The sequence below is a fragment of the Salvelinus fontinalis genome, chromosome 4, assembly GCF_029448725.1.
Source record: "Salvelinus fontinalis isolate EN_2023a chromosome 4, ASM2944872v1, whole genome shotgun sequence".
NCBI classification, from domain to species: Eukaryota; Metazoa; Chordata; class Actinopteri; order Salmoniformes; family Salmonidae; genus Salvelinus; species Salvelinus fontinalis.
In genome coordinates, this window is record NC_074668.1 from 18362783 (window position 1) to 18425930 (window position 63148).

The window sequence follows — 63148 nt, forward strand, 5'->3', positions numbered from 1 at the left end:
TCACAGAGGTGGCATAGTGACACTAGGCCTAGGCAGTTTCAGATAGGGACAGCCGGAGATAGAACCAGAGCAGCCATGTTATGAACTGTCATGATCAGCAAGGTCACTTTGACCAATGCAGTCATTGTTGCAAGGCACATCTCTGACACATGCTGAGAGGCTGTAATAAAATCAAGTTGCTATCCAAATGACTGTGTTCCGTGGGGTTGCATGTTACTGTAGTAATGTCATATCCTGTAATAATCCTCTACCTGAACTTACCCATTTTTAACCTGTTGGGGATGGGGGCGCTGTTTAGACTATTTATGCTAATGTGGCTAATTTTTTAAACGGCTTCCCACAAAATCCTTGATCGTACAATATGCATATTATTATTATTATTGGATAGAAAACAGTCTATAGTTTCTATAGGAGTTGAAATTTTGTCTCTAAGTGGAACAGAGCCCATTCTACAGCAATTTCCCTGACATGGAGTCAGATTTGAGAAACGTTGGCCACTTTTCTGAAGTCATTTAAAAGGGCACTGTCGTTGCTATGACTATACGGACACTTCTTACGTCTTCCCCTGGATGCCTTTACGTGATGACGATTCCAACGGGCTCGATTGCTCGTTCACAGGCCCTACAAATGAAAAAAACCTTTAGCTAGCAAGTCTTTTCTTGCTGCGTAACGCGCGTGGAAGACACCGACCCTCTCCTGTTCCAAGCGTTAGTTTAGCCTGTTATATTTCTCCGGTCATCTTTTCACTCGTTATAGGAGTTACAAACATCACAAAGTAGTTAATTTAAAGCGTTTTATAGCAATTTATATCCGTTTAGTGCGATTTTGGGACATTTATTTTTGCAACGATGTGAAAAGTTGGGCACGCTTTTCAGTTCATCCCGAACGTAGTTGACATTTCCACATGGCAAGAGGACAGCTTTCCACCAAAAGACGATTTCTCCCAAGAAAGGATCCTTTGCCCAAGATACTGATGGAAGAACAGCTCAAGGTAGGACATTTTTATTATGATAAATCGTGTTTCTGTCGAAACATTTTAGTGGCTTAGGACGCCATGTTTTTTGACGTAGCTTCGCTTGGCGCAAACTGTATTGAAAAGTAAGGATAAATTAAAAAATGTAATAACGCAATTGTATTAAGAATTAAATTGTCTATCAATCCCTGTCCACCCTATATTTTTTAGTCACGTTTATGAGTATTTATGTATAAGAGTAGATCACTGTCTAAGTGGCGCAAGGACGTTTTCTTTACCAGCTTGTCTACATTTCACATTGTCTAACCATGATTTTGGTGGCTAAATATAAACATTTTCGATCAAACTGTATATGCATGTTGTAATGTGATGTTACAGGAGTGTCATCGGAAGAATTCTGAGAAGGTTAGTGAAAAAATTAATATCTTTTGGCGATGTTGACTTTTATCGCTCACTTTGGCTAGAATCAATGCTGGGCTGCTAATTGCTATGTGCTAAGCTAATATAACGATTTATTGTGTTTTCGCTGTAAGACACTTAGAAAATCTGAAATATTGTCTGTATTCACAGGATCTGTGTCTTTCGATTCGTGTATGCTGTGTATTTTTACGAAATGTTTGATGATTAGTAGTTAGGTAAACACGTTGCTCATTGTAATTATTCTAGTCCATTTGTGATGGTGGGTGCAATTGTAAACTATGCCATATACCTGAAATATGCACTTTTTTCTAACAAAACCTATCCCATACCATAAATATGTTATCAGACTGTCATCTAATGAGTTTTTTTGTTGGTTAGGGGCTATAAATATCTTAGTTTAGCCGAATTGGTGATGGCTACTGGTGTTGGTGGACAAATAAAAGATGGTGGATTATGCTAATGTGTTTTTAGGTAATAGATGTACATCTTTACATATTGTGTCTTCCCTGTAAAACATTTTAAAAATCGGAAATGTTGACTGGATTCATAAGATCTGTGTCTTTCATTAGCTGTATTGGACTTTAATGTGTGAAAGTTAAATATTTTAAAAAAATATTTTTTTTGAATTTCGCGGCACTGGTTTTTCAGTGGGGGGGGGGGGGGGGGGGTGTGCCGCTAGCGCCACCCTGATCCTAGACAGGTTTTAATACCGTCACTTTGGCATCAGTCTAAAAAATAATCATAGTAAACACCTGTACATTTGAAAGATAGAAGCATAAAGTTAATATATCATACCAGTTATATCCAGTGGATTGAATGGGATTGAGGCTAGCCATTGTTGGGGACATTACACCATGCCAAATCTTGGGACACAATTATGTTTTCCTCACACACGTCTCTCATATATCCACACCCTATGTCATTTTGGATAAAGATCTCATTACATCAGGGTCCTCCTGATAACCATAGCTCTTTGTGTGTTTGTGTGTGTGTGTGTGTGTGTGTGTGTGTGTGTGTGTGTGTGTGTGTGTGTGTGTGTGTGTGTGTGTGTGTGTGTGTGTGACTCCATCTCTCTCCTATACCTCTCCCCTTGCTCCATGCAACACACCCACCACATTCTAGCTACAGCATTGATATTTCTCAGAAATCACAGGTGGTATTGGCATTTTCAACACACATTGATCAGGTTTGGTTCTCTGTCGAAGAATCAAAAAATAGGTGTTTGGAACAATGACTACATGAATGACCATTTAATCAATAGATCCGTTTAAATTCTAACACAACATCGAGCGATGATATCACTACATGTGCAGTGTTCAGTGACTCAACCACAACACTATATGAGCTGGCAGCTAGTCACATCTCCACCCATCAGAAAGGCCATCTCTATTGGACTTTTCCCTACAGACCAGCTTCTATCACTTTATACAGTAGTACTTCACCATAGGAACTAGTTCCCATTACCAAAAACATCACCATAGACAGCTAAGATAACTAGGCATTTGGATTTATGTACACCACAGACCTGAGATGACATAACTCTTGTGGCCAGATAGGCTCGAGCAGATCAGTGGGTGGTGATTAAGCACACACCCCTGAGGGGACTCCGTGTTGAGGATGTGTTATTACCTACCCTTACCACCTGGGGGCAGCCTGACAGGAAGTCCAGGATCCAGTTGCAGAGGGAGGTGTTTAGTCCCAGGGTCCTTAGCTTAGTGATGAGCTTTGAGGGCACTATGGTGTTGCACGCTGAGCTGTAGTCAATGAATAGAATTCTCATATAGGTGTTCCTTTTGTCCAGGTGGAAAAGGGCAGTGTGGAGTGCAATAGAGATTGCATTATCTGTGGATCTGTTTGCGCGGCATGCAAACTGGAGTGGGTCTAGGGTTTCTGGGATAATGGTGTTGATGTGAGCCATGACCAGCCTCTCAAAGCACTTCATGGCTACAGACGTGAGTGCTACGGGTTGGTAGTTATTTATTTAGTGTTCTGAGGCACAGGGACTATGGTGGTCTGCTTGAAACATGTTGGTATTACAGACTCAGACAGGGAGAGGTTGAAAATGTCAGTGAAGACACTTCCCAGTTGGTCAGCGCATGCTCGGGGTACACGTCCTGGTAATCCATCTGGCCCTGCGGCCTTGTGAATGTTGACCTGTTTTAAGGTCTTACTCACATCGGCTGCAGAGAGTGTGATCACACAGTCATCTGGAACAGCTGATGCCCTCATGCATGTTTAAGTATTACTTGCCTCGAAGTGAGCATAGAAGTTATTTAGCTCGTCTGGTAGGCTCATGTCACTGAGCAGCTCTCTGCTGTGCTTCCCTTTGTAGGCTGTAATAGTTTGCAAGCCCTGCCACATCCGACGAGCGTCGGAGCCGGTGTAGTAATTCACCACATTCCTAAAGAAACATTTTAACTTTTTACTCCGTACATTTTCCCTGACACCCAAAGTGCTTGTTACATTTTGAATGCTTAGCAGGACAGGAAAATGGTCTAATTCACACACTTATAAAGAAAACATCCCTGGTCATCTCTACTGCCTCTGATCTGGCGGACTCACTAAACACAAATGCTTAGTTTGTAAATGATGTGTCACACCCTGATCTGTTTCACCTGTCTTTGTGATTGTCTCCACCACCCCTCCAGGTGTCGCCCATCTTTCCCATTATCCCCTGTGTATTTATACCTGTGTTCTCTGTTTGTCTGTTGCCAGTTCATTTTGTTTCGTCCAGCGTCTTTCCCTCTGCTCCCGTCTCTCGATTGTTCCTTTTTCCTAGTTTTCTCGGTATTGAAATTCTGCCGGCCCTGAGCCTGCCTGCCGTCCTGTACCTTTGCCCCACCTTTCTGGATTACTGACTTCTGCCTGCCCTTGACTTGCCTTTTGCCTACCCCTGTTTGATTAATAAACTGTTGTTACTTTGAAGTTGTCTACATCTGAGTCTTACCTGAAACGTGTTATGATGTCTAAGTGTTGGAGTGTGCCCTTAGCTATCTGTAAAGAAAAGAAAATGTTGCCATCTGGTTTGCTTAATATAAGGAATTTGAATACTTACAGTTTGGAAGTTTACGTACACTTAGGTTGGAGATATTAAAACTCGTTTTTCAACCACTCCACACATTTCTTGTTAACAAACTATATTTTTGGCAAGTCGGTTAGGACATCTACTTTGTGCATGACACAAGTCATTTTTCCAACAATTGTTTACAGACAGATTATTTATCACAATTCCAGTGGGTCAGAAGTTTACGTACACTAAGTTGACTGTGCCTTTAAACAGCTTGAAAAATACCATAAAATGATGTCATGGCTTTAGAATCTTCTGACATCATCTGAGTCAATTGGAGGTGTACCTGTGGATGTATTTCAAGGCCTACCTTCAAACTCAATGCTCTTTGCTTGACATCATGAGAAAATCTAAAGAAATCAGCCAAGACCTCAGAAAAATTGTAGACCTCAACAAGTCTGGTTCATTCTTGGGAGCAATTTCCAAACTCCTGAAGGTACCACGTTCATCTGTACAAACAAGAGTACGCAAGTATAAACACTACGAGACCACGCAGCTGTCATACCGCTCAGGAAGGAGACGCGTTCTGTCTCCTAGAGATGAACGTACTTTGGTGCGAAAAGTGCAAATCAGTCCCAGAACAACAGCAAAGGACATTGTGAAGATGCTGGAGGAAACAGGTACAAAAGTATCTATATCCACAGTAAAACGAGTCTAATATCAACATAACCTGAAAGGTCGCTCAGCAATGAAGAAGCCACTGCTCCAATACCATCATAAAAAAGCCAGACTACAGTTTGCAACTGCACATGGGGACAAAGATCGTACATTTAGGAGAAATATCCTCTGGTATGATGAAACAAAAATAGAACTGTTTGGCCATAATGACCATTGTTGTGTTTGGAGGAAAAAGGGGGAGGCTTGCAAGCCGAAGAACACCATCCCAACCGTGAAGCACGGGGGTGGCAGCATCATGTTGTGGGGGTACTTTGCTGCAGGAGGGACTGGTGCACTTCACAAAATAGATGGCATCATGAGGTAGGAAAATTATGTGGACATATTGAAGCAACATCTCAAGACATCAGTCAGGAAGTTAAAGTTTGGTTGCAAATGGATCTTCCAAATGGACAATCACCCCAAGCATACTTCCAAAGTTGTTGCAAAATGGCTTAAGGACAACAAAGTCAAGGTATTGGAGTGGAAATCACAAAGCCCTGACCTCAATCCTATAGAAAATTTGTGGGCAGGACTGAAAAAACGTGTGCGAGCAAGGAGGCCTACGAACCTGACTCAGTTACATCAGCTCTGTCAGGAGGAATGGGCCAAAATTCACCCAACTTATTGTGGGAAGCTTGTGGAAAGCTACCCGATACGTTTGACCCAAGATAAACAACTTAAAGGCAATGCTACCAAATACTAATTGAGTGTATGTAAACTTCTGACCCACTGGGAATGTGATGAAAGAAGTAAAAGCTGAAATAAATCATTCTCTACTATTATTCTGACATTTCACATTCTTAAAATAAAGTGGTGATCCTAACTGACCTAAAACAGGGAATTTTTACTAGGATTAAATGTCAGGAATTGTGAAAACGGAGTTTAAATGTATTTGGCTAAGTAAGGTGTATGTAAACTTCTGACTTCAACTGTAAGTATATTTACTTTTAGACTTTTACTTAATTAGTATCTTACTGGGTGACTTTCACTTTTACTTGAGTCATTTTCGATTAAGGTATCTGTACTTTTATTGAACTATGACAATTGCATACTTTTTCCATCACTGATCATGCGCAACAATGTGAGGTGTTTTCACTTATGGAAAGCAGTGAAAAAGGGAAAAACGGTTTCCTCTCACTAATGTCTACAGATTTATTAAAACAAACAAATATGTAGGTAACTCTTAAAAAGACATTGACACGGGCAATCCTCATTACCTGGACACCTACCTTTCCAAAAATGTATTGTGTTATTTGGATGCTATAATTGCAGTATGTACTTCACTGTAAAATAACTACATTTGAACTGCAGTTGAACTACAAAATGACGGGACTACTGCAGGTACAAAATGACGGGACTACTGCAGGTACAAAATGACGGGACTACTGCAGGTACAAAATGACGGGACTACTGCAGGTACAAAATGACGGGACTACTGCAGGTACAAAATGACGGGACTACTGCAGGTACAAAATGACGGGACTACTGCAGGTACAAAATGACGGGACTACTGCAGGTACAAAATGACGGGACTACTGCAGGTACAAAATGACGGGACTACTGCAGGTACAAAATGACGGGACTACTGCAGGTACAAAATGACGGGACTACTGCAGGTACAAAATGACGGGACTACTGCAGGTACAAAATGACGGGACTACTGCAGGTACAAAATGACGGGACTACTGCAGGTACAAAATGACGGGACTACTGCAGGTACAAAATGACGGGACTACTGCAGGTACAAAATGAGGATGCAGTAATTATAAATGTTCATTGATATTTTGCTTCTGGACATGGGGAGGTGTGCCCCTTATTCTGTCCAATAAGGAATTTTCTGAAAATATATCTGTCCATTAAAGGGGCAATCTGGGATTTAAGCAACAACAAAACGGACACCACACCACTTTTTGGTAAACAGCTGAGGGGGTGGAGAAATGTGTGCATTCTGAAATTGATAGACAGAGCAATGGATTAAAGGACTGACCATCCACAGCTGTGGGATGTTGTGTTTAGCGGGCCATCATCGGCCTGACTGCCTCTGCAATCTCAGTCTTATCCTCTTTGATAGTAACTGCCAGGGAAAGTTCTTTAACTTCATCTCTGATGCAGTCTTGTTACTCAGAGAGACAGAGCTTCTCACAACAACCCTGCTGAGATAACTGATCACTGATCATTTGTCTTCAGTAATGATTCTCATAACACTCAAACGGCATATTCTGAATCTGTTTGATAGGTTATTAATAGCTTTCATTTTCATGGAGTCGATTAAGCCATGACACAGGTAACCAAGTTATTTTTATGATGAAATAGGTAGACCAGGGATGGGCAATTAGAATTTTCCCCCAACCCTAGCAAACACAGCTGATTAAATGTGTTGCTTTCTAAACGGAAGATCATGATTAGTTGATTATTGGAGGTGTGTAGGCTAGGGCTGGGTTAAAATTGAGACACCAATCAGACCCCCAAGGACTGGAGTTGCCCATCCCTGAGGTAGACAGGGTTGTGTAGGTTACTTTCTAAATGTAGTCAATCAATCAATCAATCAATTTTATTTTATATAGCCCTTCGTACATCAGATAATATCTCGAAGTGCTGTACAGAAACCCAGCCTAAAACCCCAAACAGCTAGAATGCAGGTGTAGAAGCACGGTGGCTAGGAAAAACTCCCTAGAAAGGCCAAAACCTAGGAAGAAACCTAGAGAGGAACCAGGCTATGAGGGGTGGCCAGTCCTCTTCTGGCTGTGCCGGGTGGAGATTATAACAGAACTATGCCAAGATGTTCAAAAATGTTCATAAGTGACAAGCATGGTCAAATAATAATCATGAATAATTTTCAGTTGGCTTTTCATAGCTGATCATTAAGAGTTGAAAAACAACAGGTCTGGGACAGGTGGCGGTTCCATAACCGCAGGCAGAACAGCTGAAACTGGAATAGCAGCAAGGCCAGGCGGACTGGGGACAGCAAGGAGTCACCACGGGCGGCAGTCCCGATGCATGGTCCTAGGGCCCAGGTCCTCCGAGAGAAAGAAAGAGAGAAGGAGAAAATTAGAGAGAGCCAAGATTTTCAAAATGTTCATAAATGACAAGCATGGTCAAATAATAATCAGGAATAAATCTCAGTTGGCTTTTCATAGCCGATCATTAAGAGTTGAAAACAGCAGGTCTGGGACAGGTAGGGGTTCCATAACCGCAGGCAGAAGAGTTGAAACTGGAATAGCAGCAAGGCCAGGCGGACTGGGGGCAGCAAGGAGTCACCACGGCCGGTAGTCCCGACGTATGGTCCTAGGGCTCAGGTCCTCCGAGAGAAAGAGAGAAGGAGAAAATTAGAGAGAGCCAAGATTTTCAAAATGTTCATAAATGACAAGCATGGTCAAATAATAATCAGGAATAAATCTCAGTTGGCTTTTCATAGCCGATCATTAAGAGTTGAAAACAGCAGGTCTGGGACAGGTAGGGGTTTCATAACCGCAGGCAGAAACAGTTGAAACTGGAATAACAGCAAGGCCGGGCGGACTGGGGACAGCAAGGTGTCAGCATGCCCGGTAGTCCTGACGTATGGTCCTAGGGCTCAGGTTCTCAGAGAGAAAGAGAGAACGAGAGAATTAGAGAGAGCATACTTAAATTCACACAGGACACTGGATAAGACAGGAGAAGTATTCCAGGTATAACCAACTGACCCTAGCCCCCCGACACATAAACTACTGCAGCATAAATACTGGAGGCTGAGACAGGAGCGGTCAGGAGACACTGTGGCCCCATCCGAAGAAACCCCCGGACAGGGCCAAACAGGAAGGATATAACCCCACCCACTCTGCCAAAGCAGCCCCCACACCACTAGAGGGATATCCTCAACCACCAACTTACAATCCTGAGACAAGGCCGAGTATAGCCCACAAAGGTCTCCATCACAGCACAACCAAGGGGGGGCGCCAACCCAGACAGGAAGTTCACGTCAGTAACTCAACCCACTCAAGTGACGCACCCCTCCTAGGGACGGCATGAAAGAGCACCAGCAAGCCAGTGACTCAGCCCCAGTAACAGGGTTAGAGGCAGAGAATCCCAGTGGAGAGAGGGGAACCGGCCCTGGAGAGACAGCAAGGGCGGTTCGTTGCTCCAGAGCCTTTCCGTTCACCTTCACACTCCTGGGCCAGACTACACTCAATCATATGACCTACTGAAGAGATAAGTCTTCAGTAAAGACTTAAAGGTTGAGACTGAGTCTGCGTCTCTCACATGGGTAGGCAGACTGTTCCATAAAAATGGAGATCTATAGGAGAAAGCCCTGCCTCCAGCTGTTTGCTTAGAAATTTTAGGGACAATTAGGAGGCCTGCGTCTTGTGACCGTAGCGTACGTGTAGGTATGTACGGCAGGACCAACTCGGAAAGATAGGTAGGAGCAAGCCCATGTAACGCTTTAAAGGTTAACAGTAAAACCTTGAAATCAGCCCTTGCCTTAACGGGAAGCCAGTGTAGGGAAGCTAGCACTGGAGTAATATGATCAAATTTCTTGGTTCTAGTCAGGATTCTAGCAGCCGTATTTAGCACTAACTGAAGTTTATTTAGTGCTTTATCCGGGTAGCCAGAAAGTAGAGCATTGCAGTAGTCTAACCTAGAAGTAACAAATGCATGGATTAATTTTTCTGCATCATTTTTGGACAGAAAATTTCTGATTTTTGCAATGTTACGTAGATGGAAAAAAGCTGTCCTTGAAACAGTCTTGATATGTTCGTCAAAAGAGAGATCAGGGTCAAGAGTAACGCCGAGGTTCTTCACAGTTTTATTTGAGACGACTTTACAACCATCAAGATGAATTGTCAGATTTAACAGAAGATCTCTTTGTTTCTTGGGACCTAGAACAAGCATCTCTGTTTTGTCCGAGTTTAAAAGTAGAAAGTTTTCAGCCATCCACTTCCTTATGTCTGAAACACAGGCTTCTAGCGAGGGCAATTTTGGGGCTTCACCATGTTTCATTGAAATGTACAGCTGTGTGTCATCCGCATAGCAGTGAAAGTTAACATTATGTTTTCGAATAACATCCCCAAGAGGTAAAATATATAGTGAAAACAATAGTGGTCCTAAAACGGAACCTTGAGGAACACCGAAATGTACAGTTGATTTGTCAGAGGACAGACCATTCACAGAGACAAACTGATATCTTTCCGACAGGTAAGATCTAAACCAGGCCAGAACTTGTCCGTGTAGACCAATTTGGGTTTCCATTCTCTCCAAAAGAATGTGGTGATCGATGGTGTCAAAGGCAGCACTAAGGTCTAGTAGCACGAGGACAGATGCAGAGCCTCGGTCTGACGCCATTAAAAGGTCATTTACCACCTTCACAAGTGCAGTCTCAGTGCTATGATGGGGTCTAAAACCAGACTGAAGCATTTCGTATACATTGTTTGTCTTCAGAAAGGCAGTGAGTTGCTGCGCAACAGCTTTTTCTAAAATTTTTGAGAGGAATGGAAGATTCGATATAGGCCGATAGTTTTTTATATTTTCCGGGTCAAGGTTTGGCTTTTTCAAGAGAGGCTTTATCACTGCCACTTTTAGTGAGTTTGGTACACATCCGGTGGATAGAGAGCTGTTTATTATGTTCAACATAGGAGGGCCAAGCACAGGAAGCAGCTCCTTCAGCAGTTTAGTAGGAATAGGATCCAGTATGCAGCTTGAAGGTTTAGAGGCCATGATTATTTTCATCATTGTGTCAAGAGATATAGTACTAAAACACTTAAGTGTCTCTCCCGATCCCAGGCCCTCGCAGAGCTGTGCAGATCCAGGACAGCTAAGCCCTGGAGGAATACGCAGATTCAAAGAGGAGTCCGTAATTTGCTTTCTAATGGTCATGATCTTTTCCTCAAAGAAGTTCATGAATTTATTACTGCTGAAGTGAAAGCCATCCTCTCTTGGGGAATGCTGCTTTTTAGTTAGCTTTGCAACAGTATCAAAAAGAAATTTTGGATTGTTCTTATTTTCCTCGATTAAGTTGGAAAAGTAGGATGATCGAGCAGCAGTGAGGGTTCTTCGGTACTGCACGGTACTGTCTTTCCAAGCTAGTCGGAAGACTTCCAGTTTTGTGTGGCGCCATTTCCGTTCCAATTTCCTGGAAGCTTGCTTCAAAGCTCGGGTATTTTCTGTATACCAGGGAGCTAGTTTCTTATGACAAATGTTTTTCGTTTTTAGGGGTGCAACTGCATCTAGGGTATTGCGCAAGGTTAAATTGAGTTCCTCAGTTAAGTGGTTAACTGATTTTTGTCCTCTGACGTCCTTGGGTAGGCAGAAGGAGTCTGGAAGGGCATCAAGGAATTTTTGTGTTGTCTGAGAATTTATAGCACGACTTTTGATGCTCCTTGGTTGGGGTCTGAGCAGATTATTTGTTGCGATTGCAAACGTAATAAAATGGTGGTCCGATAGTCCAGGATTATGTGGAAAAACATTAAGATCTACAACATTTATTCCATGGGACAAAACTAGGTCCAGAGTATGACTGTGGCAGTGAGTAGGTCCAAAGACATGTTGGACAAAACCCACTGAGTCGATGATGGCTCCGAAAGACTTTTGGAGTGGGTCTGTGGACTTCTCCATGTGAATATTAAAATCACCAAAAATTAGAATATGATCTGCTATGACTACAAGGTCTGATAGGAATTCAGGAAACTCAGAGAGGAACGCTGTATATGGCCCAGGAGGCCTGTAAACAGTAGCTATAAAAAGTGATTGAGTAGGCTGCATAGATTTCATGACTAGAAGCTCAAAAGACGAAAACGCCATTTTTTTTTTTGTAAATTGAAATTTGCTATTGTAGATGTTAGCAACACCTCCGCCTTTGCGGGATGCACGGGGGATATGGTCACTAGTGTAACCAGGAGGTGAGGCCTCATTTAACACAGTAAATTCATCAGGCTTAAGCCATGTTTCAGTCAGGCCAATCACATCAAGATTATGATCAGTGATTAGTTCATTGACTATGACTGCCTTTGAAGTGAGGGATCTAACATTAAGTAACCCTATTTTGAGATGTGAGGTATCACGATCTCTTTCAATAATGGCAGGAATGGAGGAGGTCTTTATCCTAATAAGATTGCTAAGGCGAACACCGCCATGTTTAGTTTTGCCCAACCTAGGTCGAGGCACAGACACAGTCTCAATGGGTATGGCTGAGCTGACTACACTGACTGCGCTATTGGCAGACTCCACTAAGCTGGCAGGTTGGCTAACAGCCTGCTGCCTGGCCTGCACCCTATTTCATTGTGGGGCTAAAGGAGTTAGAGCCCTATCTATGTAGTCCGTTACAGTTACTAGCTACATGTCCAAAATTTAAATCAGTGACGTAACTTTTTGATTACCCAAATGTAGTAACGCAATTGGATAATTTTCAGTTAATTTTGGATTCGTTACCCTTAAGAAGCATTAGAAGAAGACAAAAAGGATCCTTCAAATGCATTTGGTGTCATCTGACTTGTGATCAGACTCGCTCAGGTGGAACAAACTTAAACAAACACACCTTTTTTCAAAGCTGAATTGAATGTCATTGAGAAAACAGAAAGAATTTCTGAATGTAAAAGTAACTCAAGTAATTCAGTAATTATTTAGTTTTTCAAAAGTATCTGTAAGAGTAGCTTTGGAGAGGTTGTCGTGTAATCTTTCTGAGTAACTTGTCCAAAGATCCCCATAGGAATGTTCAAACAAGTTGGACAGGTATCTTACAGTTAGTGTCAGGTCCCAGACCGTCTTGTGGCCTTGACAACCGCAAGAGGTAGCTAGTAAACCACACCCTTTACCACCAGCTGCAAATGAGGATTTTACATGAGATCAAAATGTTAGTTTTAACCATGTTTTGAAGCTCTACAGTGTTTGTTTACAATTACATTGTTTCCAACCAATGTAGTAAAACAAGTTTATATTTTGGACTCTGATGGGTAACACAGCTCATTTATAGGTTATATTTATAGGTTATATCCTTCAAGACTCAATGGCTAATTACCTTAAAAATCCAATAATGAATCTAGCTAATCCCATTTAAGGGAACCCATTTTGGCCTACCGGTAACTGCGCCCCCCATATCGAGGCACAACTTCCATAGCCTAAGAAATCTCATTTCACTTCAATTTATACTGTCTACATTAAATATTGAATTTGTTCACATCATCTCAAGAGGGAACCTTGCTAAACATTCCACATCTGTTTTCATGTAACCAAATTGTGTCAGATCTGTCAGTTTTCTTCTACTGCTGGCTGCTATTCATTTACTGACAACTTTACTGGGTTGCATGGAAAGGGTTACACAGTCTCGCAACCAGCAGTGCCTGTCCAATGATAGTGTCGAGTGTGGGCTGCACCATTTCTAGGTGGGGTTTTTCATGTATATAAATATATGAGTACATCTTCCCAAGGCCCATGCAATCTGTCTGAGAAAGTTTCACAGTCCCTACGTTTGTCTATCTGGTAAGATATCCCTTTTTTTATTCAATATACCTTCTCCAGGAAATTGAGCATCTCGACTTCCAATTCTAGGTAACAATCATTTGTTCACTTCTCTCCTTTTTAGGGACTGAAACCATGTTTAGATGGGAAACTAACTTCACCGCTGTATGAATACATTCTAAATGCAGTGTAACGTTACCCTAGGGAACTTTACCATGTGTACATCCCTGTTTCTTTGTTACTCACGTCGCTCATATCAGATAGCCAGTGTGGCTGTGGTGTAGTTGTGATATTTCAGAATGATTTTTGATTCATTATTTTCTGTAACGGATCCATATACCTCAGATCCTGTTATGTCTTGAAAATCACAGAACTAACTGAGTAAAAGTGAGGAAAAGGTTCAAGTTTTGGGTGAGTTCTATCTACATGATTCCAGTTAAGCGTGGTCACCACCAGATTTTTTGCCTACATTGTGAAATAGATGGTGCAGTGACAAATAATTAATCTGTGCACCCTCATAAAACACACATTTCTATCCAGTTGTTCTAGGAATATAATTGTATTCTATGGAATGATGATTAGCCGATATAAGCAGCAGCCTATCATAGGCAGAGACATTGTTTACTTTTTTGTTGGGGATGAGTCCATGAAATACCGTTTGACAAAATATATGCATGGTCTGGTACTGTTACTGTAGCATATGCTGGCATCAAAGAATGAGCTTTTCAACACTAATTGGTTTAGAAATTCAATAGACTTTGATGTCAATATAGAGGATTTTATTAATACTGTACTGTGGTTATTACTGAATCTCCCTGTTTCTCTTTGCAGACCTGTGCCACCATGTCCTTCTTGCAGCAGACCCTCTATCTGGGCATGGCAGATGATTCGGTAGGGTTCTGTTCCACTTACCGGTACTTGAGGGAAACCCTAAAAAAAAAAAAATATTGTGGAATGTGGAACAACTTACCAGGCTGTGTTTGTACACTTGTAGCCAGTGATGTAAAGTACTTTTGTAAATAAAAAATACGTTAAAGTACTCTTTAAGTATTTATGTAGGTTTTTGGGGTATCTTATTTTATACACTGCTCAAAAAAATAAAGGGAACACTTAAACAACACAATGTAACTCCAAGTCAATCACACTTCTGTGAAATCAACTGTCCACTTAGGAAGCAACACTGATTGACAATAAATTTCACATGCTGTTGTGCAAATGGAATAGACAAAAGGTGGAAATTATAGGCAATTAGTAAGACACCCCCAATAAAGGAATGGTTCTGCAGGTGCTGACCACAGACCACTTCTCAGTTCCTATGCTTCCTGGCTGATGTTTTGGTCACTTTTGAATGCTGGCGGTGCTCTCACTCTAGTGGTAGCATAAGACGGAGTCTACAACCCACACAAGTGGCTCAGGTAGTGCAGTTCATCCAGGATGGCACATCAATGCGAGCTGTGGCAAAAAGGTTTGCTGTGTCTGTCAGCGTAGTGTCCAGAGCATGGAGGCGCTACCAGGAGACAGGCCAGTACATCACGAGACGTGGAGGAGGCCGTAGGAGGGCAACAACCCAGCAGCAGGACCGCTAACTCCGCCTTTGTGCAAGGATGTGCACTGCCGGAGCCCTGCAAAATGACCTCCAGCAGGCCACAAATGTGCACGTGTCAGCATATGGTCTCACAAGGGGTCTGAGGATCTCATCTCGGTACCTAATGGCAGTCAGGCTACCTCTGGCGAGCACATGGAGGGCTGTGCGGCCCCACAAAGAAATGCCACCCCACACCATGACTGACCCACCGCCTGCTGGAGGTCATTTTGCAGTGCTCTGGCAGTGCACCTCCTTGCACAAAGGTGGAGGTAACGGTCCTGCTGCTGGGTTGTTGCCCTCCTACGGCCTCCTCCTCCTACGGCCTCCTCCACGTCTCCTGATGTACTGGCCTGTCTCCTGGTAGCGCCTCCATGCTCTGGACACTACGCTGACAGACACAGCAAACCTTTTTGCCACAGCTCGCATTGATGTGCCATCCTGGATGAACTGCACTACCTGAGCCACTTGTGTGGGTTGTAGACTCCGTCTCATGCTACCACTAGAGTGAAAGCACCGCCAGCATTCAAAAGTGACCAAAACATCAGCCAGGAAGCATAGGAACTGAGAAGTGGTCTGTTGTCACCACCTGCTGCACCATTCCTTTATTGGGGGTGTCTTGCTAATTGCCTATAATTTCCACCTTTTGTCTATTCCATTTGCACAACAGCATGTGAAATTTATTGTCAATCAGTGTTGCTTCCTAAGTGGACAGTTTGATTTCATAGAAGTGTCATTGACTTGTAGTTACATTGTGTTGTTTAAGTGTTCCCTTTATTTTTTTGAGCAGTGTATATTTTTGGCAACTTTTACTTTAACTCCACTACATTCCTAAAGAAAATAATATATTTTTTACTCCATAAATTTTCCCTAGCAACCAAAAATGCTCGTTACATTTTGAATGCTTAGCAGTACAGACAAATTGTCAAATTCACGTGCTTATCAAGAGAACATCCCTGGTCATCGCTACTGCCTCTGATCTGGTCGACTTACTAAACATAAATGTAAAGAAACCAAGAAAGCCATGCAGTCTGGTTTTCATAATAAGGAATTTGAAATTATTTAACATTTTTGTTTTACTTTTGATTCTTAAGTATATTTTAAGAATTACATTTACTTGTGATACTTTAAAAAACAAAAACTCAAGTAGTATTTTACTGGATGACCTTTACTTTTACTTGACTCCTTTTGACAACTGAGTACTTTTTGTAGCCGCATAAAAATTAGGAGGAAGGGGAGGGAGGAGGACAGAGGAAGACATTTTTTTTAACATTTTAGTCATTTAGCAGATGCTCTTATCCAGAGCGACTTACAGTAGAGTGCATACATTTGATTACATTTTTTTTTTTTTTACATTTTATTACATTTTACATACTGAGACAAGGATATCCCCTACCGGCCAAACCCTCCCTAACCCGGACGACGCTATGCCAATTGTGCGTCGCCCCACGGACCTCCCGGTTGCGGCCGGCTGCGACAGAGCCTGGGCGCGAACCCAGCCCAGCCTGGGCGCGAACCTAGACACTCTGGGTTCGCTCTAGACCACTGCGCCACCCGGGAGGCTGAGAGAGGGAAGAGTGAGAGAAAAATAGACGGATGTTGAGGATAGCAACAGAGAGTCTGAGAAACAAACTGCACAATTCCTTCTCTTTCCCACTCTATCCCTATTCCTTGATAGGATGTTTCTCTCTTTGCTTCTGAACTATTCTCTACATTTTGTGAAGATTGATTCACTGCATGGCAGCTAAGTGAAATTGTTCTCTGTCTCAGGCCCAACTCAATCAGGGCACTGTGACTCCCTACCCACAGTTCAGTGCCGATGGGGATGCAGGCATCTTGGATAAGGCCATCAAGGCCAAAGGTGAGGTTGTCACACACACACACAAATAATGTTTGAATGTGTTTCATAGCAGAGAAGCTTAGTTGAATAGAACTCACTCCGTGTGTAACATGGAGCATAGAAGGACATTCTGAGGGCATGTGACCGTGTGTACATTTCCGGGTCCGTGTTTTCATTGTCTCTTACTGGGGAGTAGTCAGAGCTGCCTAACCGTAAGCCCGGGGCCACACAGACACTTAATGTTCATAAAGAAATTGATAAGGGCTCATGGATTAGAGTATGCGACATCGTTTCTTATTGAACAAGTCCTTCCGTCTTGTCTCTGTGACGTAGGTGTAGATGAGAACACCATCATTGAAGTGCTGGTGAAGAGGAGCAACGCCCAGAGACAGCAGATCAAAGCTAGCTACCAAAAGGCTAGTGGCAAGGTAAGACGGGACACCCACTAGGTGTGTTTGGTTTGCCAGCTCGTGGGTGGAATTCGCACTTTAGGACTAATGGAAAAATGCAAAACGTGCATAATCCAGAAACCTGGTGCACCTGGAAAGCTAAAACACACACACGTGTGTATGACTGTGGAAGTGTGTATCATCCCTCTGTCTGCAGCCTCTGGAGACTGCCCTGAAGTCAGCCCTAAATGGAGAGCTGGAGGAGGTGGTTCTGGCACTGCTCAAAACACCAGCCCAATATGACGCCCAACAGCTCAAACTGGCCATGAAGGTACACATGCACTCACTCCCTCCTACTACTAAGAATATACAATACTACTTAGAATACAAACAAATGTGAATCTTTCCCTCCGTTCGGGTGGCCTAGAGACGGTAATAGATACAATACAAATAATTAAAGTGTAATGATTACCTTCTAAAGAGGACGCTGGGATGACGTCATCCTGTATTCTTGCTTAGCTGTTTAGTATGACCCACCCACTTCCTAACACCCTACCCATAGTGACACTATTCTGCTGTATTGTTGTGTAGTTGTGTAATAACAGTGGGACTTCTAAAATGGGTGGGACTGTCTGTCTTCTTCGTACAATGGGTGTGACTGTTTTAATATGAGGAGACTGTAAGAAAAGTGGTGATGAGTACCTACTATACTTTTGGTTTAACGATACACAAGTCTGTGCATGTGCAGTGTGTGTGAGCCCAGCTAGCACATTTGGTTCCTTGGAAGTTGTGGGAACGTACGTTTTTGGTTTCCCTTTGGTTCTGTGAACGAAGCTATAAGTTTCCTGACTGGTAAAATGGTTGCAGGGAGGTTCTGAGAATGTTGTTTTAAACGTTCTGAGAACGGAAGTGAAAATGTGTCTTGTTCTGGGAACGTATATTTTTAGGTTGCAGGGAGGTTCTGGGAATGTTTAGAACTCCAAGCACCGACGGGACACATGGAAATTCATTTGCTTAAGCATTAATAATGCAAACACATTTATTTTTTATTTTGGCACAGTCAGTGAGATTTGAACCTTTGACCTTTTGTTCTCTATCAATGGAATTATAATTTTAGTGAAGTTTTTTAAATGTGCTGAGAATGTTTCAATGCCAAACAACTATCCAGCACCATTCCCAGAAAGTTATGGGAAGGTTGTATGCAGAATAACCATGGGACAACCACGGTCTCACCAATCTCTAAGAAACATACAGTGTTCACAACGTTATGTGCTAGCTGGGAGGTGTCTGGCATAGTGGTAGACTTGTAGGTGCAGGTAGTGCCATGCTTCAGTCTGTTCTGTTCCATTTGGGGTATAATGAACATGGCCTAGCTCCTTATGTGTTTGTGTCGTCCAATCCTGGGCTCTTTTGTCTCAGCTTTGACTTGTGACCCTTTTGTCCTTGTTGACCCTTCACCCCTCTCACCTATCTCTCTCAGGGATTGGGCACAGATGAGGATACTCTGATTGAGATTCTGGCCTCCAGGACCAATAAAGAGATCAATGAGATAAAGAAGGTCTATAAGGAAGGTGTGTAATATGTTTATGTCTGCAATATGTAGATGTCCTGTACGTGATGTGATAGTTACAACAAGCCAATAATCCTGGCTTTTTTCTTGCTAGAATACAAAAACGAGCTGCAGAATGACATCAAGTCTGACACAGGCGGAGACTTCAGAAATGCTCTGCTCTCGCTCTGCAAGGTGTGTGTGTGTGTTTATTTATAGTTTCTTTAACTTTAGATGAATAGTATGGCACAATTAACCTCACTGCCCCCGCTCTTTCCCTCACATACTGTAGGCTACTAGGAATGAGGACTTCATCGTGAACCAGGAACTTGCTGAAAGTGATGCCAAGGTATGGAGGAGAAGAAAGAAATCAACGTTTGACACTGGCACAGAGAGTCAATGTGTAATTTAATCCCTGTGTGATGCCTGTGCCTACTCTATCGATCCATAGGCCCTGTATGAGGCTGGAGAGAAGAAGAAGGGAACGGACTGCTCTGTCTTCATAGACATTCTGACCACCAGAAGTGCTCCTCAGCTCCGCCAAGGTGAATATGTGACAGCACAGCTCTATGTGAGCTAAATAAAAGTACAGACTCAGAGCTTCTGGTATATCAAACTGTAGTTTGACGAAACATGGTAAATTATGCTGCTAAACTTGTAAAACCACTTAGGAGACAAGTAGTAGAAATGCCCTTGCTAGAGTGCTCCTCTTTGTTTAAGCCCATTCAGCATTGTTCACACCCTTTTAAGCCTTAGCTACACCTATTTAAGTATTCATATGTAAACGCATGTAAGTCAGCATGGCATTGTCTTCCAGAAACCAGTCTCGCTACTTAAACTTTCTCCCACTGAACTTTGTCGATAAATAGCACCTGCTCAATTGAGGGCAGAAAAGTTGTTGAGAGTTGTAGCAACACTTTTGCAGTTGTCCATAGCTTTCCAAAAATCTGCAGTAGCAAAGATGATCTATATACTGACCAGTATATTAATGTGGATGCTACCGTGATTACAGATAATCATTAATTAATTGTGAACAATGATGAGTGAGAAGGTTAGAGGGATAAATATCATACCCCTCAAAAATGCTAACCCCCCATTATTGGTAATGGTGAGAGCAGAGCCGGCAAACGTGTGGCGAGCAGCATTTTCCCAGCACTTTTCAATTAGATGAGGCAGTGCTACACCACTTTTGATTTAGTTTTATCATTATTTTTTTTACGCAAATGTGTTGAAATCAAGGACAAAATGTTTCTTTGATAATTTGTCAACTCACACAACTAGTAGCCTATGTCCTTCTCATCACACGGTCCCTTGTGGCTCAGTTGGTAGAGCATGGCGCTTGCAACGCCAGGGTTGTTGGTTCGATTCCCACGGGGGGCCAGTACAAAAAAGTATGAATGTATGTACTTGTAAGTCGCTCTGGATAAGAGCGTCTGCTAAATGACTTAAATGTAAATGTTAAATGTCATCAGAGTACTCCAGGTTATCGTGTGGGCTCACACCGTAGAACAGGGTTTCCCACACTCAGTCCTGGGGCCCCCCTGGCGCACGTTTTGGTCTTTGCCCTAACACTACACAGCTGATTCAAATAACCAACTCATCATCAAGATTTGATTATATTAATCAGCTGTGTAATGCTGGGTAAAAAAATGAAACGTCCACCCAAAGGGAGGCCCCAGGACCGTGTGGGAAACCCTGCTGTAGAGCATTAGGATAAAGTGGCTTGCGCTCTGCTCACCTCGACCAAAAGTTACACTTCCAGTGTAACAGGTTTAAAAAAACAACATCACCTCCTCCCTCCCGACATACTTGACCCTCTCCAATTCGTCTACCGCCCTGACAGATCCACAGACAACGCAATAGCCATTGCACTGCACACTGCCCTCAAACACAAACAAAATAAATGCATATCTGAGGCTGCTGTTCATCAGTTACAGCTGGGCCTTCAATACCATAGTGCGCTCTAAGCTCATCACAAAGCTCAAAACCCTGAGACAAGTCCTTATTCAACTGGTTCCTGGACTTCCTGACAGGCCGCCCCAGGTGGTGAAGGTAGGCAACATTACGTCCTCAGTCCCCACCTGTACTCCATGTATACCCACGACTGCGTGGCCTCACGCCGTTCCAACTCCATCACCAAGTTCGCAGACAGCATGACAGTAGCAGGCCTGATTACCAACAACGACGAGACAGCCTAGGACGTAGGCACTCTGACGGTATGGTGCCAGGTAAACATGCTCTCCCTCAACGTCAGCAAAACAAAGTAACTGATTGCGGTATACACATCTCCAATGAGCTGAAATGGTCATATCCACACGGACATCGAGGTGAAAAAGGCACAGCAGCGACTCTTCAATCTCAGGAGGCAGAAGATATTAGGCATTTGTCCGGGGGCCCTCAGTCTCCTACAGGAGCACCATCGGGAGCATACGGTCAGACTGCATCATGGCCGGGTACGGCAACTCCACTGCCACTGACTGCAAGGTTCTACAGAGGGTGGTACGCTCAGCCGAACGTACAATTGGGTGCTCATTACCTGCCATCCAGAACACCTACAACACCAGGTGTTGCAGGAAGGCCAAGAAGATCATCAAGGACCTCAGACAAGCAAGCCACAGCCTGTTCTCCCCGCTTCCATTACTCAGACGCGGGCAGTATAGGAGTATTATGACAAACTGTCGGACTGACCAATAGCTTCTACCCCCAGACCATCAGGCTGCTGAATAGTCACTAGGCAGCTACCTGCTCCCCCTCCTGCCCCCTTTGCAGCTCTCTCTATTCATATTCTACCCCACCGCCCCCAATGAACATTTACGTATACTCAAGAATTTCACTGTACACTTCGATTACATCTGTGACCCTGTGCATGTGACTAACAAACGCATCTAATCTATTCATCGTAAAATAATCTTTAGGGGTGTCAATAATTTGACCCATACCTTTTTGATTATTTAACAAGTATTAGCTAAAATCTCTTTATTTGAGCAATAGGACAAATATAAGCACCCACCAAATTATTATAATTATTTAATTACACACACACACTTATTTCTCACCACCTGTTAATTACGTTGTAGCCCTATCTATAGGGTTCTTTGTTTTTGTCATCACTTAGACACTGATGAATACTACTACAATCTAGATGTGCGTGTGTTTTCCCTTTTTCGTACACTGCACGTGCAACCACAAATTATTTGATACTGTTTGAACATTTCAAGTACATCTCTCTCGCTCTCTCTTTCAGGGTTTGAGAAGTACTTAAAGTACAGTAAGGTGGATGTGACAAAGGCTATCGACCTGGAACTGAAGGGAGACATTGAGAACTGTCTGACTGCCTTGGGTGAGATGGCACTGCCAGGACCAAGTCTAGTAATGTTCCAATGTCTTTTAAATAATATGTGCATCACCCTCAATCCATGTCTTCTGCTGCATCACACCCTTCACTGGGCATCAGTCCTGTTACATTACACAATGTCCTTCATTTACTCATGCACAAAAAGCCCACACTGAACAAATTTACATTGGTCTCTCGAGTATAAAATAATCATCACTTATAAATAGATGGGATGGCACATTATCCAAATGCACATTCACTATACTACAACTCCTGCAATGCACTGGTCACCTCATGGCCATTCCGATATCCTTGCGACAGCTTTGGGGAATGCTGCCTCTTGTCTATGCTGCTCTATGATGTCACCTGACTGGTTTTGCTATCTGTCTTTCAGTGAAGTGTGCTGGAAGCAAGCCTGCTTTCTTTGCTGAGATTCTCAACTTGGCCATTAAGGTCTGTTTACTGTTAAAACATAGTTACAGTATGTTTTATGTGCCAGAGAAGAGTTTGACCTGGGTTGTGTTCATTAAACAGAAAATCTATTAAAAAGAAATGTTTCTATCGGACAAATCCAGGTACCTGTTATAGTCCAAAAACGACCCTATTTTAAGATTTGACAATCTACAGAAGAACATGCAAATACTGTACAAGAAAGCACAAACAGATCTCGGTTCAAGCTAAGGACCTTGCACTATCTGGTTATAAATCTTCAGTTTGTGTGCCTGTGCCATACCCCAGGGTAAAGGAACCAGGACCAAGATTCTGACCCGTATCATGGTGAGCCGTTCTGAAGTGGACATGGCCCGGATCAAACAAGCGTACCAGAAGACGTTTGGGAAAACCCTCTACCAGGATATTCTGGTGAGCAAACATCTCCACTGCCAAAGTGGCAATAAAAGACAAGGAACTGTTTCCCCGACCCAGATTAAGCATAGTACTAGACCTTAAAGCTTTTTCAACAGATTCTCCATTGAGAATGAGTTTAAACCCAGGACTAGGCTTAATCGGGGTCCAGAGTTTTAAGGACATGCATCAGATTGTACGAAGTATTCAGATTTCTGGGTCCAATCTGAGATAGGATAGAAGACTGACCATGTGTGAAATGGGAAAATATGGCATCTGAAAAATAATGGTCAAAATAAAATGTTATATTATGGTGTCTAAACATGATTTATATTTTGTAGAGTAACTCTTATTTAACTCGGCAAGTCAGTTAAGAACAAATTCTTATTTACAATGACGGCATACACCGGGCAAATCCAGACGATGCTGGGCCAATTGTGCGCCGCCCTATGGGACTCTCAATCCCGGCCGTTTGTGATACAGCCTCTGTCTCTTACCCCCTTAGAATGACACCAATGGCGACTATAAGAAGATCCTACTGGCCTTGTGTGGAAGTGACAGCTAACTTTCTCTCTCTCACCTAGCAAGAATGGCATTCGCACCATTTTAGAAAACATTACCCTCCAATGCCTCAATGTGCACTTCCCAAAATATAATGGTTCATGACAAATATCTGAAATGGCAGTCCTGATGTATTTCTTCTAAATGCTAACAGCAATAAGCAGTTAGTATGTTAAGCAGCATTGCATAATTTAGCCTAGCTTCAGTAGACTTGGTGATCTATTCCATAGTGCAATATATCACACACTTAACCATTTGTGTGCCAAGAATATACAGTGGCATTGTACTATGATTGAATAACTGGTCCTTTGTGAAAATAAAGCATTTTATGTGGATCCAAATTGTCTGAATTCAATTTTTTACTTTTATTATTAGTATTATTTTTTGCAATGCAGCCTGTAGCCTGTCTATGAAAGTTATAATTTGATAATGACCCACCTCAGACCATGTCATGAGTTACATTTACAACACTGTAAAACACAGACATTGTGTAATACAAATGAGATATCTCACTCTAGAATTTAGATGTAATTATTTGTATTAGGTCTACAGTAGCAAGACGTAATTTTGAAGGATGGTCACATGTAAGGCCATTCTTGAAGACAGAGGAGAGTAGAATACAGGTTTTGAACAAACTGACTTCTTAATCTTATTAACATAAGCCTAATTGAAATTCCAACATAAAGAAAAACTATGGAACCATCTCAGAGGCAAAAATGTACGAAAATATGTGTTTGTTCGGACCTGGGTGGTCTTGCTTACACATTGCTAACCATGTAAGTAAAGAAATGACAATCAAACGTATGAATTTCAACACAGTAGGCCTACATTCTCATGGTCATGGAGGAATGCCGTGTCATGAACCACAGATATAGTAGGCTACTGATAACAGTTTTGATTAGGCCCAAACAGAGAAAGTTGTTTGTTTGAAGTCTTGATTAAGCTGAAAAACCCTTGTGGTTTGCTGAAAATAAATTACATCCATTGTGGTATGGGTCAGATTGACCCGCACAGTTTAAACACACTCAAGACAGTCAAAGAATCACGTAAAAACAGCCAATACTTTATTTTGTCAGACCTTTCAGAAATAAGAAATACAAGAACATTTGATTTCAAACTCCATATTTAAGAACTTTTTGAAAAAAAAAAAATCCTTTCTCACAAATAAGCATTTTCTGGAGCTCATTTTTGAATGTCTGTCAGAGATCTGCTGTTCTCGCACTGAGAAGGAGAAGCTTGGGAAAGCTCCTTTTCTCCCAAAGGTATAGGTATGGTATATTTCTCCCATAAGTGTTTAATTTGGACCTGTGCAAATATCTAGACAGATGAAAGCCTCCGGGTCAAAATGACCCACAACATCATGTTTGTAAACAAAATCTACACAGACATTCCACAATCAAATCAAATGTATTTATAAAGCCCTTCTTACATCAGCTGATATCTCAAAGTGCTGTACAGAAGCCCATCCTAAAACCCCAAACAGCAAGCAATGCAGGACTAGAAGCACGGTGCCTATGTAAAAACTCCCTAGAAAGGCCAGAACCTAGGAAGAAACCTAGAGAGGAACCAGGCTATGAGGGGTGTCCAGTTCTCTTCTGGCTGGGCGGAGATTATAACAGAACATGACCAAGATGTTCAAATGTTCATAGCTGACCAGCAGGGTCAAATAATAATAATCACAGTGGTTGTCGAGGGTGCAACAGGTCAGCACCTCAGGAGTAAATGTCAGTTGGCTTTTCATAGCCGATCATTCAGAGTATCTCTACCGAAAGAAAAAGAGAGAATTAGAGAGAGCATACTTAAATTCACACAGGGCACCGGATAAGACAGGAGAAATACTCCAGATATAACAGACTGACCCTAGCCCCCCGAAACATAAACTACTGCAGCATAAATACTGGAGGCTGAGACAGGAGAGGTCAGGAGACACTGTGGCAACTGTATTTAAGCTCTCTATACCTGCCTCTAGCACGCATCCTTCATCCTGATCTTGTCCATTTACACCTATAAGATCTGATTACAGTCACACCACAATGCGTCTTAATGCAAGATCGAATCCCCGAGCTGACATGGTACAAATCTGTTGTTCTGCCCCTGAACAAGGCAGTTAACCCACTGTTCCTAGGCCGTCATTGAAAATAAGAATTTGTTCTTAACTGACTTGCCTTGTTAAATTAAGGTAAAATGTATAAAAATCATGTACACCTGTCTAAAAATGTGGGCACAAAACACAATGTGCAGGACAAAGGATACATGTTAAAACTAGGCATATTTGTTCTTAACTGACTTGCCTAGTTAAATAAATAAGGGCTTAAGTAACACAGCAGCATGGATGATGCTAAACACTTATCCCAAGAGACACCAGTACAAAAATAAATGTATGCACCCAATACTGTAAGTCGTTCTGGATAAGAGCATCAGAGAAATGACAAAAAATTGAAATGGAAATATGAAGAAAACAGTGTAATCACACATTTTGTCCACTAAGTAGTTTAAGTTTAAGCAAAAAAAGTGCAGCTTGGTGCAATAAACCCACATATCAGACATGGCATTGCAGTAGGCCTATTCTGAAGCTAGCTTACTCACATGAAGGAAGGCAGAAATTGCTTTTGTATTGTAGCAAGAGGACATGCTCTAGATGACCATCAGACATCCTGTTTCACTGAGGGGTAAACAGTTTCCACCATAGCTGAAAAGGCACTCAACTGGGGCACTGGAGGGCAGTGTCGTGTTGTACTTCAGAAACAAGTTTCGGACTGTGGGGAACGATTTCAATGAGTCCAAAGACTTGTCTTCAAGGAACTTCCTCACCTCATCCTCTGCAGTGCCACTGGCCCTTGTTGTTGCATCTCCGAACATGAAAAAAAATTGTCTTCTGACTCATCAGACTCATTCTATGCTCCCTCATCAACCTCTGAGTGTGTGTTCTCCATAGAAACTGCATCTCCTCTCTCTTTCCAGGGTTGAGAGGCATTTTCTCTGAGAGCTTAGACTTGAAGCTTAGGATTTTTGGGATAAGAAAGCCAAGAAAACACTTCTCTCTCTGAAGAAGATCAATAGAGAATGCAAGTGGCTGTAAGACTGTACTGTACTCCTTGAGAAAAGCAATCTCACAAGGATGTAGTTTGCTGCTCACACCCAGGTCTTCACAGATTTTCCCCAACTGTTCATATGTGAGGGCTATGAGTTTGGAGATGGCACGGTACTCTGAGCTCTATCTTGTCACACGTTACTTTCATGCTTGCAATGTCCTTTATTACCTCTGAAGCTAATGTGGACCAGTGTGCGTTGTTCCAAATGAAGGAAACATTTTGACATTGCACTTCTGTACAATTGGGATGGACCTTGGGATGCAGCTTTGTTCACCTCATTGGTGGCGATACATTTAAATAATAACAGCATTTACTTGGGTTGAAAAAACAATTGAACAGCAGGCAAACTGCAGTGTGTCTATTGATTTGGGTAGCATGTTACTCTGAAACCATAGCAAACTTTAAACCCGATTCCGTACAATGTGCGCAACTGCAACATTCAAACGAGGCTACAAAGAAAACTAATGGGACTGTAGCGACTGTGTTGACTTCAAAATCAGGGGTGTGAACTAGGTTTCTATTCAAGCGTTGATCAACATGGTAATGGCTCGATAGTATTGGAGAAAAGTTGAAAAAAAACGTACCCTCCATTACATGTCATGCCGTAACGTACAGCACACATAAAGCAACTATTTCTGTCTTACAATCTCTCTCCACCAGGTGTAGCACTTCTCTCATCCTTTAAAAACAATAAATGGACAGTGACGGGGGTAACGTTAAGGGGGGGATACCTAGTAATTTTTTCTTCATTGCATGCGATCATCATTCTCAAAGCCGCTGTTTACTTCTAAGATCACTTTAGCACCGCCCTAAAAACCCGATTCAAATTCGACACAAACCTTCAAATAGGTATGTAATGACACTATATAAACTCTTTATAGTGTTTTATTTATATTTTAGAGGTGATAAGTTGGACAGATCGAGTGAAAAAAAGCAATTTTCCCACACAACATCTCTCCTTCTCACTATCACGCATTAGTTTCGCTTCTCCACCCGCCATTATTAAAAAGACCCGACGGGGCTCATTGCCTTCTTGAATCATGCAGAAACGGGCAACGCTGGCGTCATGTAATTGATTTTGTTGGAAAGGGGAGAAATTGTGCTTTACAATGGTATTGACATTAGTTGATCTGGAAGAATTACGTTTTTGGGGCGCTAAAATAAGGTCAATTGTACGGACCAAGGCGATGTACAAAAGTGAGTGAGTTTACGTCGTAAACTCACCCCATTCCGTACAAATGTGCGTAACCGCGACATTCAAACGAGGCTGCAATGAAAATGAGTGGGACTAGTGTGTTGGCATCAAAATCCGGGGTGTGAACTACGCTTCGATTCAGCGTTGATTGACATTGTCATGGACTAACAGTTTTAGTGAAAAGATGAAAAAAACGGACCCCCCTGACGCTGTACGTTACAGCGTGACGTGTCACTAAGTAACGTACGGCGCGCATTTGCAACTCATTTTGTGCCGTACAGCCTCTTTCCACCAGGGGTAGTCCTTCTCACGCAGATTAAAATCATGCTTAACCATATACACTTGTAAGAAAAAAATCATAAATGAAGTTGTCTAAATTAACCTCTCTAGGGTACGTGAGACGGTAGCGTCCCACCTCTTTAACAGCCAGTGAAACTACAGGGCGCCAAATTCAAAACAGAAATTCCATAATTAAAATTCCTCCAACATACATGTATTTTACATCATTTTAAAGATACACTTGTTGTAAATCCAGCCACAGTGTCCGATTTCAAAAAGGCTTTACGATGAAAGCAAACCAAACGATTATGTTAGGTGAGTGCCTATTCACAGAATAACACAGCCATTTTTCCAGCCAAAGAGAGGATTCACAAAAAGCAGAAATATAGATAAAACGTATCACTAACCTTTGATGATCTTCATCAGATGACACTCATAGGACTTCATGTTACACAATACATGTATGTTTTGTTCAGTAAAGTTCATATTTAAATCCAAAAATCTGAGTTTACATTGGCACCTTACGTTCAGAAGTCACAAAACATCCATTGATTTTGCAGAGAGCCACATCAATTTACAGGAATACTCATAATAACATTGCTAAAAGATACAACTGTTATGCATGGAATTTTAGATGCACTTCTCCTTAATGCAACAGCTGTGTCAGATTTCAAAAAAGCTTTACGAAAAAAGCAAACCATGCAATAATCTGAGTCGGCGCTCAGAGCCCAATCGAGACACAAATATAACCACCATATTATGCAGTCAACAGAAGTCAGAAGTAGCATTATAAACATTCTCTTACCTTTGATGATTGTGACGATTTTCTTCTTCATCGGATGAGGAGTATGAAGGATCGGACCAAAATGCAGCGTGGTAAGTGTCCATGTTACTTTAATATAACAGAACACGAAAAAATACAAAAATAACAAAGTGAATGACAACGAAAACCGAAACAGTCCTGAATGGTGAAACAAACACAAAATAGGAAACAACTACCCACAAACACAGGTGGGAACAGGCTACCTAAGTATGATTCTCAATCAGATACAACGATTGACAGCTGCCTCTGATTGGGAACCATACTAGGACAAACACAGAAATTCAACACATAGAACAAAACATAGAATATAGAACATAGAATGCCCACCCCAACTCACGCCCTGACAAAACCAAAATAAAGACATAAAAAAGGAACTAAGGTCAGAACGTGACAACGATCTTCATCAGAATGCACTCCCAGGAATCACAATTCCACAATAAATGTTTGTTTTGTTCAATAATGTCCATCATTTATGTCCGAATTCCTCCTTGTTGTTCTAGCGTTCAGTACACTTTCCAAACTCACGACGCGCGGGCAGGTCCAGCGGAATGTACGGATGTAAAGTTAAAAAAGTTATATTACAGTCCGTAAAAACATGACAAACGAAGTATTGAATCAATCTTCAGGATGTTTTTAACATAATTCTTCAATAATGTTCCAACTGGAGTATTCCTGTGTCTTCAGAATTGCGACGGAACAGAGCTCGCTCTAACGTGAACACACATGGTCAGGGCATGTTCAGGTCATGGCAGACCTGACTCATTCCTCTCTCCTTCGGCCCCACTAAACAGTAGAGGCATCAGACAAGGTTCTAATGACTGTTGACATCTAGTGGAAGCCTTAGGAAGTGCAACATTACCAATATCCCACTGTATCTTCAATAGGAGCTGAGTTGAAAACCGACAAAACTCAGATTTCCCACTTCCTGGTTGAATTTTTTCTCAGGTTTTTGCCTGCCTGATGAGTTCTGTTATACTCACAGACATCATTCAAACAGTTTTAGAAACTTCAGTGTTTTCTATCCAAAAATACTAATAATATGCATATTCTAGCTTTTATGGCTTTGTAGCAGGCCGTTTACTCTGGGCATGCTTTTCATCCGGACGTGAAAATACTGCCCCCTACCCCAAAGAAGTTAATATAATTATTGCTAATATTAAACTAATATTTCATGACTAGGGTGCCAATTGCATTTTTTTGCACGTCATTACTGCGAGCCATCATGACACTCAAAAGCCGGAACAGCGGCAGTTCACTTGTGAGGCTAACGTTAGCGCAGCCCTAAATCCCTCTTCAAATTCGTCACAAACCTTCAAATAGGTATGTGATGAGACATTACATAAACTCCTTATGTTTTATTTACATTTTAAAGTTAATTAGTTGGACAAATCGGGTGAAAAAACCTGTTTCTTCACACAACCTATGTCCCCCTTTCAAGATCACTTCGTAGCCTTCGCTCCCTACCCGACATTTTTAAAAAGACCCGACGAAGCACATTACCTTCTTGAATCATGAAGATCTCATCATTCATTTTGTTGGAAAGGGGAGAAAGTGCTTTACATTGGTTTTAATATTACAGTTGATCTGGGAGTATTAAGTTTTTTGGGCGCAAAAATAAGGTCAATTGTACGGACCAAGGCGATGTACAAAAGTGAGTTTACGTTAGTTAGCTACAAATCTGACTAACTAGTTAGCTAGTGCTCTCTGAAATCCCAGACATATGCTGGAACATTGGTAACATTGGGAAGACAACCTGGCTGTCTCTAAAGACTAGATAGCTAAGCAAGCTAACGCGCCACACCAGCCAATCATCATCCTTAGCTCCAAGTGTTTCTTCAGGTTTGCGGTCGAGTCTCTGGATGTCGACAGCAGCTTTCACCATGGGCAAACATAGTTTGCATTGAACTGTTGCATTCCTTCCTTTTCTTCTTTGAACACAAATTGTTATTTGAAACGCCATCCAAAAATGCACTGCGCTGGCACGCCATACCTTTTTCTTTTTTGACCATGTATGTTGCACAGGCGTGAAGATCAAAGTAGCAGTTTTTCACCGTTTAATCAAGACACAAACAAGCATCTTTCTCCGTTTAAGCCTAATCAAAACGGTTATCAGTAGCCAATATCTGTGGTTCATGACACTGCATTCCTCCATGACCGCGAGAATGTAGACCTACTGTGTTGAAATTCATGATTTTGAATGTCGTTTCTCTACTCACATGGTTAACATTGTGTTACTGATTAGAATCCCGGTTCTGAACAAACACATATTTTCGTAACCTTTTGCCGCTGGTGTTTAAAAATAATAATTTAATACAGGTTTTTCCTCATAGGATAAAATCTATTTTTCAAAGGAGACCTGGTTCGATTTAATTAGGCTTGTCTATAAGATTGAGAAGTAAGTCGTTTAAATAAAAAGGTGCCATCTACTTTTCGGTCTTCCTCAAGAATGGCTTTACATTTAACTGTAGTCTCACGGGACCATCCTTCCAAAGCCTGTCATGCTACTTACTGTAGGCCTAATACACATATGTCTATCAAAATTCTAGTGTTACACACCATATCTGTGTTTTACAATGTTGTAAATGTAACTCATGACATGGTTCATTCTCAATGGGTCATTATCAAATTATAACTTTTCATAGAGAGCATTATTTTTGTATTATTTTGTAGCCTAATTATTAACATGCAATGTTGCATAGAATGAAAAATATATACACAAACATTCAACAGACAATATGGATCCACATAAAATGCTTTATTTTCACAAAGGACCAGTTATCCAACCAGGGTACAATGCCACTGTATATTCTTGGTGTGCGATAGATTGCACTATGGATCACCAAGTCTGCTGAAGCTAGACTAAATTATGCAATGCGGCTTAACATGCTAACTGTGCTTATTGCTGTTAGCATGTAGCGAAAATACATCAGGACTGCCATTTCAGATAGTTGTCATGAAACATATTTAGCATTTGGCAAGAGAATTTGAGACATTGGAGGGTAATGTTTCATCATGTACATTTTTCTCCATTGGAACTCATGCACTGTGGTAGACAGTATCTCCTGGTGAGATAAGAGAAAGTTAGTTGTCACTTCCACACAGGGCCAGTAAGATCTTCTCATAGTCTCCATTGGTGTCATCCTAAGGGGATAAGAGAGAGCACAGTTACTCTACAAAATAAATAATGTTTAGACACCATATTATAAACTGGGTGGTTCAAGCCCTGCAGGCAGATTGTCTGACGGCTGTGGTATACCACAGGTATGACAAAATAATTATTTTTTACTGTCCTAATTACGTTGGTATAGAGTTTATAATAGCAATATGGCAGCTTGGGGGTTTGTGATATATAGCCAATATACCATGGCTAAGCGCTGTGTCCAGGCACTCCACGTTGCGCGTAAGAACAGCCCTTAACCATTGTATATTAGCCATATACCACACACCCTCAGGCCTTATTGCTTAAATATAACATATTTTGACAATTATTTTCAGATTCCAAATTTCTCCATTTCACACATGGTCAGTCTTCTATCCTATCTTGAATTGGACCCAGAAATCTGAATACTTCATACAATGTGATGTCCTTAAAACTCCGATTAAGCCTAGTCCTGGATTTAAACTCATTCTCAATGGAGAATCTGTTGAAAAAGCTTTAAGGTCTAGTACTATGCTTAATCTGGGTCAGGGAAACAGTTCCTTGTCTTTTATTGCCACTTTGGCAGTGGAGATGTTTGCTCACCAGAATATCCTGGTAGAGGGTTTTCCCAAACGTCTTCTGGTACGCTTGTTTGATCCGGGCCATGTCCACTTCAGAACGGCTCACCATGATACGGGTTAGAATCTTGGTCCTGGTTCCTTTACCCTGGGGTATGGCACAGGCACACAAACTGAAGATTTATAACCAGATAGTGCAAGGTCCTTAGCTTGAACCGAGATCTGTTTGTGCTTTCTTGTATAGTATATGTGCATAAATGTTTTCTTCTCTAGTTCTTCTGTAGATTGTCAACTCTTAAAACTGAGACGTATTCATTAGGTAGAAAATTGACAGAAACAGGTAGGGAATACATGGATGTGTCCAATAAGAAACACATTTTTGCTTTAAAAATGTTTGTCTAGTACATAAAACATACTGTAAGTATGCTTAAGAGTAAACAGACCTTCATGGCCAAGTTGAGAATCTCAGCAAAGAAAGCAGGCTTGCTTCCAGCACACTTCACTGAAAGACAGATAGCAAAACCAGTCAGGTGACATCATAGAGCAGCATAGACAAGAGGCAGCATTCCCCAAAGCTGTCGCAAGGATATCGGAATGGCCATGAGGTGACCAGTGCATTGCAGGAGTTGTAGTATAGTGAATGTGCCTTTGGATAATGTGCCATCCCATCTATTTATAAGTGATGATTATTTTATACTCGAGAGACCAATGTAAATTTGTTCAGTGTGGGCTTTTTGTGCATGAGTAAATGAAGGACATTGTGTAATGTAACAGGACTGATGCCCAGTGAAGGGTGTGATGCAGCAGAAGACATGGATTGAGGGTGATGCACAGATTATTTAAAAGACATTGGAACATTACTAGGCTTGGTCCTGGCAGTGCCATCTCACCCAAGGCAGTCAGACAGTTCTCAATGTCTCCCTTCAGTTCCAGGTCGATAGCCTTTGTCACACCCACCTTACTGTACTTGGAGTACTTCTCAAACACTGAGAGAGAAAGAGAGAAAAATAATGATGTACTTGAACCGCTCACACAGTATCAAGTCATGTGTGGTTGCACATACAGTGTATGAAAAAGGGAAAACACACACACATCTGTATTCAAGTAGCATTTGTGGTGCGTTGACAAACATTTTGCCCGACTTCAGTGTCTAACTGATGACAAAAACAATGTAATTAACAGGTGGTGAGAAAATAAGTGTGTGTGTGTGTGTGTGTGTGTACTTAAATAATCATTTGGTGGGTGCTTATATTTGTCCTACTTCACACATGCACAAGTGAATATTAGATGCATGTGTGACTTGGAAATGTATTTTTTGCACATCCCAAATCTGAGACAACCTCTCTCTCTCTGTGAGAGTGTGAGTGAGTGAGAGAGAGGGGATTCAAGAAGTTGGTCATTTGGCGCTGGTTCCTTCACAGAAGGGATGTTAGATTATTATTGTTTCTTCAGAAATGCCTTTGAACATTCATGTGCCTTAATAACAAATTGTGTATTTTCTGTAAAATATGAATACATCTGAAACATGTTTAATTACAAGCCTAGTTTAGCCAAGGAGAAAGCACTGAGCTACACTGGAGCTACGAATTCCAGTTGGCCTATCTGAAATGGATCTTTGTGGTTAAATTGTTTAAGCGAAAGATCGACAATTTATGGCATTTACGGCAGCCAGTCAAGTTGAGCCCGCTCTGTGGTTGTCCCATTAGGCAAGGGATTTTTTAAAAACTGAACACAGAATTCCAGCAGCCGAACAGTGCTACACTGGGGCGTCGCAAAAGCAGTTGATTTTTTTAAATTTATATTAGAGTGTCTAGTTTGAGAAACAGATGCCTCACAAGTCCTCAACTGGCAGCTTCATTAAACAGTACCCACAAAACACCAGTCTCAACGGCAACAGTGAAGGGACTCCGGGATGCTGGCCATCTAGGCATAGTTCCTCTGTCCAGTGTCTGTGTTCTTTTGCCAATCTTAATCTTTTCTTTTTATTGGCCAGTCTGAGATATGGCTCTTTCTTCACCTCTTCACTGTTGACGTTGAGACTGGTGTTTTGCGGGTACTATTTAATGAAGCTGCCAGTTGAGGACTTGTGAGGCGTCAGTGTCTAGTTTGAGAAACACTAATGTACTTGTCCTCTTCCTCAATTGTGCACCGGGGCCTCCCACGCTTTCTATTCTGGTTAGAGCCAGTTTGCGCTGTTCTGTGAAGGGAGTAGTACATTGTGTTGTACGAGATCTTCAGTTTCTTGGCAATTTCTCACATGGAATAGCCTTCATTTCTCAGAACAAGAATAGACTGAAGAGTTTCAGAAGAAATGTCTTTGTTTCTGGCCATTTTGAGCCTGTAATCGAACCCACAAATGCTGATGCTCCAGATATTCAATTAGTCTAAAGAAGGACAGTTTTATTGCTTCTTTAAATCAGCACAACAGTTTTCAGATGTGCTAACATAATTGCAACAGGGTCTTCTAATGATCAATTAGCCTTTTAAAATTATAAATTAAAACGCAACGTTCCATTGGAACACAGGAGTGATGGTTGCTGATAATGGGCCTCTGTACTACTATGTAGATATTCCTTAAAAAAAATATATATATACATTTTAAATCAGCTGTTTCCAGCTACAATAGTCATTTACAACATTAACAATGGTCTACGCTGTATTTCTGATCAATTTGATGTTATTTTAAAATGGGAAAAAAAAGTGCTCTTTTCTTTCAAAAACAAGGACATTTCTAAGTGACCCCAAACCTTTGAACGGTGGTGTGTGTATATAAACTCAGCAAAAAAGTAAACGTCCTCTCACTGTCAACAGCGTTTATTTTCAGCAAACTTAACATGTGTAAATATTTGTATGAACATAACAAGACTCAACAACTGAGACATGCTCCAGACATGTGACTAACAGAAATGTAATAATGTGTCCCTGAACAAAGGGGGGGGGGGGGGGGGGGGGGGTCGGTCAAAATCAAAAGTCAGTCAGTATCTGGTGTGACCACCAGCGGCATTAAGTACTGCAGTGCAGTACTCATGGACAGCACCAGATTTGCCAGTTCTGGCTGTGAGACGTTACCCCACTCTTCACACCAAGGCACCTGCAGGTTCCCGGACATTTCTGGGGGGGAATGGCCCTAGCCCTCATCCTCTGATCCAACAGGTCCCATTAGGTGCTCAATGGGATTGAGATCCGGGCTCGTCGCTGGCCATGGCAGAATACTGACATTCCTGTCTTGCAGGAAATCACACACAGAACGAGCAGTATTGTCATGCTGGAGGGTCATGTCAGGATGAGCCTGCAGGAAGGGTACCACTTGAGGAACGAGGATGTCTTCCCTGTGTCACACAGCGTTGAGATAGCTTGTTGTCATTAAAGGCACAGTCCAATGATGCTGTGACACACCGCCCCAGACCATGACGGACTCGGTGTAATGCTCACTCTGACGATAAACGCGAACCGACCATCACCCCTGGTGAGACGAAACCACAAATCGTCAGTGAAGAGCACTTTTTGCCAGTCCTGTCTGGTCCAGCGACGGTGGGTTTGTGCCATAGACGACGTAGTTGCCGGCAATGTCTGGTAAGGACCTGCCTTACAACAGGCCTACAAGCCCTCAGTCCAGCCTCTCTCAGCATATTGAGGACAGTCTGAGCACTGATGGAGGGATTGTGCGTTCCTGGTGTAACTTGGGCAGTTGTTGCCATCCTGTACCTGTCCCGCAGGTGTGATGTTCGGATGTACCAATCCTGTGCAGGTGTTGTTACACGTGGTCTGCCACTGCGAGGACGATCAGCTGTACATCCTGCCTCCCTGTAGTGCTGTCTTAGGCGTCTCACAGTACTGACATTACAATTTATTGCCCTGGCCACATCTGCAGTCCTCATGCCTCCTTGCAGCATGCCTAAGGCACGTTCAGGCAGATGAGCAGGGACCCTGGACATCTTTCTTTTGGTGCTTTTCAGAGTCTACAGAAAGGCCTCTTTATTGTCCTAAGTTTTCATAACTGTGACCTTGCCTATCGTCTGTAAGCAGTTAATGTCTTAACGACCGTTCCACAGCTGCATGGTCATTAATTGTTTACGGTTCATTGAACAAGCATGGGAAACAATGTTTAAACCCTTTACAATAAAGATCTGTGAAGTTATTTGGATTTTTCAGAATTATCTTAGACTGAAAAAGGACGTAAATTTTTTGGCACACAAATATATATATACACAAATATATATATACACAAATATACACACACACACATATATATATATATATATATATATATATATATATATATATATATATATATATATATATATATATATATATATATATTACACATACATACATACTTACATACATACACCAAGTCGGAAGTTTACATACACTTAGGTTGGAATCATTAAAACTTGTTCAACCACTCCACAAATGTCTTATTAACAAACTATAGTTTTGCCAAGTCGGTTAGGACATCTACTTTGTTCATGACACAAGTAATTCTTGCAACAATTGTTTACAGACAGATGATTTCACCTTATCACAATTCCAGTGGGTCAGAAGTTTACATACACTAAGTTGACTGTGCCTTTAAACAGCTTGGAAAATTCCAGAAAATGATATCATGGCTTTAGAAGCTTCTGATAGGCTCATTGACATAATTTGAGTCAATTGGAGGTGTACCTGTGGATGTATTTCAAGGCCTACCTTCAAACTCAGTGCCTCTTTGCTTGACATCATGGGGAAATCAAAACAAATCAGCCAAGACCTCAGAAAAAAAAGATAGACCTCTACAAGCCTGGTTCATCCTTGGGAGCAATTTCCAAATGCCTGAAGGTATCTCGTTCATCTATACAAACAATAGTACGCAAGTATAAACACCATGGGACCACGCAGCTGTCATACCACTCAGGAAGGAGACGCGTTCTGTCTCCTAGAGATGAGCGTACTTTGGTGCGAAAAGTGCAAATCAGTCCCAGAACAGCAAAGGACCTTGTGAAGATGCTGGAGGAAACAGGTATAAAAGTATCTATATCTACAGTAAAACGAGTCCTATATCGACATAACCTGAAAGGCCGCTAAGCAAGGAAGTAGCCACTGCTCCAAAACCGCCATAAAAAAGCCAGACTACGATTTGCACTTTTCATGGGGACAAAAATCATACTTTGGAGAAATGTCCTCTGGTCTGATGAAACAAAAACAGAACTGTTTGGCCATAATGACCATCGTTATGTTTGGAGGAAAAAGGGGGAGGCTTGCAAGCCGCAGAACACCATCCCAACTGTGAAGCAGCATCATGTTGTGGGGGTGCTTTGCTGCAGGAGGGACCGGTGCAAAATAGATGGCATCATGAGGGAGGAAAATTATGTGGACATATTGAAGCAACATCTCAAGACATCAGTCAGGAAGTTAAAGCTTGGTCGCAAATGGGTCTTCCAAATGGACAATGACCCCAAGTATACTTCCAAAGTTGTGGCAAAATGGCTTAAGGACAACAAAGTCAAGGAATTGGAGTGGCCATCACAAAGCCCTGACCTCAATCCCATAGAAAATTTGTGGAAAGAACTGAAAAAGCGTGTGTGAGCAAGGAGGCCTACAAACCTGACTCGGTTACACCAGCTGTCAGTAGGAATGGCTTATTATAGGAAGCTTGTGGACGGCTTCCCGAAACATTTGACCCAAGATAAAAACTTTAAAAAAGGCAATGCTACCAAATACTAATTGAGTGTGTATGTAAACTTCTGGCCCACTGGGAATGTGATGAAAGAAAGAAATGCTGAAATAAATCACTCTCAACTATTATTCTGACATTTCACAATCTTAAAATAAAAGTGGTGATCCTAACTGACATAACAGGGAATTTTTTACTATGATTAAATGTCAGGAATTGTGAAAAACTGAGTTTAAATATTTGGCTACGGTGTATGTATACTTTTGACTTCAAATGTATACATACATAGCGAAAGTATTCACCCCCTTGGCATTTTTCCTTTTTTGTTACCTTACAACCTGGAATTAAAATATATTTTTTGGGGGGCGGGGGGGGGGGGGTGTATATCATTTGATTTACACAACATATTATGAAACAAGAAAAAAGACAAAAAAACTGAACACTTGAGCGTGCATAACTATTCACCCCCCCAAAGTCAATACTTTGTAGAGCCACCTTTTGCAGCAATTACAGCTGCAAGTCTCTTGGGATATGTCTCTATAAGCTTTGCACATCTAGCCACTGGGATTTTTGCCCATTCTTCAAGGCAAAACTGCTCCAGCTCCTTCAAGTTGGATGGGTTCCTGCTGGTGTACAGCAATCTTTAAGTCATCCCACAGATTCTCAATTGGATCGAGGTCTGGGCTTTGACTAGTCCATTCCAAGACATTCAAATGTTTCCCCTTAAACCACTCGAGTGTTGCTTTAGCAGTACGCGTAGGGTAATTGTCCTGCTGGAAGGTGAACCTCCATCCCAGTCTCAAATCTCTGGAAGACTGAAACAGTTTTACCTCAAGAATTGACATGTATTTAGCACCATCCATCATTCCTTCAATTCTGACCAGTTTCCCAGTCGATGAAAAACATGATGATGTTCTCGGGGTGATGAGAGGTGTTGAGTTTGTGCCAGACATAGCATGTTCCATGATGGCCAAAAAGCTCAATTTTAGTCTCATCTGAGCAGAGTACCTTCTTCCATATGTTTGGGGAGTCTCCAACATGCCTTTTGGGCAAACACCAAACGTGTTTGCTTATTTTCTTCTTTAAGCAATGGTCCTATGGACAGATACTCCAATCTCCGCTGTGGAGCTTTGAAGCTCCTTCAGGGTTATCTTTGGTCTCTTTGTTGCCTGTCTAATGCCTCCTTGCCTGGTCCGTGAGTTTTGGTGGATGGTCCTCCCTTGGCAGGTTTGTTGTGGTGCCTAATTCTTTTCATTTTTTAATAATGGATTTTTATTTATTTTTTTAAATGGTGCTCTGTGGAATGTTCAAAGTTTCTGATATTTTTTTTATAACCCAACCCTGATCTGTACTTCTCCACAACTTTGTCCCTGACCTGTTTGGAGAGCTCCTTGGTCTTCATGGTGCCCCTTGCTTAGTGGTGTTGCAGACTCTGGGGCCTTTCAGAACAGGTGTTTATATACTGAGATCATGTGACAATTAGACTGCACACAGGTGGACTTTATTTAATTTATTAAGTGACTTCTGAAGGTAATTGTTTGCACCAGATCTTATTTAGGGGCTTCATAGCAAAGGGGGTGAATACATATGCACACACCACTTTTACGTGTGTATTTTTTTGAATATTTTTTTAATTTCACTTCACCAATTTTGACTATTTTGTGTGTGTCCATTACATGAAATCCAAATAAAAATACATTACATTGCATTACAGGTTGTAATGCAACAAAATAGGAAAAAAAACACCAAGGGGGTGAATTATTTTGGAAGGCACTGTGTGTGTGGGTGTATATACACACACCCACACATACACTTTCATTACATATAAAGATAGAGCTTTACAGCCTTATTCTAAAATCTATTAAATAGTCGTCGTCCCCCCCCCCCTCTCAATCAATCTACAAACAATACCCCATAATGACAAAGCCAAAACAGGTTTTTAGAATTTTTGGCATATTTATTAATGCAGAATTATCACATTTACAGAAGTATTCAGACCCTTCACTCAGTACTTTGTTGTCTTCTTGGGTATGACGCTACAAGCTTGGCACATCTGTATTTGGGGAGTTTCTCCCATTCTTCTCTGCAGATCCTCAAGTGCTGTCAGGTTGGATGTGGCGCTGCGCTGCACAGCTATTTTCAGGTCTCTCCAGAGATCTTTGATCGGATTCAAGTCCGGGCTCTGGTAGGGCCACTCAAGGACATTCAGAGACTTGTCCTGAAGCCCCTCCTATATTGTCTTGGTTGTGTGCTTAAGGTTGTTGGCCTGCTGGAATGTGAACCTTCGCCCCAGTCTGAGGTCCTGTGTGCTCGAGAGCAAGTTTTCATCAACGATCTCTCTATACTTTGCTCCTTTCATCTTTCCTTCGATCCTGACTAGTCTTCTAGTCCCTGCCGCTGAAAAACATCCCCACAGCATGAAGCCACCAACACTATGCTTCACTGTAGGGATGGTGCCAGGTTTACTCCAGATGTGATGCTTGGCATTCAGGCCAAAGAGTTCAAAGTCTCATGATCTGAGAGTCTTTAGGTGACATTTGGCACACTCCAAGCTCACTGTCATGTGCATTTTACTGAGGAGTAGCTTCCATCTGGCCACTATCATAAAGGCCTGATTGGTGGAGTGCTGCAGAGATGGTTGTCCTTCTGGAAGGTTCTCCCATCTCCACAGAGGAACTCTGCAGCTCTGTCAGACTCCCTGACCAAGGCCCTTCTCCCCCGATTGCTCAGATTGGCCGGGCGGCCAGCTCTAGGAAAAGTCTTCTTGGTTCCAAACTTCTTCCAATTAAGAATGATGGAGGCCACTGTGTTCTTGGTGACCTTCAATCCTGCAGAAATTATTTGGTACCCTTCCCCAGATCTGTGCCTCGACACACGCCTGTCTCAGAGCTCTACGGACAATTCCTTCAACCTCATGGCTTGGTTTTTGCTCTGACATTCACTGTCAACTGTGGGACCTTAAATAGACCGGTTGTGTGCCTTTCCAAATCATGTCCAATTAATTTACCACAGGTGGACTCCAATCAAGTTGTAGAAACAGCTCAAGGATGATCAATGGGAACAAGATGCACCGGAGCTCAATTTCGAATACTTACTTATGTAAATAAGGTATTTCTGTTTTGTATTTTTAATACATTTGCAAAATTGTCTTAAAACCGGTTTTCACTTTGTCATTATGGATATTTTTGTAAATTGATGAGCTAAAAAAACATTAACTCAAACATTAATGAGTAAGGCTGTAACAAAATTCCGGAAAAAGTCAAGGGGTCTGAATATTTTCCGAATGCACTGTATATATGGAAAAATAAATGAGGACATCTTTCGGTCGACCAAGATTTTTTTGTTTTTGGGGACACCCCTAGTGGTTTTACAAGTTCGTCAACTTTCAAAGCAGCATAACTGTCCATGTTTCGAGTAGACTTAAGCTCACAGAGTTGTGCCGTCACATATTCACCTTGGCGGAGATGAGAAGCACTTCTGTTGGTCAGAATGTCTATGAAGACAGAGCAGTCTGTTCCCTTCCTCTTCTCTCCAGCCTCATACAGGGCCTATGGACCGATAGAGTAGGCACAGGCATCACATACAGGAATCACATTACACATTGACTTCTTAAATTCTCTCACATACAGACACAAACACACTCCCTCTCCCTCTTTTCTCCATACCCTGGCATCACTGTCAGCAAGTTCCTGGTTCACCATGGAGTCCTCAATCCTAGCAGCCTACAGTGTGTGAAGGGGGGGAGGGGGGTGGGTTTATTTTTCCAAACTATTCATCCGAAGTTAAACAATAACACACACACACACACACACACACACACACACACCTTGCAGAGCGAGAGCAGAGCATTCCTGAAGTCTCCACCTGTGTCAGATTTGATGTCATTTTCCAGCTCCTTTTTGTATTCTAGCAAGAAAAAAAGCCAGGATTATTGGCTTGTTGTAACTATCACATCACGTACAGGACATTTACATATTGCAGACATAAACATATTACACACCTTCCTTATAGACCTTCTTTATCTCTTTGATCTCTTTATTGGTCCTGGAGGCCAGAATCTCAATCAGAGTATCCTCATCTGTGCCCAATCCCTGAGAGAGATAGGTGAGAGGGGTGAAGGGTCAACAAGGACAAAAGGGTCACAAGTCAAAGCTGAGACAAAAGAGCCCAGGATCAGATGACACAAACACAAAGAGCAGGGCCATGTTCCTTATACCCAAAATGGAACAAAATAGGCAAACAGGGGACTACCTGCACTTACAAGTCTATCACTATACCAGACACCGCACTGCTAGCATATAATGTTCTATGAACCAAATGTTTCCTAGAGCTTGGTGAGAGCGTGGTTGTCCCATGGTTATTTTGCATACAACCTTCCGGGAATGGTGCAGGATAGTTGCTTGGCTTTGGAACATTCTCAGCACATTTAAGGAACTTGACCAAAAAAACTAATATAATAATAATTGCCATTTCATTACCTTAACATTTACTAAAACCACAATAAAACATTAAACGTTCAAAGAACGTTATAAAGCGAATTTAGGCCTAAATTCAGTTTGTGAGAAAACAAGCAACTATAGCGTAGAGAATCATTGTACCATCTAAACCGCTATGAAATGTGACCTTTTCAGGAAGCTAAATGTATGTCGCACGTCACTACAGGAGAGGCATTTAAATATAAACAAATACATTTTGTTTATAGTGACTTGACAACAGGACAAACAAGTGTTCATCCATGTATACAGGTAAGAGTCTAGCTTCATTTTCTGGTATTATACATTTCTAATTTAGTCAGAAATAAGTTGTTTTCATTTTAAGTTAAAGCGTACTGTTAGCTAGCTTGCGAAAGATAGCTAGCCAGCCAGCAACCTAACGTTAGGTGGATGATCTGCAATCCATTTCCATTTCTAGTTAGTCTATTGTTAGCTAGCTAACATTGAACCTAGTTGGTTCGCTTTAGCTACCTGAATATTCAAACTACAGCATTTCATGCATGGTGGCTAGCTACAACAATCCATTTGTACTGTAGCTATGGGTTGGGATTATGGTTTATTGTTCAGCTACCTACCTGTCTAAACAGAATACTCCACTTCGCCAGACGATTACATAACCCATCAAGTTAGCCAGGTGTGTCTGGGGGTGATTATGGTGATCTCTTGTATTTCATGAACATGTGTACATGTCTAGACAATAGTGACCCCTCCACTTAGCTTGATGTGGCTGGGGGTGGTTATAGCATTTCTTTCACATGAACCATTAATTTAGACAATATTTGTATAACCATTTCACTGTTCCGTTTACACCTTTATCCTGTACACGTGACAAATACATTGATTTAATATACTGTGTATTTACCAGAAACGGCAATATGAAGAACAGGACCTGCACCAAAGTCAGATTAGGATATAGGACTAGAGTGTATTTTTATTACTATTTTTTATATTACTTTCAGCACTTTTAGTATTGACATTTTTGGATGTTTACTACACTACCTTACTCACTCTGTTTAGCACATGGCCTCATGTGAATCCTTAAAGAGATGGGTGGGGTTTAAGAAGGGGTGCTGAATGGGTGTAGACAAAGAAGAGCTCTCTAGTAGGTGTACCAAAACATTCAAGGACCATTTTCTCAAAGCAGAATTACTTTCCCATTGTTCCTCAAATGCAGTGTATGATATACCACTGTAGCTCTGAGTCTGTACTTTTATCCAATGTAAAAAACACAATTTAAAATGTTGACACATAAGACTGAATTGAGGTGGTGGGTCAAATATATTTTCCATAACCAATAATATTGTAATTTCAGCCGTTTGAAACTGGTGTACAAAACCAAACGTAAAAGACGCAAAAACAAAACTTAACGGTAAGCATAGAAAAAGTGCACATAGAACAGATCTACTGCTTCTTAGACTTGCTTTCAACGAGAAAGAAATGTGAGTTATACATCTGTCAATGTGAATTTGGTCGGGTCACCCAAAAAGTTACACAATGCAGCTTTAAATGTATTCAAATGTATTAATTGGCCACACCTGATCTTAATGAGCGCTTATTTTCCTTTGAAAGGGTGTTTGTTTGAATAGACTAAAATGAACCGCTTTGTATGTGTTAAAAAGATATGGCATGGCGCAATAAACTAATTCCATGGATAGAGAACAGAAGATTATAGGTTCGAATCGGATTGACTCCATGCCACAATTTAAAAAAGAAATGTGTTTGCATGATTAATAATGCCTTAGCAAATTAAGTTCCATGTGTCCTGTGATTGGAGTTAACGCAAACTAAGTTAGCGGTGTTATTATACTGAACAAAAATAAAACGCAATTTCCACAATTTTACTGAGTTACAGTTCATATAAGGAAATCAGTCAAATTAAATAAATTCATTAGGGCCCAATCTATGAATTTCACAAGACTGGGAATACAGATATGTAGTTGTTGGTCACAGATACAAAAAAAGGTAAGGGCGTGAATCAGAAAACCAGTCAGTATCTGTTGTGTCCACCATTTGCCTCATGCAGCATAACATCTACTTCACATAGAGTTGATCAGGCTGTTGATTGTGACCTGTGGAATGTTGTCCTAGTCCTCTTCAATGGTGGTTCAAAGTGGCTGGATATTGGTGGGAACTGGAACACGCTATCATAGAAGTGAATCCAGAGCATCGCAAATTTGCTCAATGGTCTGGTGAGTATGCAGGCCATGGAAGAACTGGGACATTTTCAGCTTCCAGGAATTGTGTACATATCCTTGCGACATGGGGCAGTGCATTATCATGTTGAAACATGGCAGCGGATGAATGGCACAACAAGGGGCATCAGGATCTTGTCATTTTATCTCTGTGCATTCAAATGACCATTGATAAAATGCAATTGTGTTCGTTGTCTGTCGCTTACACCTGCCCATACCATAACACCACCATAGGGCACTCTGTTCACAACGTCGACATCAACAAAACGCTCACCCACACGACACCATACTGCCCGGTACAGTTTAAACCTGGATTAATCCGTGAAGAGCGCACTTCTCCAGCGTGCCAGTGGCCATCGAAGGTGAGCATTTGCCCGCTTAAGTCAGTTACGATGCCGAACTGCAGTCAGGCCAAGACAATGGTGAGGACGATGAGCACACAGATGAGCTTCCCTGAGACGGTTACTGAATGTTTGTGCAGGAATTCCTCGGTTGTGCAAACCCAGAGTTTCATCAGCTGTCCGGGTGGTTGGTCTCAGACAATCCCGCAGGTGAAGAAGCCTGATGGAGGTCGTGGGCTGGCATGGTTACACATGGTCTGCGGTTGCGAGGCCAGTTGTACAATCTGCCAAATTCTCTAAGACAACGTTGGAGGTGGCTTATGGTAGAGAAATGAATATTCAATTCTCTGGCAACAGCTATGGTGGACATTCTTGCAGTCAGCAAACCAACTGCATGCTCCCTCAACTTGAGACCTGTGGCATTGTGTTGTGTGACAAAACAGCACATTTTAGAGTGGCTTTTTCTTGTCCCCAGCACAAGGTGCACCTGTGTAATGATAATGCCGTTTAATCAGCTTATTGATATGCCACACCTGTAGGGTGGATGGATTACCTAGGCAAAGGAGAAATGCTCACTAACAGGGAAGTAAACAAATTTGTTCCAAAAATCTAAGAGAAATAACCTGGGGGGGGGGGGGGGGGGGGGGAATTCAGCTCATGAAACAGAGACCAACACTTTACATGTTGCATTTATATTTCTGTTCAGTATAAAAAAAGTCTAATTGAAACATTCACAGAACCTTATTAAATTACCTTCAAATAAACTATAATTTCCATTCTTAGAACATTAATAAAACCTCCCAGGAAAACTTTAAAGGAACCATAGGAACCTCCATGCAACCATTTTACCAGTCAGGAAACGTATGGCTTAGTTACCAGAACCAATGGGAAACCAAAAACATACATTCCCACAACTTCCTAGAAACCAAATGTGCTAGCTGGGCTCACACACACTCCACATGCACAGACTTGTGTATCCTGAAACTTAAAGTACCGTAGGTACTCATCACCACTTTTCTTACCATCTCCTCACATATTAAAACAGTTCCACCCATTGTATAAAGAATCCCACCCATTTTATAAGTCCCACCGTTATTACACAACACTATAATAAAGCAGAATGAGTCACTATGGGTAGGGTGTTAGGAAGTGGGTGGGTCTGACTAAACAGCAGAACGAGAATACAGGATGACATCACAGCTTCCTCTTTAGAAACAATTCATTACTCTTTAAACATTTGTACTATACAGTATCTGTTACCATCTGTAGTATTGTATATTCTTAGAGTGAGTGAGTGAGTGCATGTGTACCTTCATGGCCAGTTTGAGCTGTTGGGCGTCATATTGGGCTGGTGTTTTGAGCAGTGCCAGAACCACCTCCTCCAGCTCTCCATTTAGGGCTGACTTCAGGGCAGTCTCCAGAGGCTGCAGACAGAGGGATGATACACACTTCCACAGTCATACACGTGTGTGTTTTAGCTTTCCAGGTGCACCAGGTTTCTGGATTATGCACGTTTTGCATTGTTCCATTGATCCTAAAGTTCAAATTCCACCCACGAGCTGCCAAACCAAACACACCTAGTGGGTGTCCCGTCTTACCTTGCCACTAGCCTTTTGGTAGCTAGCTTTGATCTGCTGTCTCTGGGCATTGCTCCTCTTCACCAGCACATCAATGATGGTGTTCTCATCTACACCTACGTCACAGAGACAAGATGGAATGACTTGTTCAATAGATGGGTTGGCTCACAACGTCACGAAAATGATGAGCATGCATCGGTGTGGCTAGAAGGTGTGTGTTATGATTCTGAACGGTCAGATAGCTAGCAACAAATGACAAAAAGCTGTCATGTAGGGAATCGTGGGTATCTTTTTATTGATACCATGTCTTGTTTTGACTAATGTACTCTCTTTGCTAATATGGCTAAAATTCACTAGATAGCTAACCAACAACTTCAGACAAAGTATAGCCAATCCCATCTGTTTTGCCACATAGTTGTACACTCGTCAGTTTTGTTGCTTAACAGCCAACCCGTCTCTAGGAAACACCATTGCCTAGCTTAATCCATGAGCCCTTATCCATTTTTTAACTAACACAAAGAATCTGTGTGGCCCCAGGCTTACGGTGAGAAATCTTTCACTGCTACAAAGCAAAAGACAATAGAAACAGACATGTACACACATGCTCACATTCCCTCCCAGAATGTCCTTCTATGTTGCCTCATGTTACACACGGAGTGAGTTCTATTCTAACACATTCAAACATTATTTGTGTGTGTGTGTGACAACCTTACCTTTGGCCTTGATGGCCTTATCCAAGATGCCTGCATCCCCATCGGCACTGAAATGCGGGTAGGGAGTCACAGTGCCCTGATTGAGTAAGGTCTGAGACAGAACAATTTCACTTAGCTGCCATGCAGTGAATCAATGGATACCTTCACAAAATGTAGAGAATAGTTCAGAAGCAAAGAGAGAAACATCCTATCAAGGAATAGGGATAGAGTGGGAAAGAGAAGGAATTGTGCATTTTGTATTTTTGGTTTCTAATGGTTCTGAACCGAAGGGCTCCACCTACTCAATTCCTTCTATGAATCACAAGATAAGTATGGTCATCCATCTCTCCTCCCATGACTCTCTGTCTCAGACTGACCCTCTTTCTTTACCCTCAACATCCATCACTTTTGCTCTCACTCTGTCCTCCCCCGTCCCCTCCTCTCTATCTGGCTAGAAATGTACAAACACAGCCTGGTAAATATTTGCAGATTCGAGGCTATTCCTCAAGCAAGTGGAACAGAACCCTACCATGTCATCGGGCATGCCCAGATAGACGGTCTGTTCCAGGAAGGCTGCAACGAAGGACATGGTGGAACAGGTCTGCAGAGAGGAATAGGGGGATTCAGTAATAACCACAGTAAAGTATTAATAATATCCTCTATATTGACACCAAAGTCTATTGAATTTCTAAAATAATTATAGTTGAAAAACTAATTCTTTGATGCCAGAATATGCTACAGTAACAGACCATGCATATATTTTGTCAAACTGTATTTCATGGACTCACAAAAGTAAACAATGTCTCTGCCTATGATAGGTTGCCACTTAGATCTGCTAATCATCATTCCATAGAATACAACAACTGGATAGACATGTGTTTGAGGCTGTACAGATTATGTATGTCACTGCAGAACAAACTGCCCCCATCTATCGCACAATGTTAGCAAAAAATCTGGTGATGACCGCGCCTAACTGGAATCATGTAGAACTCACATAAAACTTTAACCGTTTCGTCACTTTTACTCAGTTCAATGTTTTTCTGCTTTTCAAGACATAACATGATCTGCTCACTCAGGTAAATGCAATCGTTACAGAAAATAAGGAATCAAAATAACTCTGAAATGTTACTACTGCGCCACAGCCACTGGCTACCAGATCAGAGCGACAAAGAAACAGGGAAGTTAGTTTCCCATCTAAACACGTTTCAACGTCCCGAAAAAGGAGAGTTCCCAAATGCTAAATATAATGGTTCATGACAACAACAAATTATTGTTATCTAGGATTGGAAGTCGAAGTGCTCAATTTCCTGCAGAAGGTATATTGAATCAAAAATTTGATATCTTACCAGCTGGCCACAGGTAGGGACTGAAACTTTCTCAGACTGAGATTGCAGGGGGGTTGGGAATTTGCACAACCATGTATATATATGCGAAAAACCCCACCTACAGTAGCAACGGTGCAGCCCACACTCGCAATACGTACCATTGGACAGGCACTTCTGGTTGCAAGACTGCGTAAACGTTTCCATGCAGCGCAATAAAGTTGTCAGTAAATTAATAGCAGCCATGTCGAAAAAAAAAAAAACAGTTGGTCCTGACACAATTTGGTTAAATGAAACAGATGTGGATTGTTTAATAAGGTTCCTTCTTGTGTCGATGTGAACAAATTCAATATTTAATGTAGACACTATACATTGAAGTAAAATGTGATTTCTTATCCTATGGAAGTTGTGCTTCGATCTGGGGTTACAATTACCGGTAGGCCAAAAGGGGTTCCCTTGATTTTTAAATGAATGATATTTAGCCATTGAGTCTTGAAGAATATAACCTATAAATACTTCATGACCTGCGTTACCCATCAGAGCCCAATATATAAGCTTGTTTTACTACATTGTTTGTAATGTTTTTTTTATTTATTGTAAACAAACACTGTAAAGCAGGGTCCCCAACTGGTGGCCGGGTGGTTTTATGTGCCCCAAGTTTAATGAGCAAACATAATAAACTGTAAAAACACCAGGAAATAAGTCCCAAGTGATTCTTATTTAAGAAATCTGTTCCTGAGTATATATATAAATATAAGCAATGCTTGAAATGTTTCACTTTTAGTCAAACATATCTGTTTGGACTTCTTGTGGTCAATTTGCAGTCTACGCTCCGGCCCCCCGACCATCCGCTCAAGAACAAAATCATCCATGGCTGAATCTAGTTGATGATCCCTGCTGTAAAGCTTTAGAACATGATTCAACTATCACTTTTATCTCATGTATAATCCTCCTTTGAGGCTGGCGGTAAAGAGTGCTTCACGGGTGTGGTTTACTAGCTACCTCCTGTGGTTGTTAAGGCCACAGGTCTGAGACCTGATGCTACCTGTAAATTGCCTGCCAAGCTTGTGCCTGCCTCTGTCAATGTTATTTTAAAGAGTTACCTGCATATTTGTTTGTTTTGATACATTTCTATACATTAGTGAGAGGACACCACCCCTTTTCACTTCTCTTTGGTAATAGGTAAAACCCTTTGGGTTCCCACCTTTTAGGTTCTGCTTTGCCTCATTGAAAACACCTTAACTTCCTGCGCATGATGACTGACTGTCCATCCACACCTGTACAACACCTGTAGCAGGCAACCAGCAGACACCGCCCACAGATCTGCTCGAGCGTACACGCTTTCAAAAAAGGGTTTCAAAAGGGTTCGGCTGTCCCTACAGGAGAACCCTTTTTGGTTCCCTCTGTGACATGGAATCCAAAAGGGTTCTACCTGGAACCAAAAGGGTTTTTACCTATTACCAAAAAGGGTTCTACAAAGGGTTATCCTATGGGGACAGCCAAATAACCCTTTTAGGTTCTAGATAGTACATTTTTGGTTTATAGATAGCCACGAGTGTTATATCATCTCAGGTATATGGTCTACGTAAAACCAAACACACCTGGTTATCTTGAATGTAGGCCTATCATCCATGACTATGTGAACAGTGATTCCCAGAGATCCTCCTTTGAGGCTGGTGGTAAAGAGTGGCTCAAGGGTGTGGTTTACTAGCTATCTCCTGTGGTTGTCAAGGCTGTCTGGGACCTGACACTAACTTTAAACTACCTGTCCAACATGTTTCAACATTCCATGCTTCATACAATGAAGATGTTTGTACACGTTACTCAGAAGGAGTAGACTACAACCTTTTCAAAGCATGCACATACTAGGGTTGAGGAGAAACTGATTACATGTAATAATGTAGAGGATTCATTATTGGATGACTTTTAAATTCAGTAAGGATGTTTTTTGTTATCGACCAAATTGTATTTATTTTGTAATATTTTATCATTATCAGTTATCTCAGCAGGGTTGTTGTGAGATGCTCTGTTACCCTGAGTAACAAGACTATCAGAGATAAAGTGAAATAACTTTCACTGGCAGTTACAATCAAAGAGGAAAAGACTGAGATTGCAGAGGAACAGCTATGGATGGTCAGTCCTTGCATCCATTTCTCTGTCTATGAATTTGAAAGTGGATACATTTCTCCACCCCATCAGCTGTTTCCCAAAAAGTGGTGGGGTGTCCTCTTTGTTGTTGAATCCCAGATGGATCCTTAATGGACAGATATATTTTCTGAAAATACCTCATTGGACAAAATAAGGGGCACACCTCCCTACACCCAGCAGCAAAAGATCAATTAACATTTACTGCATCCTCACTTTTGTAACTGTAGTAGTGCAGTCATTTTGTAATTAAACTGCAGTTCAACCTTAGTTATTTTGCAGCCAGTCCTTCAGTGTGGGGGTCCTTCAGGTCGCCACTGAGCCCCACATTTTTAGCCCCACATTTGGGGGGGGGGGGGGGGGGTCGCCTGCTTTGCATGTTATTTTGGCATTGATACGTGTCACATATCACTTTTCAAGCTATGTAAAAAAATATATACATTGAGTTAATAAAACCGCATACAAACATGGTCTCTTTTTTGCTTTTTTGAGTAAGACAGCTCCAAAATGCAGGTGTTTCAGCCTAGCTTAGTGCTTTCTGTGGTGGTGGGACAGCCAGCGGAAAATACGGAGCGCTCAATGTTCTGTTACTCATCGGGACACTATGTCACCACCAAATCTAAGGGTAAAGCTCGAAATTCAAGCCCCTTGGGTGCTGCCATAGAGTTACAGTGCCCATCCAAGAAGGGCCAAGGTCATTGGCCACAGATAAAATGACGTCAAATCACTTTATATCTACAGTAGCTTTGATTGGACTGATCAGGTCAACGTCATACTTTCAAAAAGCTAGTAGTCATCATCATCAATCAAGCCGACAATCTACTGGCAAATCCTTTTTAATCCTTGTCATATGAAAAGAAATTATAGATTACACGTATCTGTGCTCATCGACAATTGGACATTTTTTACATTTTATTTAACCTTTATTTAACTAGGCAAGTCAGTTAAGAACAAATTCTTATTTACAATGACGGCCTACCCTGGCCAAAACCGGACGACGCTGGGCAAATTGTGCGCCGCCCTATGGGACATAAACATTACACAACTAGTTGGATATCGCAAATTCAACAATGAGTGTTATGGAAGGAATCAGTGGCTAACTGCAAGCATTGCAAAGCAATCACTAGCCTGCTATTCAACGGACCATGTTCTGAATTCTGTCGCTGTACATTTCAAAAGTGCTGAACAATTAGTATTATTGACTATGTCTGTCTAGCTCGCTCATTAATGTCTTAATCGAAATTACGGATTGCCTCTTATCCGCTTGTCGTCCCTTTAAGCCGTGTTTTGTACATCTCAATTGTCAGTAGAAACCCCATTTGTTTAAGCAAGTCAGCCATATCAGCTATGTTTTTTTAAAAGGCAGTAAATGAGGCTGAATGAACTGTTTCGCTGCCAGACAAGGCTCAGCTGATAGCCAGTTGTAGCAGTGGTAAGGTGTTGGGACAGCTTTATGTAGGCCCTAACAGTTTGTGGACACCGTTTGTCACCGTCATAGTGCAAATCATGTATTTTTTGTGTTGTGTTGTGGCTTTGCTAAAATCGCCACTGATACAGCATACAAATTAACACTGTTTATTTTTGTAAAGGTAGGTATCAAGGATTGCCTGTCAATGTTTTTTTAAGAGTTACCTACATATGTTTGTTTTGATAAATCTCTATACGTTAGTGAGAGGAAACCTCCCTTTTTCACTGCTCTCCATATTTGAAAACACATTCCTGCGCATGATGAATGACTGTCCATCCACACCTGTAGCAGGAAACCAGCAGTCACTGTCCACTGATCTGATCGAGCCTACCTGGCCACGGGGGTTATGTAATCTCAGGTTTATGGTGTACGTAAAAACCAAACACCCCTAATTATCTTTGCTGTAAGCCTATCATCCTTGACTGTGCAAGCAATGATTTCCAACCCCTGTCCTCCAGTCCCCCAACACCATACTATTTTGTTGTAACTCCAGAAAAACTCAGCTGATTCAACTCATTCAGGGCTTGATGATTAGTTGACAATTTGAATCAGGTGAGTTTGTCTGGGTCTACAACAAAAATGTGTGCAGTTGGGGGACTGGCGTTGGGAAACACTGCTCTAGAGATCCTCCTTTGACGCTGACAGTAAAGAGTGCCTCAAGGATATGGTTGACTAGTTAATTCATGCGGTTGTCAACACCACAAGACTGTCTGGGACCTGACACAACCTGTAAGCTACCTGCTCAACTTGTTTGAACATTCCATGCTTCATAAAATGGAGATGTTTGGACAAGTTACTCAGAAAGATTAGGCTACAATCTCTTCAAAACTTGCACTTATTATAGTCCACTTCAGCGATGGGGAGCTCTAGTCCTCGAGGGCCTGATTGGTGTCACAGTTTTGCCCCAGCTCCAGATAACACACCTGACTCCAATAATCATCTAATCATGATCTTCAGTTTAGAATGACATTAGTTTAATCAGCTGTGTTTGCAAGGGATGGAGAAAAAGTGTAACACCACTCAGGCCCTCGAGGACTGTAGTTGCCCATCCCTGGTCTACCTATTTCATCATCAAAATAACTTGGTTACTTGTGTCATGGCTTAATGGACTCCATAAAAACAAAGCTATTAATAACCTATCAAACAGATTCAGAATATGCCGTTTGAGTGTTATAAGAATCATTACTGAAGACAAAATTGTCAATGATCAGTTATAATGATCAGTTATCTCAGCAGGGTTGTTGTGAGAAGCTCTGTCTCTCTGAGTAACAAGACTGAATCAGAGATGAAGTTAAACAACTTTCCCTGGCAGTTACTATCAAAGAGGATAAGACTGAGATTGCAGAGGCAGTCAGGCCGATGATGGCCCGCTAAACACGACATCCCATAGCTGTGGCCCTTGGAGAGTTTTGTGGCACTCTTACTTGCTAGATCCCTGGCAGGGAGGCAGAGAGACTAGTGGTTAAAATTTTAGCGCCAGTAACCGAAAGGTTGCTGGTTTGAATACCCAAGCCGACAAAGTGAAAATCTGTTGATGTGCCCTTGAGCAAGGCACTTAACCCTAATGTGCTCCAGGGGCGCTGTACTACTACTATGATCCTGTAAAACAACACATTTCACTGCACCTATCCCGTGTGTACACTGAGTATATCAAACATTAGGAACACCGTCCTAATATTGCACCCACCTTTTGCTCTTAGACAGCCTCAGTTCATCGGGTCATGGACTCTACAACGTGTCGAAAGCTTGTTGGCCCATGTTGACTCCAATGCTTCCCACAGTTGTGTCAAGTTGACTGGATGTCCTTTAGGTGGTGGACCAATGTTTTGTATACTCAGTGTGTATGGCAACACAACATATTTATATATGTATGTGTGCCTGGCATGCATTGTTAACTGTGAGTGAGTTAGTGACTGACTGACAGGTCTGTATCTGTCTACCAGGCTATGGATGTCCTCTGGGTATTTTGGGTAGTGGAAGCAGAAGCAGGGATGCGCTTAGTCATTTCCTGCCAAGTCAGGATGTTCATTAAAAAGGCATAAGTATGGGTTTAGGGCATCTGGGTTATACCAGATGCTCCCTTTGTGCCTTTCAATTCAGATCTTTAGATGGCGCATGGGTGGTTTCATACCTTTTTTCCTGGCCATGTGACCTGATTACTGCAAATCTTACAGATTGTGGTTTTAAAGTAAGTCACTAATAGTCCTCTGACCTTCCTGTTGGCCAGGTCACACTGTTTCTGCACTGGACAACTCTGCTGTTGTTCGGCATGACAACAACTACAACAACAATAACAAAGTTGGCGAAAGTTACTATTCATAAAGCATCTCAGATCTTGGACCAGTTTAGCCTTTTAGATGATAATTAATAAAATCCTGATGCTACATTTTAGCAGATGCTCTTATCTAGAGCAATTAGGGTAAAGTGCCTTGCTCAATGGCACATCAACAGATTTTTCATTTAGTCTAGTTACAATCTCTAACTCACACACTGGAAACCTGATGATTGTTTGAAGTTCGTCCTCTGCAGCGAACAGGGCAAGCTAATACCAAAGTGGTAAAACCCCATCTTAAAGTATAATATTTAAGGATTAATTTAGTTTGTATCATTTTTGGATACAATGTTAATGCCATACTTGACATATAACTGTTTGTTGTGCTTTAGCTGTCACCTTGAGACATTGGCTGCACTAGCTAGCTAGTGCTTCGCTCGCGGTAAAGTTAACAGAACTGTGGGAAAGCAGTGTTCGACAGGCACTGACAGTGAGATTTTCTACATTGTAGAATAATAGTGAAGACATAAAAACTGCGAAATAACACATATGTAATCATGTAGTAACCAAAAAAGTGATCAACAAATCAAAATATATTTTATTTGAGATTCTTCAAAATAGCCACCCTTTGCCTTGATGACAGCTTTGCAAACTCTTTGCATTCTCTCAACCAGCTTCATGAGGTAGTCACCTGGAATGCATTTGACTTATCAGGTGTGCCTTGTTAAAAGTTAATTTGTAGAATTGCTTTCCATCTTAATGCGTTTGAGCCAATCAGTTGTGTTGTGACAAGCTAGGGCGGTATACAGCAGATAGCTCTATTTGTAAAATATCAAGTCCATATTATGGCAAGAACAGCTCAAATAAGCAACGAGAGACGACAGTCCATCATTACTTTAAGACATGAAGGTCAGTCAATCCGGAACATTTCAAGAACTTTGAAAGTTTCTTTCATGTACAGTCACAAAAACCATCAAGTCCTATGATGAAACTGGCTTTCATGAGGACCGCCACAGGAATGGAAGACCCAGAGTTACCTCTGCTGCAGAGGATAAGTTCATTGGAGATAACTGCACCTCAGGAGGAGGTGTGATGGTGTGGGGGTGCTTTGCTGGTGACACTGTCAGTGATTTATTTAGAATTCAAGGTGTTCTTAACCAGCATGGCTAACACAGTGATACACCATCCCATCAGGTTTGGGACTATCATTTGTTTTTCAACAGGACAATGACCCAAAACACACCTCCAGGCTGTGTAAGGGCAATTTCACCAATAAGATGAGTGATGGTGCTGCATCAGATGACCTGGCCTCCACAATCACCCAACCTCAACCCAATTGAGATGGTTTGGGATGAGTTGGACCGCGGAGTGAAGAAAAAGCAGCCATCAAATTCTCAGCATAGACTGTTGGAAAAGTTTTGAAGCTGGTTGAGAGAATGCCAAGAGTTTACAAAGCTGTCATCAAACCAAAGGGTGGTTACTTTGAAGAATCTCAAATATAAAACATATTTGGATTTGTTTAACACTTTTTTGGTAACTACATGATTCCATAGGTGTTATTTCATAGTTTTGATGTCTTCACTATTATTCTACAACGTAGAAAATAGTAAAAAATAAAGAAAAACTCTTGAATGAGTAAGTGTGTCCAACCTTTTGACTGGTACTGTATATTTTTTTACTGTATCAGGGATAGTGTACACAGACGTTTCGGCTTTACACTCAATATGGCCACAGGTTCACCCTTCACAGAACGGTGACTTGAACGGAAACGTCCATTCTAGTCCCTCTATTTCTATGGGAGTAGCAAAGGGAGTGTGTTGGAGAGGATTGGTATATTTTGGTGTAGAGAGAATTAGGGAGCGAGTGGGTGGAAAATAAACAATGACATTTTCTAGAATACTTAGGCTTGACTGAAGAGTCAGGATGAGGAAGATTTTGTGTATTTTGTTAGACTGTGTGTCGATTCTCTACCGCTGACAAGCATCTCTCAATCTCTGCCATCGGGGTGGAAGCAGAGGGGTCATGGAGGTCCAGATTTACATCCCCTACGAGTCAGCTGAACTGCATTACGCAGATACAGTGACATTCATATGTCAGAGAATATCTGGGGGAAATTAACATTACAAAGAGTTTTTATGGTACTATACAGTACATTCGGAAAGTATTCAGACGTCTGGATTTTTCACACATGTTGTTACGTTACAGCCTTATTTCCCTCCCCTCGTCAATCTACACACAATAGCCCACAATGACAAAGCCAAAACAGGTTTTTAGAAAATAAAAAAGTCTAAAAAATAGAAAATATTCAGAACCTTTGCTATGAGACTCGAAATTGAGCTCAGGTGCATCCTGTTCCCATTAATCATCATTGAGATGTTTCTACAACTTGATTGGAGTCCACCTGTGCCAAATTCAATTGATTGGACATGATTTGGAAAGGCACACACCTGTCTATATAAGGTCCCACAGTTGACAGTGCATGTCAGAGCAAAAACCAAGCCATGAGGTCGAAGGAATTGTCCGTAGAGCTCCAAGACAGGATTGTGTCGAGGCACAGATCTAGGGGAATGTACCAAAACATGTCTGCAGCATTGAAGGTCCCCAAGAACACAGTGGCTTCCATCATTCTTAAATGGAAGAGGTTTGGAACCATCAGGAATCTTCCTAGAGCTGGCCACATGGCCAAATTGAGCAATCGGGGGAGAAGGGCCTTGGTCATGGAGGGGAGGCAACAATAATCTTATGGTCACTCTGAGAGCTGCAGAGTTCCTCTGTGGAGATGGGAGAACCTTCCAGAAGGACAACCATCTCTGCAGCACTCCACCAATCAGGCCTTTATGGTAGAGTGGTCAGACGGAAGCCACTCCTCAGTAAAAGGTACATGACGGCCCGCTTGGAGTTTGCCAAAAGGCACTTAAAGGACTCTCAGACCATGAGAAACAAAATTCACTGGTCTGATGAAACCAAGATTGAACTCTTTGGCTTGAATGCCAAGCGTCACGTCTGGAGGAAACCTGGCACCATCCCTACAGTGAAGCATGGTGGTGGCAGCATCATGCTGTGGGGATGTTTTTCAGCGGCAGGGACTGGGAGACTGGTCAGGATCAAGGGAAAGATGAACGGAGCAAAGTACAGAAAGATCCTTGATGAAAACCTGCTTCAGAGCGCTCAGGACAGTTCACCTTCCAACAGGACAACGACCCTAAGCACACAGTCAAGACAACGCTGGAGTGGCTTCAGGACAAGTCTCTGAATGTCCTTGAGTGGCCCAGCCAGAGTCCGGACTTGAACCCGATCAAACATCTCTGGAGACCTGAAAATAGCTGTGCAGCAACGCTCCCCATCCAACCTGACAGAGCTTGAGAGGATCTGCAGAGAATAATGGGAGAAACTCCCCAAATACAGATGTGCCAAGCTTATAGCGTCATACCCAAGAAGACTCAAGGCTGTAATCGCTGCCAAAAGGTCCTTCAACAAAGTACTGAGTAAAGGGTCTGAATACTCATGTAAATGTGATATTTCATTTTTTTATTTGTTGTAAATTTCCAAACATTTCTAAAAATCTGTTTTTTTCTTTGTCATTATGAGGTATTGTGCGTAGATGAGGGGGAAAAATGTTTTAATCAATTTTAGAATAAGGCTGTAACATAACAAAATGTGGATAAAGTCATGGGGTCTGAATACTTTCCTGAATGTACTGTAAGTGTTTAGCATTTCTGTGGAGCCACATAGTAGACTAATTGAGTTCAAGAGCAGTAATCATAATGCAATGTACAGAGAAGGAATGGGTTAAAATAGTCAGACGTGTGACTCAGGAACAGGCCTGATGTTGATGTGGGAAAAGAAACACACAGTGAGTTCGTTGATAGAGATAGTGTTGTGTTCTCCTCTTTACTCACATGTCTGTGGCTCCTTCTGCCTAGAGGCGTGTGTGTGCGTGCAGATCAGATTAGAATTACCTGGTGTTTGTGATTTGTCAGTCTTTATCGCTATGTAATCTGTGCTGTCATGCTGCTGTAAACTCTTTGTGTGTATATGAGTCATTAACCTTTGTCCTGGCATATTATCAGTTGACTGATCTTAAATCAAATCAAATAGTCACGTACACAGATTTGCAGGTGTTATAGCAAGTGCAGTAGAATGCTTATGTTACTAGCTCCAACTGTGCAGTAGAATGTCTGACAAATACACAAATAATCCCCCAAAATGAACAAGAAATCAAGAAATAACAATCCAAAGTAGATATATTAGAGTGAACACACATGAGAATCCAGAATTTTCACTGAGTGCACAAAACATTAGGAACACCATCCTAATATCGAGTTTTGGCCCTCAGAACAGCCTCAATCGGGGCATGGACTATACAAGGTGTCGAAAGCTTCTTTTGTCTTGCCCATTCACCCTATGAATGGCACACACACAATCCACGTCTCAATAGTCTTAAGGCTTAAAAATCCTTTAACCTGCTTCCTCCCCTTCATCTACACTGATTGAAGTGGATTTAACAAGTGACATCAATAAGAGATCTTAGACTGACCAGGTGAATCCAGGTGAAAGTTCTCATGGAAAGAGCAGGTGTTCTTCATGTTTGGTACACTCAGTGTAAATGTTTTCCATTGTGATCAGGTATTCAGTTTTATGGAGATTTGCTAGAAGTTCCCCCAAAATGCTTTCGTTGCCTTAATTGTGATGGTAAGGATTGGGGGTAGAGTAATCTGATCCTTGATCTGTGGTTACTGGCAATTTCTACCATAAGCATTCAGTGTAGTGGGGTTGTGACTTTGAGCACTGAGCAGGCTTTGTGGTCCATATGGGTGCAGTGACACAGTGCTGCCTCTGGAGGGGGCCCAAGCCCGCCTAGAGAAGTTGAAGGAGAGTCTATATACTGGAGAGAGGGGCTAAAACCCAAATCCCCCCCTTCCCCTTCTCGTCACCCCTCGGCCCTACATTTGAGCGTACACGTGTGCCTCCACCACTTGAACAAGTGTCCCAAAGCTGAGGGAGTGACAATTTTGATTGTAGGGTCTAATTAGACCCTCGGACACTTTGACTGAGAGGCTGCAATGCTGCAGGCTTCAGAGCGAAGTGCTATCCCGACACGCACTGCGATATGTTTGTAATTTGCTCGATTTCATCAAAAGAATGGAGAGGTGGGCTTAATTATATTCCATTTGCATTTGTTTGTCTGATTTTGAGACTTGACACATAATGTAACAGATGAAGTTCTTCCCAAATTAAATGTTTACCTGTTACTGAGGTTAATATCTTGTAAAACGACAGACGGGATTTGTTCATTTGAATTTGTATTATTTAAAAGTGGAACATGAATTCCATCATTCAAGTCAGGAAGGTGTCCTGAAGTTGATGTTTTTTTTTACCCTATCCCCTTGGAGTTTTGTCAGCAACATGTAACAATTGAGGGCCCTCCGAGCAAGTTGGTAGGGGCGAGGTTAGGGGGTGGTTTGGGATTCATAAGAGATTACTGAGCTCCTGCATGCAGAGCAGACACCATCCCACCTGTCTCTATGGCATAGCCCCCATGGGGTGGCCTGCTCTGAACTGTCATTGAGAAGGAGAGGCAGTCTTGAAATGTCTCCATTATACAGTGTCTTTTAAAAAGTATCTAATCTCGGAAACCCAGAACTAAAATCTGTCAACGAGAGATTAAACAGTCTCCATTATGTTTATGTACTGTATGTAGCCCCAGGGCACCAGTATTGACTATATAGCACTGATCTTTATTATCATCATTGAAGCTATGGAAAGTAAAAAGGAAGGAGCACTGCTTGAGGGCCAGTTTCCCAGACACAGATTAGTACTTGTCCTGGACTAAAAAGTGCTTTCAATGGAGAATCTCCTTTGTGAATGCTTTTTAGTCCAAGTCTAGGCTTAATTAGTGTCTGGGAAACTGTCCCTTAAAGAACCGTGAGGAGAACCGTGTGGCCTTGTGCCAAGCAAGAGAGAAGCTTGACTATACGTCACAACTACTTTATTAAGGAAAAATGTACTCACTATAACTGTGAAATCTGGTTGGCCCACCTAGCTATCTTAAGATGAATGCACTAACTGAAAGTCACTCTGGATAAGAGTGTCTGTTATATAACTAGAATTGAAACATTTGAATATAATATGACAGCAGATGACCACAATCGCAAAGAGGAGGACAATCCTGACCCAGAATGGTCAGTATACAAACTACAATGCTGATTTCCATCCCATGAAAATGTCTTTGACTTACTGTAGCTTCCTTTCCAGCCATGGAATCTTCCTTATTCAATCTTGTTCTTAGGGCATCTCTGCCTCAAGGGCAGAACAAATGTGGTTGTGTTTAGGCAAGAAGTCCCAATTTGTTAGGGTTGAGGCTGAGGTTAGTGTTGAACAGTGATATGGACATGAAGCTACAGTTAGGATTAGAGTTGAGCCTAGGATAAGGGTTGAACCAGGATATGGACATGAAGCTACGGTTAGGATTAGAGTTGAGGCTAGGATAAGGGTTGAACCAGGATATGGACATGAAGCTACGGTTAGGATTGGAGTTGAGGCTAGGATAAGGGCTGAACCAGGATATGGACATGAAGCTACGGTTAGGATTAGAGTTGAGGCTAGGATAAGGGTTGAACCAGGATATGGACATGAAGCTACGGTTAGGATTGGAGTTGAGGCTAGGATAATGGTTGAACCAGGATATGGACATGAAACTACGGTTAGGATTGGAGTTGAGGCTAGGATAAGAGTTGAACCAGGATATGGACATGAAGCTACGGTTAGGCTAAGGGTTGCGGTAAGTTTTCGAACCAACAACCTTTTGAATGGAAACCTGTGTGGAAGCACTAAAGAGAACATAGCTAACCCCTATATTACATAGTACCCTTTAGATACAGTGGGGCAAAAAAGTATTAGTCAGCCACCAATTGTGCAAGTTCTCCCACTCAAAAAGATGAGAGAGGCCTGTAATTTTCATCATAGGTACACTTCAACTATGACAGACAAAATGAGAAAAAAAAATCCAGAAAATCACATTGTACGATTTTTAATGAATTTATTTGCAAATTATGGTGGAAAATAAGTATTTGGTCAATAACAAAAGTTTATCTCAATACTTTGTTATATACCATTTGTTGGCAATGACAGAGGTCAAACGTTTTCTGTAAGTCTTCACAAGGTTTTCACACACTGTTGCTGGTATTTTGGCCCATTCCTCCATGCAGATCTCCTCTAGAGCAGTGATGTTTTGGGGCTGTTGCTGGGCAACACGGACTTTCAACTCCCTCCAAAGATTTTCTATGGGGTTGAGATCTGGAGACTGGCTAGGCCACTCCATGACCTTGAAATGCTTCTTACGAAGCCACTCCTTCGTTGCCTGGGCGGTGTGTTTGGGATCATTGTCATGCTGAAAGACCCAGCCACGTTTCATCTTCAATGCCCTTGCTGATGGAAGGAGGTTTTCACTCAAAATCTCACGATACATGGCCCCATTCATTCTTTCCTTTACACGGATCAGTTGTCCTGGTCCTTTTGCAGAAAAACAGCCCCAAAGCATGATGTTTCCACCCCCAAGCTTCACAGTAGGTACGGTGTTCTTTGGATGCATCTCAGCATTCTTTGTCCCCCAAACACGACGAGTTGAGTTTTTACCAAAAAGTTATATTTTGGTTTCATCTGACCATATGACATTCTCCCAATCTTCTTCTGGATCATCCAAATGCTCTCTAGCAAACTTCAGACGGGCCTGGACATGTACTGGCTTAAGCAGGGGGACACGTCTGGCACTGCAGGATTTGAGTCCCTGGCGGCGTAGTGTGTTACTGATGGTAGGCTTTGTTACTTTGGTCCCAGCTCTCTGCAGGTCATTCACTAGGTCCCCCTGTGTGGTTCTGGGATTTTTGCTCACCGTTCTTGTGATCATTTTGACCCCACGGGGTGAGATCTTGCATGGAGCCCAGATCGAGGGAGATTATCAGTGGTCTTGTATGTCTTCCATTTCCTAATAATTGCTCCCACAGTTGATTTCTTCAAACCAAGCTGCTTACCTATTGCAGATTCAGTCTTCCCAGCCTGGTGCAGGTCTACAATTTTGTTTCTGGTGTCATTTGACAGCTCTTTGGTCGTGGCCATAGTGGAGTTTGAAGTGTGACTGTTTGAGGTTGTGGACAGGTGTCTTTTATACTGATAACAAGTTCAAACAGGTGCCATTAATACAGGTAACGAGTGGAGAACAGAGGAGCCTCTTAAAGAAGAAGTTACAGGT

General features: G+C 41.8%; 2 protein-coding genes across 3 annotated transcripts; one reads left to right on the forward strand and one right to left on the reverse strand.

Moving 5' to 3' along the window:
* The first annotated feature begins 13472 nt into the window (after nucleotides 1-13472).
* LOC129853231 (annexin A1-like) lies at nucleotides 13473-23974 on the forward strand. Of its 2 annotated transcripts, XM_055919035.1 has the most exons (14): nucleotides 13501-13562; nucleotides 13887-13952; nucleotides 14373-14432; nucleotides 16894-16984; nucleotides 17297-17391; nucleotides 17570-17683; nucleotides 18833-18923; nucleotides 19017-19096; nucleotides 19194-19250; nucleotides 19353-19446; nucleotides 22146-22241; nucleotides 22630-22688; nucleotides 22974-23096; nucleotides 23584-23974. In XM_055919035.1, exons 3-14 carry the CDS (start codon nucleotides 14385-14387, stop codon nucleotides 23641-23643), a joined length of 1008 nt encoding a protein of 335 aa, XP_055775010.1. In that variant the 5' UTR covers nucleotides 13501-13562; nucleotides 13887-13952; nucleotides 14373-14384; the 3' UTR covers nucleotides 23644-23974. The 2 variants fall into 2 exon arrangements, with proteins under 2 accessions (XP_055775009.1, XP_055775010.1); XM_055919034.1 differs by lacking the exon at nucleotides 13887-13952 and having other exon boundaries at nucleotides 13473-13562.
* A 7790-nt stretch (nucleotides 23975-31764) lies between these two features.
* Nucleotides 31765-49236, reverse strand: LOC129853232 (annexin A1-like). The gene is made up of 13 exons (XM_055919036.1): nucleotides 49040-49236; nucleotides 48223-48294; nucleotides 47715-47805; nucleotides 47023-47117; nucleotides 46735-46848; nucleotides 42399-42489; nucleotides 42225-42304; nucleotides 42064-42120; nucleotides 41853-41946; nucleotides 33636-33731; nucleotides 33189-33247; nucleotides 32771-32893; nucleotides 31765-32169 (listed from the first exon to the last, which is right to left on the reverse strand). Exons 1-13 carry the CDS (start codon nucleotides 49220-49222, stop codon nucleotides 32110-32112), a joined length of 1215 nt encoding a protein of 404 aa, XP_055775011.1. The 5' UTR covers nucleotides 49223-49236; the 3' UTR covers nucleotides 31765-32109.
* Between the last annotated feature and the right edge of the window lie 13912 nt (nucleotides 49237-63148).

What these genes read in the sequence shown, in the direction of transcription:
- LOC129853232 (XM_055919036.1), bottom strand. Translation starts at nt 49,222, where the DNA reads ATGGAAACGTTTACGCAGTCTTGCAACCAGAAGTGCCTGTCCAATGGT. An exon ending in CTCTGCTCTCGCTCTGCAAG is followed by an intron (nt 42,121 to 42,224) that starts GTGTGTGTGTGT and finishes CACACACTGTAG; the next exon opens with GCTGCTAGGATTGAGGACTC. An exon ending in TTGCTGACAGTGATGCCAGG is followed by an intron (nt 41,947 to 42,063) that starts GTATGGAGAAAA and finishes ATCGGTCCATAG; the next exon opens with GCCCTGTATGAGGCTGGAGA.
- LOC129853231 (XM_055919034.1), top strand. Translation starts at nt 14,385, where the DNA reads ATGTCCTTCTTGCAGCAGACCCTCTATCTGGGCATGGCAGATGATTCG. An exon ending in TTGCTGAAAGTGATGCCAAG is followed by an intron (nt 19,251 to 19,352) that starts GTATGGAGGAGA and finishes ATCGATCCATAG; the next exon opens with GCCCTGTATGAGGCTGGAGA. An exon ending in CCCTCTACCAGGATATTCTG is followed by an intron (nt 23,097 to 23,583) that starts GTGAGCAAACAT and finishes TTACCCCCTTAG; the next exon opens with AATGACACCAATGGCGACTA.